The sequence below is a fragment of the Semicossyphus pulcher genome, unplaced genomic scaffold (assembly GCF_022749685.1).
Source record: "Semicossyphus pulcher isolate SPU_LCO1_2020_fin unplaced genomic scaffold, fSemPul1.0.p SCAF_11, whole genome shotgun sequence".
In the NCBI taxonomy this organism is placed as follows: domain Eukaryota; kingdom Metazoa; phylum Chordata; class Actinopteri; order Labriformes; family Labridae; genus Semicossyphus; species Semicossyphus pulcher.
This window is the reverse complement of record NW_027211615.1, coordinates 17677627-17738574: the sequence shown is the minus strand read 5'-3', so window position 1 is coordinate 17738574 and position 60948 is coordinate 17677627. Positions and strand designations below refer to the sequence as shown.

Below are 60948 nucleotides of genomic sequence, written 5' to 3'. Positions count from 1 at the left end.
ACAGGTGCTGCAGGCGGTGCTGAGAGTGCTATAAACTATGGAGTTGGAGAAAACCTGATCTGCATCCCATCTACATCAACGCGGACTGTGTTGAGAGGGTCTTAGACATCAGGTTCCTGGGCCCACACATGGATAATGACCTGTCCTGGAACACTAACCCCACCGTGCTGGTAACGAAGGCCCGGCAGCGCCTCCATTTTCTGAGCATACTCAGGAAGAACAACTTGGCTGGCAGACTACTAGTGTCCTTCTACTGCTGCTCTGTCGAGAGTGTGCTGAGTTACTGCATATCTGCCCCGGCAGTTGCTCCGCAGCACACAGGAAGGCACAATAGAGGGTCATTTCGACAGCTGAGAAAATCATCGGCTGCCCTCTCCCCTCCCTTGAGAAGCCTCAGAGGAGTGCACAGCATCCTGAAGGACTCATCTCAGCCTGGGCACCACCTGTGTTGAAATGCTACCCTCTGGAAGGCGTTTCAGGGCAATCAAAGAAGGAACGAACAGGCTGAAAAACCAGAGCCAGAGCTGCAATCAACATGAACACTGCACACCTGTACATTAACACTGTGCAATATGACTACACTTCCACTGGAAAGGACAGCCATCCAATTTCTACTTACTTACTGTACTTGTGCATTGCTATAAAGGTCTATCTATATATCTATTATTAGCTAATCAAGATCTCAAAATCTCTTTCAAATTGATTATTCTGCAAGGTGCCAAAGGCAAAAAAATTCAGCAAGTTCACGAAGAGTTTGCACACTCAAATCTATCTGAATATATCTCTAAATCCACAGCAGAATACAGATAGCGCCTAATAATCCTTAAACGTCAAGATCTCATCTGTATAATCCACCATGAGCACCCGGTGAAAGTCCTGACAGATTCGGGCGAGTGAACTGTTTTTGAACCCACTTGTCTTCCGATGACTATTCCCCAGCACTCCTTACAGGCAGGGCTCACCCGCTTTCCTGGGTTTCCCCCGTCCCCGTTCCGACTCCCAGTTTGATAGGCAGAGGTCAGACAGACAGCTGCTGCTTCCTGTCTCTGGGAACTGCACCGATGCGCCAGTCCCAGTCCCCGTCGAGGGAGGATGGGGTTTCCCTCAGCTGGAGCGGAGGCAGCAGGTGGGACTGTGGATATACAGACAATATGGCAGCAATGCTCTTCTCTTCCTCTCTGGATTCCCTCCCCTCCCCTCTGGAGTTAATTCTGACCTTGTAATACATGCATGCAAATGAGACTGAAAACCACAATTAATCACCTGCAAATGACCAAAATCTGACAAGCCGTTTCTAACAGGGATATAAATGTTTAGCTGTCACTGGAGAAGACAGTAGAGACAGGTCCACACACCTCCCGACACTCATCCACAGCTTCTTCACTCCTCCTCCGCTCCATGTTTCTTCCTATTTTTATGCCTGTGATCAGAACCCGAGCTCTGCCTGATTTCCCACACTTTTTTGCCAGTCTTGAGCTGCAGGTGCATTGTGGGTAATCACGCTACTGGTTCCCAAGACCTACAGTAGCCAGTCAGACCAACACTGAGTGACGAATGTGACCTTAGAGGCCACACAGATGCAGCTCCATACTGGGACACACATCAACATGTGTTTGGGGTTCGGCTGAATAAGGAAGTAACCTTCACTGTGATGTGAGATAATCTGTCAGAGCTGCTTGTTTCCCTGATTTTTAAGGTAAACTTGAGTTATATTATATTAAACAAATACAGCCTGAGGGATGCTTCCGACCACGACGGCTCCTCCTGCGACATGTTGAGAAATTCAGAATGAGATGATAAAGATAGATGATGAAACACGACGTTGTCTGTGCAAATTTATAGCTCAGAGAATAAAGGGGAGGGAAAGAACAAAGCGATTTTGGCAGCACCCAAGGCAGCACTGTGGGGGTAACAATTACAGCACAGGGTTTATTTTGATGTAGAGCTGATCTGAAAACTAAATGTGATTCAAACTTTAAAACATTCAGTTCCTTATATTTTATTACTGAAGGATCTGTCGCAGTGAGCTCTGGTGAAACATCACAAGTTAGTCTGCTTGTTTTATAGGTTTTGGAAGTAGGACTTTCAAGACTTGTGAAATGGGAATATTATTCCTGTATAAAGAGTTGTGTCATGAGATATTTTCTTTCATAAAATGATATTAAAGATATGCCAATCTAGGATAAAACAAAAAGCAGAAATAACTTTAATTCACTTTTTTTGAAAGATTATTTTTGCCTTTATTAGCTCGGACAGCTGAAGAGAGACAGGACATGTGGGGAGTCGAGCCTGCAATCTGTGTGTCGAGGACTGTAGCCTCTGCACACGGAGCGCCTGCTCTACCATCTGAGCTGAACCAGCGCCCCTGAGTTCTAGTGCACGAGTAGACCGCTCCTCAGGACTGTGTCAGTGTGTTCAGACACTTACCATAAACCTTTGACATATGAAATAAACAGTCGATATTTTTCAAGCTGTTTTAAGAAATGTATTTGCTGGCCTCAGAGAACATTATCATGTTGGTATTGTCAAACATCAGGTGTAGGCTAGTTCTACGCGCTGCCAACCCCACCTCTGGATACACTGGAACAGAAGCTTCCTTATAAGACGTTTTTATACCATGAAATTTGATTGTGCTTTCGTATAACTGACTTTGTGTCTTGTATTGTCTTTTTACCTGGACCTCAAGTCTGTAAAAAAGTTTTGAATTGAATTGAATACACTTCTTAGGGAGGGAACACTGTGGTGGAGTATTGTGAGAAGTTTGACCTGAAAACAACTCCAGCTCACCTCATCATGTTTTAAAGTTACAATTTTGAATATTTCAATCGTTGTACTCCTGAGCGCCTCCCACTGGCGACAATCTGTAATTACGAGAGTGCTCTTCACAATTAACCAAACGTCTCTGGCTTGTTCCCTTTGTCATAGTTCGAGCTCTTGATTCTCCTCGCTTTCCTTTTTAGACTGTTGACTTCATCTGAGCGTCAAATTTGTTTCTTTTTCTTTGGATTTTCACTTATTTTTGAAGTTGTATCTGTAGTCATCGATCTTGTCTTTCTTTGTTCAGCCATAGTAGATTACTGTTTACTCACATCACTTGCAGAGACCGGAAAAGCAGCCGCTTAGCTCCGCCTACCCTCTCTGGCAGACCAACCACTGCTGGGTGATGGAAAACGCTCAATCACCATTGTGTTACCTCATTCGGCGATAGATAGTGACTTAACAGACATTTATTTAAATGAAAATCTTCTAGATCATTACTTAAACTTAAAAGCTGGTAACTACATGAAACAACCGAGAACACCAGTGTGAGTGTACAGGGCCTTTATTAAGTCCAAATAATAAATAAGTACATTTTTTGATTTTACTCCATGGGACATTACAGTTTGAACCACACAGGCTGATCCCCACACTTTATCAGACATCATACTGGAATGATGTCTCCTCCTTCCAAACCTTAGCAACATTTTCTGTCATTTTTCTGACAAAAGATGATTAAAACTCAACTTGGTCATCTGAAGCGTTTACCTTCGACTCACTGTGTTGTCTGTTCAAAAACCAACAAAATCCAGAACAAAGTCTCGTGGGAGTAAACACAGATGTGCTCAGAGTGCAGCTCAATGAGACTTGAAATGAAACAGAAGACATGGCTTCACAAAGCACAGGAGCTATTTTAAGTTATGTAATCCTTGTTGAACATTAATGCTTCCACCTGAAATGGTTTGGTCAGAAACCAGCTGATCATCAGGCTGTTCAGCACATACACAAAAGTAGGTGTGACTATCAGATATTACAAACATGTACAGCTGTTGGTGTAGCTAACACGTTGACAACATGTGTGTTTAGATGTTACATTTAAGAGTACTGAATTGTTCTATCAAAGGAGAGTAGATTATCATGTTACAGCACATTCTACTTCTCTGTGGAGAAGGCTCTCTTCATGAGCGGAGGAGGGGTCTTTCCTGCTTCGTAGAGAGATTCAGGAGGAGGGGTGCTCAGGCAGCACCAGTCTGGGATGCGGCCCGTCTGGTTGTAGTAATCTCGAGACACCGACCTGCTTCCCAGGATGTCCTGCAGCGCCCCGAAGATTGCACCTGTTGAGAAAAGGATGATGTGAATACAGACAGGGCTTTTAACATTTGATGAAAGCCCATAAAACATTTTTCAAAACAAAAAATCCGCCCCCTTTTAGACTTTTAAAGTGTGCTGATGCAGGAGAAATATTCAACGACAGTGACGTTTGTAAAGTTTTGCACACACAGAGAGCCTTGAGTTCAGCAGGCAGTGATAAATATTTAAACAAGATCTCGTATCTGACCTCCGAGCCAGGCGGTGCAGTTGGGTTTGGCAGGTGGAGCGTGTATACGCAGGCTCTTGCTGGCCAGCACGTCGCTGTACTTGGGTTTCTCCACCAGGAGGCGTATCTCGGTCAGCAGACGGTGCATGAAGCCCGGCAGCATGGCCGTGCCTCCGATCACCACCAGGTTCTCAGAGAGGACTTTGCGTGCATCTATAGGGCACTACAGGGACACACAAATTAGATCATTCAGGTATGACATGTTTTTGAAATGGATTGTTAATTCATTCTTTTTAAACATCATGTCTAGAACAGATGAGGACGGAGGAAGCAGAAGTTCAACCACTACAGGTCTCGGCTCTCTGGTATTCAGGTCAGGTGCAGGCTTAAACTTAATGAGATGGATGAAAGTACTTGAATCATGCATTACTGCAGTGTCTAGTCTCGTGTGTAGAGCTCTAATGATATATCAATCCATATATCCTGAGCACAGAGCTGCACAGGTCAGGGTTTAACAAGTTACACTGAAAGTCTGCAGCTCCTGCAGAGATTAATTAGGGCCGTCCTGAGCAGACTTGATACCCACACGGAAACTACTCTGCTATGTGGAGTGGCCATAGATGAGTGTCACCATAGCAACAACAGTGAGTCAAATTGTACACTCAACTCCACGGCTGTACGCCATGAGTATAAAACTGGGCTGCTGCTTTTCCTCCAGCCAGAGATACTGAAGGATAATGAAGCATATACTGTTTGTAGTAAAAGGGAAGATCGATGAAGCAAAATCTAAATGAATTGAGGTCAGACAGAAGATGCTGATGACATCTGGGATCATACTGCAGTATATTGTCACAACATGCATGCTCTGAAACAGGTGAACTTTCTAAATAATAAATAAGTAAACACAACAGACGGCAGGATTTTTGTGTCCGTCAAACTGTAAACAGTATTTACAAGACACACAGAATTAATAATCTCCTCTACCTTGACTAAAGCGTCGAGTATCAGAGAGGCCACACTCTTCTCCTCATTGTCCTGTTCAAACAGGATCTCCATCACTGAGTCCCTGGATAAAAGAGAGAAAATCTTACAAAAGCAACAGCGCAGACAAAAAGCAAGCTACAAATCCCGTGGATGGATTCCAGGGATGCACCAGAATCCCTCGACCTTGGCAAAAGGAGACATAACTACACTGAAAATAAAAGACAAAAACACGTGGAATTGTCTCATGTCAAGCACTAAAACAAGAACAAAATCTCTACTGTCTCTAACATCAGATGTAAAGAAGGTCATTTTAAGAGCTACCTGATTGATCCTTTGACGTGCAGGATTTTCTCCCCATCCAGAGGGTAATCGACATCTGGAGGAGGGGCTGGGCGCTACAAAGAGAGGAAGATAAAAATAAATACCAGACTGAATAAAAAGATGGACGACATGACAGCTCCCTAAAAGCTCCTCCAGTTTCTCAAACATGGTTTCTGTCATTATAGTTAGTTCTTATTATGCTGATTTACGTCCAAGTGTTTATTTTTCTGACAAGTTTATTTTTAATAAGTTATTTGATGCTGTAAAAAGAATGATTGACAGCTCTGTTGACAAATACGGCTCCTGCTGCTGATCTGTTCTGGATTAGCAGAGTAGAGGAGGAACGGTGAGAAGAGACGTAACTAAAACAATCACTACAGTCATTGAAGTTTCCATATCTGTGAACGTCTGCTTCAGACCGACACAAGAAGCTGTTCTGCTGTTAAATACGCCGACGTTTTTTGGGTAAGTTAAGTGTGTGTTTTGGTTAGCGGAAGTGGCTACGGCGGCTCCACCCGCCAACCTCTACTGCACAGCTCTGGCTCCAAATGACATAACCATCGCAAGATGACAGCGCCTATCACACGGGCTATTTTGGCTTCAATTTTGTACAATGAGAGCAGATGGAGACACGTCGTCCATCCTTATATACAGTCACTGATTAATACGGACAGTTTTTTACAGACTTAGAATAAAGGCAGTAACAAGCACAAGGACCTACATATACACAAACAACATTTAACAGCTTACCTCAGCTGTACCATCCAGGTTAAATTTGGCTTCCTGGATCTTGAGGCCTCTCTGCAGATCACTGACAAAGCATGTCCGGACTGCAGGAAGCAAAAAATACCCAATAAGCATAAAAAGACACGTTAATTAATAACAGCCTATTTCAACATTGTCGTAAATGGCTGTAGGTCAAGTTAACAACCAAATTAATAAAAAGGTTATGAGATGGAAATTGTACATTTGCCTTCTGGAGCAGCTACGACTACATTATTGACATGCGCTATTTTGCAGCACAAACCAAGTGATTACACATGTGCGTTATAATGCTAATAAATACTTTGTAAAGGAGTAAACATAAAATCAAACTTATATTAGTGTCATATTTCTCCTTAACAGGAGCCAAGTTACATGTTACATAAATCTCTGTCAAACCCACCCTTGATGTCCTCCACTGTCTCCTCTGGGATCGTTCCTGTAGAAACAGAGAAAACAAACATGAATGAAGTGAAACTAAATTCTTTTTGCTTCACTTGGGCGTGAACTAGCCACGAGCCACTTGATGATGAAACTAAAACAAACTTATTTCATGGTATTTCAACACTACAGCCTGGGAGATGATTCATAAATCCAGCATAGAGTTCAGATTGTTGACACTAATTGTTCTCTCTGGATCATGCAGAGTGTAAATGGTTAATTATAGAGACCTCAGCCCGTTTGTGCTTACTGCAGAAATGCAGTTATTTTACCGGTCCAGTCAAGTGAGTCAGCCTGCTGTCTGTCTTAATTATTGATGCATGTGTGTGTGTGTGTGGCTTCTCTCACTCCGCTGCAGCTGGAGATCTCACAGCTGATTCAGTTTGGTTTCAAGTAGAAGTGTGGGTAGAAAACTCTAAAATAGACCGTATGCGTATGTATAATTCACTCCAATGTCACACAGAAACAAGTTCTTCTTATGAATAGAAAATGATGCACACTGGGTCAAAGCCATTATCTTCTTCTGCTCTCGGCAATGTAGAACAAATCAGCAGTCTATATAGTTAATCCATTTAAACAACAGAGGCACACAGTGTGTTGTGGTTTGCTGTAATTACCAATGACAGCTGGTACACTTTGACCAGTGGTGGTGTCTGTGTCCACAGTGCACTGCTCCACAAGAAGGGCGTCTAATTCTCTACAAGAAGAACACAAACATGCAGTTATGGGAGGAAACGGGCACAATTTATTTTACACCAAATGGAGCAAAGTATTTAATAGTATATTTGTTTTTACAGCCGGCATTAAATCTGTTAGAGCTACTTACTTATGGATGGCTTTCCCTCCCAAAGGCAAAGCCTCCCAGGCTGGCAGGATAGGAGTGCACTCATAAACCTGATTTCACAGTTAAGGCTGTAACATATAAATCCCAGATTGAAGGTTTACACACAACACAATAAACTTTGGTATTTACAAATTCAGAATGTCATTGAGCAATAAAAGAACATATCTATTAAAAAGGAGACTGTCACTCTCTCTGTATTAAACTAAAAGATATTAAGCTGTATTTTACCTCCACAGACATATTTCATCCCCTCACCTATTCACACTCTGAAAGCAAACAAATCTGTTTCCTTAACAGTTGGAATATTCCTTTAAGGGTCATATACTCCATGATGTTCGGAAAAGGATACGGGCAGCACCAGCGTCTCTGTGTGTCCGCAGTCCATCACCAGGGCCGAGTTGATGCCCAGAGTCATGATGGCCATGAGGTGACTTGGAGCAAACAGCACAGAGGGCACCTGGAAAACATCATTTCAATGAGTAACTATGTCGAGCATTCACCCCATCAACACTTTTGTTCTGCAGCTTCTATAAAACACTGAGCCGCCTGGTTTCCTTACCTCAAACTGTTTGAAGAAAACCTTGGTGAGCGTCTCCCTGAAGTGAGACGGGCAGAGGATGGACTCGATGATGACCACTCTTCTGTCGCGAGGGTTCACCAGCAGGTGCCTGATTGAGAAACAAACAAACTTTATCTTGATGACAGCTTAAGTTGGTATGTGTCTATAAAATTCAGAAAGCTAAGGCAAGTCTCACCTGAAGTACAGTAAATGGATAAACTCTTTGAGGATGACATAAAGCTCTTCTGTGTTGATGTTGTACTGAACTACTTTGATGGCCTGAGAGTGAGAAATCCCAAACATCATTAATATATATTTTGCTTTTTCTAAATATCCTTTCAAATGATCACACTCAGCAAAGCCCAGCGGTGCCTCACCTGCTGCTGCCCCGGTTTCCGGATCTCGCTCGGAATTATGAACCTGGGCCCCGTTTCCCCTGCAAAGCCACATCTGCAAGAAAAGGGAACTGTAGGCTGAGTATACAGAAGATATATACAATATAGAGAAATGTAATATTGTTTAATAATATGATGACCATAACATTTTAATATAAGTAATACTGGGGAACAGCATGCCAACAAAACAAATGTAACCATGATGCATACCAACATGGCCATGACATTTTAGTGACGAACGATGTATAATTTGAGGAGTAAAAATTTGGCTATAGTAACTTATTTAACAGCAAACTTTAGTAGGTAGCATATAAATAAAACAACATTACAGCATTTAAATCACATGTAGTGGGACAGAAACTGTCGACAAAGACATCCTTATAAAAAGAGAAGAGAGCAGTCCTCTTGATCTTCATGTGACTTGCCTTAGGCCGGTGCCACTATCTTCTTAATATACAAAACCTTGGATGAAATTTCCAACAAGATCGCATATTAAGTAGCATTGAAAATATACATTGCCACTGAAATACAGTTAGAATATTATTGTAGCATTTGAGGTGAAGATGTGTAAGGTGTAGGCTAGTGATAGGTGAATTGACTTTAGTGTCAGACAGCTTAGATTAGCAGGTGCTTAAATGCAACTATTTAGGTCACTGTACCAGCAGTCAATATGGTGGGAAACATTCAGCTCACAACACAATTTGCCAGGAACATGGTCTGATCTGATGAAAACAAATTTCTTGTTCAGTTCGTGTTTTTAAGTAATATCTAATCGAGATATTTTTTTCCAAGACAAGTCCGAGAACAGTTAGCCTAGGCCTAAATGTAAATGGCCTATGTATCTTAATACGATCAGGTATGATGTTCACGCCAGTATATAACTATAGCCCCTTATGATCCTCAATGCGTTTTTCTATTTGAACTTATTACATATGATCTCAGCTCTAGTTTGGCATTATCCGACGCTAGCTAACAACACAGACAGATTGACATGTCTAGCTAACATTTAATGGATGGCTTACAAGCTCACACCAGTAAAGCATTTACTGCCAGCATGTAAAGTTATGTGAGGTTTAACCTCTCTTCTCAAGTGCCAAGATACTGGAGGTTAGTAAAGAAAATAAAGTGCATACATTAGCATGTTGTGCTAACTAGCAAGGCGGGCTAAGGGCTAATACTCACTTTGTGTATGCTGCTCCTAAGTCGATGACGATTGCAGTCTTCTCTCCTCCACTTCCCAACCCATCAAATAAGGGCATTTTATTGATTGCTTCGCCTTTGGGCCAAAATATTGTTAGTAGTTAGCGTTGACAGTCGCAATTTTGCATCGTATCAAAAGGATAAAAAATCTGTTGTCTTCCTGTTGGGTTGGGTTGGGTCTTCGGAAACGCGATGACGTCACACGCGGTTGCCTGATCAAAAGTGCTCAAAATAATGAGATTGAAACTTTTCATTCAAACAGCGCATTTTAGACGAGTCAGTTACTATAATATTATAAAGACCTTTTTCAAATACTAAAGATAAATGTGAAATTTATCAAATTTATAGACATAGATTTACAATTATAGAGCAGTCGTAAATGTTCACTGTCGACTTTGTTTATCAGCTTACATCAACTAATTTTCTTATCATATATTGCAGAAATAATGTGCTTTGTTGTGTATTGTTAACAGTATATTTTCTTTTAGTATTTGCACATGACATTGAAACTCCCTGTGTTCTAGGGGTCACAGAGAACAGATGTAACAGTGAAAAGGTGTTTCTGTAGTTCTGATCCAAACAGATTAAAATAAAACAAGATTTTTTTATGACTTTAAATTGTTTCCTCAAAGGTTTTCATCACTTTTCCCAAAGAAGTCTATTTCGCTCATGCAAATACTACAAGCAAATTGTTAAACTGTAAATTTGAATTCCATAACCATACCATTAACAGTGTTCAGTGTCCCTGCCTTGATATCATCATTCATTGTCATCGTTGGCAGTGACCATAAGAGCCCCCTAAATGAACTCTGTTCTTGTGCTGACCTGCTGGATGTGTAACTTAATTGGAAGTTGTTAATTTTCATAAAATCATGTAACTGTAGAGACGTCTTACAGTAAGCGCTCATGCATGCACCTGCTCTGTTTTAGGACTATTTTGGAAGAGTTGCTATGTCCTATTTCCTTAAAATATGATCTCTGTTCATTCCTTGTTTTCTAACAAAGACCTCTTTATTCATCTCTTTTACTGTCTACAATATCTTAAACACACCCCATGTATAGTTATTTTATTTTTTGCAGATCTGGTTCTCCACGGATGTGGAAATATGAGATACACTAAACTTTTAAAGTTAACTTCCATCAGGAGCTTCCATCAAAAAATAACTACATGTAGCCTGGATGCTATAATGACTATAACTTATAATGAAAAGTGAAAGCTCAAATGCCATGTAACTAATTTAATAGAATTAATTACCAACAATTCATGGCAGATAAGTACTGCTTTTAATGTAGTTTAATCAAATGTTTGCATTTAAATACATTTGGCAACCTGTTACTTTTTAAAAGTTTCATATTATACTGTATAAGTTAAAAAAAACAGGAAACTGACAGTCCATTTAAATTATGTTTAATTGTTTGTTGAGGAAATAAACAAAACAAAAAAAATGTCATCATCTTCCTCATCCTCTCTGTAACAGCACGCGACCTTTATCTTGAGGTCAAGGAGCTGTCCATTCAGCACCACGAGGAGCCTTGTTTGACCCTTAAAGAAAGACAGTGACATTAAAATATAAACAAGTTAGCATTGAATAATAAGCGAGGAATAGATTCACTCGAAGGCGGTTATTTTAAGGCAGATGAAGCCTCTCGATTAGAATAATAATTAATCCTGCAGATGTGAAGCATTCGGTGGCAGCACTGGTGAAGCAGGCGGACATACGTAGAGAAGACGGAGACTTTGAGTCAGTGACGCTGAGCTGCACAACAACAAGCCTCTCCTTCAGCTTCAACACACGAGACTCTCCGGAACCTGAACCGAGCCGCAGCTCTGCGTCCTCCAGCACAGCGATCCGTCATGAACTGTGGAAGGTAAACGATGTTTTGTTTTTAACCATATATGACTTCAATGGTTCATCTTGTGCGAATTTCAGTGCAACAGAATGCGATTTAAGGGGATACAGGGGTGATTGTATGAAATGTGATACAGCACCGCAGTGTGTTTACAGTGTTGGACTGCACGAGCTTACAGGCTGTTCACTGTATCGATCACAGGGGAGGTGCGCAGGCTGAAAAGTGGGTTGCATTGTGACACGGTTGGACTGAGCATCGTCAGGGCTGGGTGCTGATCCCTCTCAGACGTTTTTCTGACTCGACATGAAAGGGTGCCACCCTGTCAACAAGCCTGCTGATTTCCTTCTTCTTCTGCTTGAATAGGGATTGATTTCTAGCTGGTTATTACTGCCATATCATAGGGAGCAACATGTGCCGTACACAGTTGTTTCCTTTGTTTTTAAATCCATGTAAGCATTGTAAAATGTGCATGTTTAAGGATTGAAAATGGTCCTTTTTTGCAGCAGAGAGTCAGGCTCGTGTATTATGAAAATGTAACATTCATGGATCCTTCTGTAGAGGCTCTAGAAGGATAGAAAACCTGGTGCTATTTATAGGTGAAGTGCGGAGGGGTGCTAAGGATTGCTGTGTCAGATTCCCACTCTCTCTCTCTCTCTCTCTCTCTATTTGTCACTCTCCTTCTGTGTGTGTGGGTGTGTGTGTGCCCAGCATTTCCCTCTATTTATACAAAATGAACAGAGGAGTCTGAGATGAAAAGGAATTTCATCCGAATTATTCAAAACGTTGCAACTGCAGCATCAAAGCGAAGGCAGGCTGAGCTGCAGAGTTAATCCTGTTCTCTTTGGTTATCACAGGCTGTATGAAGTTCTAACTTTGCGCTCTGGCCTTTTAATCTGCAGTTGTACACCTTTGCTAATGTGCTCTGTCACCTGTTGTCCCTCCCAGATGTCTGTTTGTCCCTCTCACATGTATGCTGGATGCAAATGTTGCAGACAGGGTCTGTTCACACCTCAGTTAAGCCTGTTAGCGCTTGTCTTTTGCATCCACTCTCAGCAGGCACTGAGACGAGACAGAGATGTTGAAGTCTTGGTCGCTCCGCCGCCTCCTCCTGGCCGGGACCTGTCTCTGTGTCTATGGAAACCCTGTCCTCCTCCCAGACTTCACCCCCGCACAGGAAATATCAACAACTGTTCAGTCAACGCAGACCACAGATGTAAAGTTTGAACCCACAGGTACAGAACATGTGAGTGGACTGATGTTGGATGTAGGTGCAGGAGGAGGGGCTGGCCCACATGCAGCACCTGAGGGAGCAGCTCCAGTGACGCAGACTGAAAACGGGGACGGCCTCGATGGAAGATCTGGGCCGAGGGAGGCTGGCGGAGAGGCACGGAGCCAAAGGAAGGTCGGGAACACATCTGAGATGGAAGACGATCAGAGACAGTCGGATCCAGAGGGTAAAAAGGACGATATACCTGTTACAGATGAGCCTATACCAAGTCCTACAGGTGGGAGGAAGCAGTTGGATGTAGACACCTCCTCCACAGCCAGCGAGAGCAGAGACCAAGATGGAGAGGAGCGAACAAACCTTCCTTCCCTGCAGGATAAAGATGCAGAAACAAGCTTGCCACCGTCTACAGAACCTCCAAATTCTGGTGCAACGATCCAGAAACTGACCTCCCACAATCCCGTCTTTGTGTCCCCTCGGACCTCCACACCTGTGTCCATATGGAGCCAGGATGGGGCTACTACATCCTCCCTCCCGGACCCCCTTTTGCCTGAAATTGGACCAAATCTGATGCCCAGAGAGGATGGACCAGAAAGCCTGTGGACTGAGGCAGCGAGGCCCAGCGGAGGTAAGTCAGAAAACAAGAGATATTAGCTGAAAATGGGAGTACATGTCATTTTTATTGGGGTCAAACTTTCTTTATAGCCTTCTTAAGCCTTGGTTAAACATATCCAAACTTAAGACACAATGTCGCCCTATAAGAATTCCCTCCATTTCGAGCCCTGTTCTCAGTCTTGCAGGAGTTTTCAGGGTTTCAGGAGGCTTCATTAAACAGCGAGGCGGAAATGAAAGCGACACGTCTTGTGGCAGAGATTGCCTTTGATGATTGGCAAAGAAAGGAGCCCGCTTTTCCACGCTCCACTTTGAACCCCAGCTGGGACCCGTGGCGGTCTAATTACTTTCTATTCCTGACTCCAGCCTGGAAAAAAAGAAAAAGAAAGAGAGAATAGACACACACACAACTGTCAGGAAAAGGCTGGAGGCTGGGTGCGTTACACAAGCCTGTGGAGGATTCAGCCCCTGTCTCTCTATCTATATACCCCACTTCCCCCTTGAAACCTCTTCTCTTTCTTCCTACACTATTGTAAAGACTCAGGCAGGTTATTATTCTGAGAGGCAGAAGAGGGAAATGGATTAAAGGAGTCTGTCTGAGCCAATATGTGCTCCTGACGTCCATTTGGGGATGGTGTGTTTGATGAAGCTTCCTCCCGACAGAATGGAAGCTGACAAAAAAGCCCAACTCCCAAAACAGCGTTATGTAAAAGGATTGCGGTCTTTATAAGCATTTTTCAGCCTACTTTTAGAAGCTTTGCACTAAAGGAAACTAAAGGAGATATGCGCAGTCACAGTTTTCCTGTGACAGTTTTTCCTCCGTGGGAGCCACTTATCTAGAAATAAAACCTTTAAGATAACCCTCCTTTCATTGTGTCTGTGCGGCACTAAAGAGAGTGCAAGCGCTGCTAATGAGAAAAACTGCAAGTCCAAAGAGGTACATGTGTCAAAACGCTGCATTTCTCACAAATAATTCAGTGCTATATTCTGAATACAGTTGCTTGTGGCAAAAGAAACCATGCATTTTTCATTCTGGTGGAGTTATGTGGGAGGAAATTGCAAAAACCCTCAACTTGTCCTCGTTCATTTGTCCCAGTTTAGTCACAATGTGTTGAGCAGGCAGGAAGGTAGGATGGTTACGGGCAGACTTGAGCTATTATTGTGCATTACTGACATTCAGGCAGGTATAGGCAGATGGCACAAAATGTCAAAAAAGTAACTAGCAGGTAGGTAGGTTAGGGTATATGGAGTGAGAGTGATAGAAGACAGGTGTGCAGGTGATGGAGGAAGATCAGGGCACTGATAGGCTGCTTAAAACAGGACAGAGGTATGTGGATGGAAAAAGGAGGGAAAGTCAGAGGGCATGTGGTTGAGAGGAGGTGAATTGACCGTATTCAGCTGGCGGCCATTTTCTCCTGAGCTCATGGTGTGAAGCTAAAAAGCTGTTTAATGTTCCAGTGGTTCCAGGTTGTAAGTCTTATAAATATAGGAAGTCTAACAAGTTATCATTTCACCGCTTCCAAACTGGTCAGCAACTAAAAAGACAAAAAGCTAAAATCCAGAGGGACATCTGACCATCCAGTTAAAACAACATAGGCTATTTGATAACCCATTAGCTACCTTCAGACAACAGCTGCTAATAGATTTGAGCAACTTCTATAACTGTTAGCTAAGTGGCTCAATACTAACATCGTTTGAAAGTGTTACAAGATAAGATAGGAAAGGAATAAACAGACTTGATTTAAACAACACATTTTAACCCATTAGCTTCTGTCAGACAACAGCTGATGTTTGCATTTAACAACGTCCTAGCTAACGTTACCATTAGCAAAGCTTGGATTTCCTTTTGTGTCATACAACACAGTCAAAAGGCAATATAAGCATTCAGCCACTTCCTAGCTAACGTTAATATGAGCTAGGAAGTGGCTAAATGCTAACATTATGGTTTGAAAGTGTTTTAAGATATGACAGGAAAGGCATAAACAGACTTGATTTTGAAAAAACAACATATTTGTTCACCCATTAGCTACTATCAGACAACAGCTAAAGTTAGCATTCAACCCCTTTCTGATTGTATTAACATGAGTGGCTAAATGCTAACACTATGTAAGGATATGGTAGGAAAGAAGACCACATTTGATCACCAACTAGCTATATCAGACAACAGCTAACGTTAGCATTTACCACTTTCCAGTGTGGATTTTCTATCATGTCGCACAACACAATGAAAAGGTAATGTTAGCATTTATTTAACTTTAAATATGGCCGAATGTTCCTCTGGATTTATACCATCCAATGTCTATTTAGTTGCTTGTCAATCAGGAAATGGTGATAAAATATGTATTTGTTGAAAATTCCCTGTGTTAACATAAAGACAGAGCAGTCTCACATTAGCATCTGAGCTTCCAAACCTGAGCATGATGTCAGGGGAAAATGGCTGCCATATGAATATGGTGAATGTTAGGGCACACTGGGAAGGGGGAATATGATTAAAGAGGAGGAACAGGGAGACGGACTGTGACAAGTGTACTCACGGAGTCAAAGCTAGCAAGGTCTCAAAAGCAAATTGTTTAAAAGTAGGTGAAACAACCCTGCCCTTTAGTATTAAAATACCATGCTACATATCCTAACCCTCGTTCTGTCTCTCTGTTTGTGTTTTGTATCTTTGTGGACCCCCTCACAGCTGACACGGTGGTCCCGCTGTCTCAGGATGAAGCAACAGAGGGCACCATGTCATCTGAATCCCTCCCTCTCATCTTCGAGCCTTTTGAAGACGTAACATCAGAGGGGGTCCCGGTAGGAGCAGCAGCAGCAGCGATGGCGGTCTTGTCGGTACCCGGCAGTGCTCAGCCTCCCGCTGCCATGGCGACCGGAGGAATGGACGTGGACCAGCAGCTGGTCACCGTGGAGACAGACAGCGACGGTCCCTCGCAGGCCCCTCCCCTGCTGATGCCAGACTGGACGTCACCCTGGCAGACGTCTGGCGCTGAGCTGCTGGAGCCAATCAGCTCCTCCGGTCCGTCTGTTTCACAGCGACAGGCAGGAAGTGAGGCGGAGGATCACATAGAGGGAGGTGAGGGGGGTGATGTGGCAGGAAAAGGATTAATGAGTGAATATCAGTGTCAATAAAAGCCTCTATAGAACAGTCACGTCATGTACCGTCATACTATTTTAGCAGGATTTAGCTTTTTTACTTCAAATCGCATTAACACTTATACATATACATTTTATATTTTGTAGGGCTCTTAATTTGAAAGCGTGATGGAGCTACTGATTTCAGAAAATGTTTTACCAACATATTTGAGTCACTTTATGGTAATTTAAAACCCAGTTTGACAGTTAAATTATAGTATCACATAACATTTTGCCATTAATGATAGTACCATATTTCTTTTAGGAAAACTCTGGTTTGAATAACTGTCACTTGACATGAACATATTTACATATTTGTACAGACTTGAAACTAGCTTAAATTTTGATTAATTTAAGCATGCATGTCTTGTGGGCTCTGGCTTCCTCCCACAGTCGAAAGACATCCTCGTTAGGTTCATTGGTGACTCTAAAATTGTCCGTAGGTGTGAGTGTGAGCGTGAAAGGTTGTCTGTCTCTATGTGTCAGCCCTGTGATTAATCGGCGATCAGTCCAGGCTGTACCCCGCCTCTGGCCCAGTGACAGCTGGGATCGTCTCCGGTGATCCTGAACAGGATAAGCGGTATAGATAATGGATGGATGGATGCCTTAGAATACAAGCCAGCTGTTGAACATAAGCATCTTGGATGTGAGATTCAAACACATTGTATAATGTTTGAATTCACAACTTAACTCTCAAATTCAACGCTGCTTGTTGTCTGACTTTTATATTTGACATTTATTAAACCTTTTATATTTGACATTTATTAAACCTTTTATATTTGACATTTATTAAACCATGTCTGCACTCTTTTGCACCAGGAAGACTTCGTTCATATCATCACCACAACCCTGTTAGGGTATTTTTATTCAGCCCTGACTAAATCTTCAATATGATACTGTAGATTATCTGTTGTAACCATTCTTTGTACAAGTATATGTACAAGTTTATTTTAACAAGTTAAAACAAACCAGTAATGTAATGCAAATAAAACAAACATGCCCATCCATCTTAAACATTCATCCATTATCTACACTGCTTATCCTGTTAAGGCTTGCGGGGGGCTGGAGCCTATCCCAGCTGTCAACAGAGCTGTCATTTGAGAGGCAGGGTACACCCGTCTAATGTCTAATATTTTGAAGAGGCATCCCTGTAAATGTGTCTGTTAATGTCTGAATCAGTCAAACACAACAAAACCCATGCTCCCCCACACTGTAATCCTGCATGTTTACTCAGAGACTCGGCCTCCCACACATTATCAGACAGTAACGAGCTGTCAGTCGTACAAACAGTGTTTGTAAACCTCCTCTCCTCCTGCTTTCTCCTCCTGCTTTGTCATGTTAAACGTGTAGGTGCTGTGAGGACACCGGACCTCGAGGAGAACCTGCCCACCACCGGCTCCTCCCTCCCATCCTTCCAGCATGCTATGACAACCGTAACCATGGCAACCCACCATCCGGCGCACAAATCCAGATCGGGGTTAGAGGAGATGGAGTCTGACGGTAGGACGAGTTTTTATCGACAGCTGAAAGTCGATTCTTTCTAATCTTAATCTGTCCTTGGCTGCTGAGTAGAACACTTTTATTTTTTTACCCCTCAGAGGAGCAGGATGAAGACGAGGATGATGAGAACTCGGAGGAGTCGGTGGAGGACGACAGCGATGAGGATCTCACAGAGACACCTAAAACATCTTCAACTCCGCCTCCGTACAGCCTCATCCCTCCACCTCCTGTGTGGGTTCAGCGCAACCAGGGCCTGAGTATGACAACACGCTTTCTTAATCATTATTAAATTAGCCGTAAAAGCTAACTTAAATCATTTAATGCCCATAACTTATGTGTAAATGTGTAAACTTTATGTAAAGTTTGTGGTTAAATGTATGTCTGTCTTTTCCTCCAGTGCGGAGCTGGGTAGAGCTGATCAGAGAGAAGGTAAGACTGCCCTCTGCTGTCCTTGAAAAGCCTTTGTTGTTTCCCTCACTCTTTTTGTGGTGTGAAGGATGAAGCATGCATTATTCTCTATCATTCGTATTAATCAACAGCTGATGTACCATGACAAATAAAACATTTACTACTGAATGAGTAACATTTGCTAAAAAACTTGTGTATTTTTCTGTTAATCGCACACACCTGTACTGAGGCAGATTATAAACCATTTGTAAAGCACTTTGGGTCCACTCCTGCTGACTTTAAATGTGCTGTATAAATAATGTGACTTGCCTTAACTTGACTTGACCTCTCCGCAGGCAGGTTATGTGTCCGGCATGTTGGCCCCTGTGGGTATTGGCATCACTGGGGCCCTGCTGATTGTCGGCGCCCTCTACAGCATCCGGATGATTCACCGCAAGAGGAGGAACAGCTTCAAACACCAGAGGAGGAAGGTCAGGCAGCAAGAGGTCAATACCAATCTCTTCTTTATCAATTTTTATTTTGCGTGTGTCCTTGTTGTTGACTTGTATTGAGCATTAAGGATATTTTTTCCTGCACAGCAACCTCGGGAGCCTGGGACAAGCCTTCAGGACCAGGCCATGCTGCTGGCCGACAGCTCCGAGGACGAGTTCTGATGAGACCCTCCTGGGGTCCTTTTGATGGCGACCAATGGCTGATGCTCCTGTTTAGGAGGCCCAGCTAACACCCAAAATGCTATGACAAAACATCTCCAATCACCCGGGGCTGTTTGGCCATGACTCATCTGATCCACAGTGTGACTGAGTGTAGGACACAGTTTGCACAAAGGTCAGCTTTGTATCCCCCCCTTTTTTAAAGTACCAATGTGAGCACTTTTCTGAATGTTGTCAGGTGATGTTGACTCTATAGGCTTGGCAGAGCTGGTGTGAAGCACTTTGACATGAAAAATAATGTTGCTGCTCTTAAAACAAAATGTAAAAGCAGGGTATTGGCAGGAAAGTGTTACTTGTAATTTAAGGTTTCAGCTGTGTGGAGTCTAGGGAGAAAGTTTGGACCAGCTGGTTTTCTGTCATGTAATAAAAAAAAGGGCTGTAGAGGAATTACATAACATAAACAATGTAAATACATGTACTGTATATGTAGCTGACTTGGGGTCAGTTGTGTTTGTGTAAATAAGGTTTTATTTCTTGCTACACATCTTGTATATTTGAAAGGAATTGCTTCACTTTTTAGGAAATATGCTCTTTTACTTCCTTGCCAAGAGTAAGATAAATGTTAGCTAGAGCAAGCAGTTAGCTTAGCCAAGAGCAAGATAATAAGATCTGTTAGCTAGAGGGAGCAGAAAGCTTAGCTGAGAATAAGATTATAAGATCTGTTAGCTAGAGCGAGCAGTTAGCTTAGTCAAGGGTAAGTTAATAAGATCCGTTAGCTAGAGCGAGCACTTAGTGTTTTACATGAGAATATCTGTAAAATGGAGCTAGCAATCAGGCTAACCGTCAGTTAATTGCCAAGCTAAGCAGTTAGCTTAGTTTTGAGACTTGGAGGACACAGCTAGCTCTGTCTTAAACTACCAAACCTGCTTTTCAGCAGCTCTAAATGAAAATAAATATTCTGTTAAGTCAATAAGTGGCAGTTATTTTTATCGGTGCACGACATTTGGTGTAAAAAAATTATATTTGATTTTTAACGGGTTATTTGTCAAACTATTACTTGGCCGGGAGCAGTGGCTCCGCTGGCCACCTTACAACTGCTAACAGCTAAAAAATGATTCAATAAGTGAGTTTTAAAGACACTGGTTCACATTTTGATACATTTGGATGAATAGGTGAGCTGTTCCCCAGTCTCCTGTGTTTATGCTAAGCTAATTATCTCTTAGCCGTAACGTTAGCTCGAGTTTAAAGACATAGATATGAGAGTGGTTTTGATATTTGAATCTAACTCTTGGGAAGAAAGCGTACAACAGTGTTTCCCAAAAGGCTGAACTATTCCTTAAAGCAAGATTTCAACACATTTTAGAAACCTTCACATTAAATTTGTTTGAATTAATGCTTTGTTTAAACGTGAATTTTGTGGAAATGTGTATCTTTCATTCGAAAACATCTGCTCATAACAGTTAGTGTGATATGCACATACCATAATACTATTTCTACATGTAGCATAGAACTGATTTTGACGTATAATATAATGTTGATATGGATTAATTTTATTGCCATTTGGAAAATCTTTCTTTTAAAGTGTAAGACAACATCTGAGTATATTCATACACGGACCCGTTTCAGAGACTTTCTTTCTCATGAATTAAGTGTTTCTGTTGGCTGTAAAAGCACAAACATTGAAGACAGTTTGGCTGGAGTTGATACTTTCACAAGAAACATTTTTTCAACCAGCTATTTTTGCACAATAGTGGTTTCTCTGTGTTAATCTGGTCCAGACAGGGACAGATAAAGAGGGTGTTTTGGCAGACATGTTTGGCCAAAGATGGTCACACTGCTGAGTTGCAATGAGTTTTAGTCAGATTAAGTCCCTTTCTTTTTGAGAAAAAAAAATCTAATTTAATGAAACGTCTATGCTGTTATTCACGCAGAAAAGATGCAAGAAATATTTAAATACTAATTTGAGCCATGTTTCTATCACCAATAACGAAGGGTCCTGTCTTTTGTCGAAGAATAATATATTTTCTGTGACTCAACGAGCCATCTGATATGCTTAAAGTACAACTGCCTGTTTATATGCAATAATACTGTTTTAGTTTAAGTGTGATGTACAATAGTGGACACTTTGTCTCTTTATGTAGATATTAAACAGGATGTGAGAAATAAAACAAACTCTTTTAGATGTCTGGTTGTGCCTTTTTCTTATAATACAGATGTGAATGTGTGAATGAAACCACTCAAGACAGCAGACAAGGCAACCCCCGTTTACAGCATTAAAAAAATCAAATAATTTATTTCTGTGTTCTTTTTCCACATTAAATAAAAGCTATCGGACATTTCCAGATCAAAATCAAGAGAGGGGACAGGGAAGAGGAACAGGGGGAACAGAAATCTGACATGCAAAAACACCTTTTGCTCTCCCCTTTTGCACACTTTGTGGATGGCAATGAGGCGGTACCGCCCGCCCCGAAAAGACCGCAGGAAGCCCCTGGTGTTGGTTTGTTGGTTTGCTTTTTGTTGCACAGCCAATAAAAATGTCTATCTGACCAACAAACTGGTTTCTGGGGGAATTTATGATTGTAACACTCAAAACGCAGAATGGCAGATGTCACCCTGTGCGTGGAGAAGGAAGTTGTGATTGTTAGAATAAGCTCCCTGGAAAGCAAACAGACGTCCAGGATGAGGGCAACAAAACTGCTTCTGACATCTGTGAACACTGAACTGGCATGTCGAGTCCGAACTGATTCCAAAAGCAATGTCGGAGAGAAAAACTATGCGTCACCACAAGCGATGGGGACAAACTGCGATAGATGACGGAGCCCTTCAGTCTGTGATCTGAACAGAGCTCTTTGGCTCTTTGTGACAGGCTGTAATGCCCATAGACCTCATGGAACTGCCAGAGTTTCTCAGGAGTAAAACAAAGACAGAGATAATAAACCCTTTTCCTTCAACGTCTAAAACACCTTCTGGTTTGTAGGAGCAAGAAAGGTTAATTTTATCAGGTGTAACATCTCCTTTCAATGCATCAGTAGTTCATGTTTTAAAGGAGAAAAGGCGGGGACAGTGAGGGGGGCACAGAAGAAGGGGAAACAAGTGTCCAACACAGGGACAGAAGATTCAAACCTCCTAAATGAACCAAAAAGGGGAGATAACCGATGAGCAGTGAAGAAAAATAAAAAGGTATTTTAGGGTCCAGAGCGTTTTTGAACTGCTCATAACTCTCTCTTCTGGATGGGCTAAAGTAGCACAGAAACGTAAAATAAAAATCTAATCTGATAAATCAACCCAAACCGGCCCCTTCCCAACAGATGATTCACAAAAAAAAAAAAAAACATGCTCTCAATAAATCCAATGAATAGAACAACACTCGTATACAAATCTGAAAAAAAAAAGAAAGAAAAATAGGTCATCTGATCCATTGCTCCAAATGCACTGACACAAACGTACATACACAGGCTGTTATGTGGGTGGCAACTCTGTAAACATTCACTCTCCCTTTCTCTCAATCCTGGACTCCTGGGATCAAACACTCAGCTGTGTGCTGAGAGGGGAAATAAACCCAAATTCCGCAATCCAAAATATTCTTCTACCGTGAAGAGAAGTTTGTGTTCTTGAGTCAAACATTTGTAGCTCTGAATTCGTGCCACACGGCAGTGTCTTGTAGTGCTTTAAACTCTGAATATCATAAGCAGGATAAAAGCGCACAGATGTCCAATTGCATAATTTCAAGGAGGAAAACTACAACTAAAATTGCATTTACATGTGAAGTAGGTTGTTTTTCCAATTTGACTTTGAAATAAAAGGATTTATTCCCCCCTTAACTATCACCCAGACTGTCTCCTGCCCTTTCTATTGCATTAAGCACTAACTCACATCCTGGAAAGCTAAAAAAAGGGTGTGATTTGTTCCTTCCTGTTGTCCTTATAAGGCTGGAGAAAAACACAGCACCTCAAAGGCTCTGATTTTTCCTGTGCGGGGCCTCTGAAAGTAGAGAACTGCAAGTCTAAGAGACAAGATCCACACCGTTGTCAAAATAACAAGGACACGCATTCATTCCAACACATACACGCTGCAGCAATTTCCAAAGAAGTGCATCTGACCTTTGTTCATCTTACTTTAAAAAAAAAAAAAAAAAAAGAAAAAGCGACTGAAGCAAACTTTCTCTGCCATAATTAGTGTGGATTTGGAACGTCCGGGTGCATCTATAACACGTTCCAGGCTGGAGATCTTTAAAATGTTAGCGAGGTTGGTTGTGCATCGAGTTAGGGCACCAGGGAAGTGCATCGTGGCCTCAGCCGCGTCAGAGCAGCACGAGGTTATACAGGTGTATAGTAGACAATCGAAATAAACTGAAAGCGAACACAAGAATAAAATATAATCTGCTAAGAATACTTGTCTATTTTCCTTTTTTATCAAGAGATAAACACACACACCAACACACACACACACAGCATACTCAAAACAGGGATCCAGCATATGAAAAAATTCGACCAGACCAGAACCGGGCCGAGGCTGCCGCGTGACGACTTTAAGGGGCGCGGGTCACTGCAGTTGTGGCTGAGAGTGCAGATGGATTGAGTGGCACTTTTTTAAAGAGGAGAAACAGAGGAATAATCTAAAAGGAGTGACACGTTTGACCACAAGACCGTTGGCAAGGAGTCTCTCATTTGCTCCGATTTGGGGAATTTTGCAGCAGCTGGCAGTGCAATTGGAAAGAAATAGTTCTGAAGAAACAAACTCCTCACTCATACTGTCACGGTTCGATGATGATGAGAGGTTTAGTGAGGGACACTGAAGCAGGAAGGTGGGCAAAGTTTGAGGCGCTAATGGAGTGATTTCGATCATCTGCTCTGCACCAACATGCGTACACCAGACACAGGAAGGGGGTGAGCCTCAGACTGGGTTAATCAACACACACACTCTTCACACTTTTCCCCGCACTCACGTTAAAATAAATGCATGCATATCTTTACAGGCTTCAGTCCTGAAGGCTGAGGCAGGTGATGGAAAACTGGACAGGATGGGAAACAAAAACAAACATTCACACACGCACACTCTCTCTCATAGTGAAACCAACCACACCACACACGCTCGCACAAAATCAGGCGTTTTCCGGAAAAAAAACAAAAAAAACATGAGGCGGTACAAACACACAGTCATACTATAGCTTTTCCATCAACCGTCAAACTGACAAGGTTAAAAAAGAAACACAAAAATAAACTCCACAAATATTTTTCTTCCCAGTCTGTTTTTGCCACCCTGCTTCCTTGTTTCGCGCCGTGTTTGTTGAAGTCTGTTTGCGTCCTGTGTTCTGCACGAGGGGTTTGCCGTGGTGTCCTCACTTGAGCTGCCTCACACCTCACGTCCCAGTCGATTCGGCATCGAAGCTTGAAGGTCAAAAAAGGTCACCCCAAGGTCATCCCAGAGACCACCCTCGCTCGCCCCCCCCTCTCCTCCTCGTCACAGGAAGTATCAGGGGCTGCTTCATGAAAACATCAGGTGGGATGTTAGCCCAGTTCTGCCTTAAACAACACTCGTTCAGAGGTCGAGGACAAACAGAGGGTGTGTTTGCATGTCTTATGTTTGAACACAGGTGTGTGTGAGTGTGTATTCTCGGTGTGTGTGCGTGTGTGTGTGTGTATAAGAGTGAAATGACCAGGGCAGAGCTGAGGCTGTCAAGCTGATAGTGTACGAGGTGAACAGCACCGGCTGTCCCGTTTCCTCCCCCCGTCCCCTCTTCGTTCCTCTAGCGGAGCCACAGTTTGAGCCGCAGCGCGTCCACTCCGTTCAGGTAGTATCTGAACAGCCGCTTGTCTCTGACAAAACCCAAGTTCTCGTACAGCTTCAGGGCTGATTTGTTGGTGATTTCAGTCTCCAATACAACCTGCGGACACACAGAAGGCCATGTCAGTAGACTGTTATTAATGCATTTCATACAATCTGGTACCAGGGACATGTATGGTTGATGAGAACTGTTAGTGGACCCTAACATTGTCTTGGCATGTTTTCAGCCTATTAAATGGAAAAAAGCCATTTTTAAAAAACAAAACATCCCCACATGTCTAAACCTGTCTTAGTAAGTGGGTGGACCTGGTTAGCCTGGAAGCTAGTCATCACCAAAATGTCCAAGAGTCAGCTGGCTTTGTACATAATTACATAAGAAAATTAGCTTTAAGGCACATGATGTCTCAGGTGCTGTGTGTACTTGGGGTGGGGGTGGGGGGCGTATACTTGGGCGAGAATAGCAGGAATAGCTTCATTGAGCAAGCTAGCTGCTCATTACACCCAACTCCACCACAATGTCCCATATTTCACTCCTACGTGTCTTACACCTTGGTCTGAGCTGAGCTAGCAGTTTCCCACTGCTGCCAGGCTTTATGCTACAGTAAGCTAACTATAACAGGGAGCACACACTTATGGTTTGTTGTAGTGGGAATAGCGCTGCACACAGCACCATAACAAGAATAATGGCCCTGTCCCAAGCTGTGACTGTGTGACCTGAAGCAGACGCACAGTTATTATTTACACCTGTGCTTGTCCTACTGTGACAGATAATGCATTACTAACCCAGGATATTTATCTTACATTTATTACACAAGGAGAAAACAAATAAGCAAACCTCTTAAATTGTTGGAATACAAAATCATGCGAAGCACCTGTAAGAACTATGACTGACCGTTTTTCAACACAGCATCACAGTGGGTGCTGCTTTTTTTGTTCAACTGATCAACATAAAGAGACGAATTAAATACTCGAGGACATCTTTATGTAGATATTTAAAGACGACCACAAATTCTAATGACAGACACATTACTGTCCAATTATAAGTAAGGGATAATGTATAGTGAGCAGGTTGTTATCGTGGAATGGAGCCCTAACAGGGTGCGCAGGACCCCGACGCAAAGCAGAGAGGTTTTGTCTCACCCTGAAGGGGTTAGTGCGGTCTTCAGTTTTGTTGATCTCTCCGTTGTAGCTTTCAGTTTTTGCATCTTTGAACCTTTATTGCTTTTTCTCAGCTGTTTTCTGTCATTTCTATTTTTTCCCCTCTGGATTTGGCGATTAGAGCTGAATCCCTAGCAACGGTCTGTTCTTCATAGCAACGGTCTGTTCTCAAGAAATAGCAGACCTCTGAATGCCATAAATAACCAATCGGATTCAAGTATTTAACACGGCCATGTAATAAAACAAGATATCGTCCTAGCTAGGTTAAATATTTCTCATATGCATTGTACACTTTGCTGACTATTTTTCCAAAGTTACACCAGTCATTAGAATGATTTCCTCATTTATATGCAGATTTTACAGAACATTCATTGTACGACAATTTCAAAATCAAGCCACCATTAATATACAGTAAACATACTTGGCACAAGTGATCTAGCCCAGTGACCTTCAGCTACATATTGTCAAAGATATGATATAACATAGTCACACACTAGTAAAAAATTGATAGTTTAGCTAATCTTCTTCTGTCAACTGCTAATGCATTTACAAGCAAAACATTTAGGGAATCAAACTATTTAGACAAACTGGATTTTAGACAGTAATGTGATGTGATACATTTAGTCATTGTTTAGAAAACCTGTAAAATCTTTGGTACTAGGGATGCACGATATTGGATTTTTTTGACGATATCCAATATGCCAATATTTTACAACTCATTTAGCTGATTACCGATACTGATATTTTTTTCCCGCACACCTAATTGCAGAGATCATCAACTCTCTTCTGTATTGGAATTAGCATACAGTATAATGGTGATACTCTTATCACATTTGTTACAACGGTCGGGGTGACGGGTCTTGAGATGGTTAATCAAGTTTGTAGTGTTGAAAGACTTTGCCTTGGCTCCTCCTCGCATCACCGAAGCTGAGCAGTCATTGCAAATAGCAATTTTGCTATCTATTTCAGATACTTTGAAAAACTTCCACACCACGGACATTTTGGCTTCTAACTCTCTCATGCTGCAGGTAGACACATGTGATGTCATCACGCTGCGCCGCGCAGGTCTTATTCGCGCCGGGGACATTGCGCCGAGGTCGGGCATTTAATCAAGTATGCAGCAGCCCATTATTTTATCGGTTAAATTATAGCGGCGGATATTGGCGTGTTGGCCGATATCATCCTTTTTAAGCCAATATCGGCCAATACCGATAACGTGCCGATAATATCGTGCATCCCTATTTGGTACCTGTGTTTTCAGCTTCCAGGACTTAAGTTATAATGTTTCTTTTTATACAACAGATCCCTTCAGATATAAAAGCAACAAAGCTTACAACACAGCTACTGTATTTGCAGTTGCGTCATTGATGGAAAATACATTTCTCTAAAAGCATGTGCTTGGTCCAATCACAAACTAAACAAGAATTACTGTGGAGATACGGTGGCAGTACTTTGGTCTCCGTCAACAAAAAGATGGGAGAAAATTTAAAATGGAATCGAAATTTTCACCTCTAATATCTGGAGAGTTGAAATAATTTCAAAAAAGCAATACATGAGAGAAGTAAGAGAGAACGCTGCTTTTCAGAGCAAGCAGAGCATATGAAAAGACTGTTGTAGAGGGAGATACTGAAAGGCTCGGAGGAGCTGACAATCAAACCAAGGTTACCAGTAGATGGAGATATGTGAAGGACGAGGCAAGAAATGTGGGCCTTGAAATACAAGCACAATTATTCCTCTTTCTGTTGGTTCCTGCCCGCATAGACACTGACTGTCAACTAGGAAGAGATATTCAGGAGCACTGACATTTGTCCAACTACACACTTAATCAAAGAACCAAAGGACAAATTTAAATATGTGGTTTATTCTTATTAATTTTATGTGTCATAACTTTATGTTTAGACTGTATTTCCCAAGGGTTTCTGGTTTCTCTGTCTTTTTCCGTACAATCTAGTTCAGTAAATGCAACACTGTCCTCTAATCTACTGCATATGTGAACATTGTGAGTGAATATACACAGTTTGAATGAGTGCCAGTGTCAGGCATAAAGCCCATGCATGTTGGCATGCACCCATAAGTGTGTTTCAGGCTTTTCTCTGGATGCATATAAAAGTGGTTTAAAAAAAGCCAGGCATGTGACCTGATTGAGACATCCTGCAGCTGCAATGGGTTTTATGTATCTTACCTCGTCACAGTCACCCTCCACCATGGCATAGATGGCCTTCTTCACCAGATTAGTACCTGAAACAGTAGACTCAAAGTCAGCGATGGGATACAAATAAACAAAATACACACTTTAAAATGTTTTGCAGCCTTGCCGTTTAATAGTTTAAGAAAAGCAGAAGGTATGCGTCACTTTAGTTTTAAGAATGGTTTCTCGCATGAACTCAGAGTGCATAACTTATCTAAATTTAGCGTTTGCATAAAGAGTTGTCAAAAAAGCACAAAAGATGCTGCTGGCCAGACATCATTAAACTACTCAGTATGGATCTCACCGATGCTTTTCCTTCTGTGTTTCGAGTCCACGGCCAGCATGGCGATGTAGCCACGACGGAACATCTTCTTGTGCATGTCAAGCTTACAAACGATGGCTCCGACACACTCCTGCTCCACCATGGCCTGTGACACACAAACACACATAACCGTTAAAAGGCCTACTGGAACAGACCATGAACAGACCTCCTCTACAGTCGCTGTCATCCTGCCTGTTCTGCTGCCTCTCTGAGGTGACCTCTGACCTTTATTTCATGACACTTCCTCTTATGTCACATGTGGCGTTCCTGACAAACTGGAACTGGGAAGTTTACGACCTTGAGAGGGAGAGGATAAACAAAGAAGGGACAGGAATCCCTGAAAGGACACTGTAGGTACACGAGGAAACAACTACTTAAAGCCCATAACTCTTTACTGAAACAAGACTTTGCTAGCTGCTAAATTTCTGTACACGAATGACTGGCCCAAAGACCCTCACATCTGGATGAACTAAAAGGGATACTGTAATGTCAGTCCATCTTTTCGTGATTGGACAGCTGTTAATTGAGACCGATAACCACAAAACAAACAAGGTTGAAGGTTTTGTGACAGAAAGAAGGGTGTTTTAGCTTCCAAGAGAAGCACTAAAAGCTCCAAACCAATGTGCTATCAGTGGTACATTTACATATGTATGCGTTTATCTTCAGCGCATATCAGCGCTATGTTTGGCTGCTTTGAGACACACTGACAGGTGAAAGCATGCAGTCACACCCAGTCCCAGTAAAGGTATGCAACCTCAGGTAACCAGTCCATGGGCTAGGAGGGGGGTTGGTCGCACAATTTACTATAAATTAATAATCACGGTTAAAGAGGGAATGCAGACATTTTCTTTCATGGTTTCAGTGTGAGACTCACCAGAAAGCAGAGCTGTGGCCAATTGTGGATGAAGTACCTATACGTGTAAATTGAATAAGGCTCAGATAAGTCCTTGGTGATCAGTCTCATGATCCACGGCATCTGCAGCTCGGACTCATAGCGGACATATCGGATGCCGTGGCTCTCCTCCTCCGCCCGGCCGGGAGAGCCGCTCAGGTCGAGCCGGGCCAGCTCCGCGGCCGGTGGCTGCTGCGGGTCAGCCGTGCTCGCCTCTCCGCCGGGCCCGGCAGCTTCCCTCGGCTCGTCGCTGGGCGGTCTCGGGGGCTCCGTGTGGTCAAACTCCTCTTTCCCTTCGTCCTCGGGGTGGCTGTGGGCCGCGTCAGTTCTTGTGAAACCCGGCATCCCGTTCATGCTGTTGTTAACCAGGGGAGAGTGACTGCCGTTTTTGGAGAAGGGGCTGTGGCCTTCGTGTTGGCAATGCTCACTATTGTTTCTACCGGCTGAAGCCTCTTCGCTGCTGCCGCTGCTGCAGCTGTCACAGTTGTCCACGGACGGTCTCGGATTGTCAGGCCGGTTTCCTGTGTGTTCATGGCTGTCAGTGTCCTCTGAGGGGCTCGCCAAGCCGTTTAGCTGCTGCTGCTCTCGGGCTTGCATTTTGAGGTGCAGCGCCGCCGGGCTAGCTCGAGCTAGCATGTTCTTCTGCTTCTTCTGGACCGACGTTTTTACTTCGCTAACCGGCGGGGACTTCTTCCCTGTATCGACGGGTACACGGTCCTCCCTGTGACAGGCCGACTCTCCGTCTCCCCCCACCGGCTCCGCGCTCCCAGCCCCGGGGAAAGGAGGAATTTCAGCCGGGGATGCAGACAGTGCGCTACTAGGCCCAGGCGGCACTGTGGCCATCCCACCGCATTAAGGTGGAGATTCACGCTTGGAAAACGTTGAACACAATCTCATCCACAAAGCGAAGGGTTATACAACCAATATACAAGCCAGTTCACCGAATATTACATGAATCCAACGTTTTTGAGGCGCTAACGTATCCGCTCGCGACGTTAGTCGCTGCTTTCTCCTCGATTTCCCTGCTGCCGGAAAGTGCTGTCGCAGCAAACGCCATTGCAACAGCAGACGGAGACGTTTTACGACAGTGGTGTAACGCATGACTGAGGCAGTTTTTTTCAGTCATCAGGGGCAAGTAGCTAGTTTGCTTACAGTGTGGCTAAAACTATTTCCCCTTACTGTCTGTTTAGATTAATTCCTTTAATTGTATTAACATTATTGACTAAGCAAGAATTTGAATTCAATTACTTATTCAGCAAAGTGATTCAGGTATTGACAAAACAAGATGTATTTTAGATTAATTTCTGTTGATTTGCCGTTTAAAGCAGAGTATTTTAAGCCCTTTGGAACTACAAATAATCTGAGTTTTAATGTGTATTATGGTGTGATATATGTGGGACCGCTCTTAATGAAATTGCCTCGCTGTGAACCATCTTAAACCCAAGGACTGGTCAAACCTGATCGATGAAGTTTCACTGAGAAGTTCACTTCAACCAGCCATGTCTCCTCTTACCATAGGAGGGCACATTTTTATAGCTTTATTTGGATACTTTTTTCTATTGCAACAATACCACTGTTTCTCCACCAGATGTCGCAAGTAGATCAGTTTCATTCGCCTCTCTTATCAGTTTGCTCAGCGTCTTCATCCTGAGAGGTAGTTGAAAGTAAGTTTTTAGGTATGTGCGTTGAGACGACTATCCATGGTTTGAGACTTACCATTTATGTTGTACTTTTAACTTGCTACACTGTGTATAAAGTCATTTCATGAATAACAAAACAATACAGGCAACAAAAGTAATGATTTGGATGCCATACTCATTTATTATCAATTATATTGCTCCTTAAAATCCAAATGCATTTATTTCAGACAAAAAAGCAGTATGGTGCTGGTATTTCTCTACATGTGTGCTGTATGAGGTAAGAGAAACAGAAAATCCCTGACCTCTCATCAATGACCCTAATATACATGAAAAACATAAATTTAAATTTCCGAATCATTCATATATCTCTTTGTGAAATATCTGGAGTTTTCCTCTGAATATAAGGATCAAAGGTGGTAGCTCTTTCATATATAGAGAGGACAAAAAATACTTGTCAGACTTCACATGCAAACAATGCAACCTGACTTGACTGGAAATAACCTCAAAGACTGAGACAGAAGACTCGTGTTAACCCCTGTTTATCTCCTGCAGGAGGATGCAGCTCTTCATAGGTGGCAGTGTTGCTCTTTTGTGTCTTCCATGTACTCAGAGGTGGTTCAGTGTTTGGAGATGACTTCATGTGAACTTTAAAGTCCAAGTCCTTTTGTGTCCTGGATGGATGGATGGATGGAAGCAAAGATGGATGGATGGATAGATGGATGAAAGATGGATGATAGATGGATGAAAGATGGATGGATAGATTGATGGATGGATGATAGATGGATGAAAGATGGATGGATGGATGGCAGGAAAGGATGGATGGATAGATGGAAGGAAAGATGGATGGATAGATGGAAGGAAAGATGGATGGATAGATGGATAAATGGACGGACGGACAGACAGACGTGTAGAAAGAGGCAGAGTCACACTTTGTACATATATGTCACAGAGACGGTGAGATAGACGGGCAGAGCGACAGAGAGATAGACGGGCAGAGCGACGGCCCTTTGAAAGCTAAGCCTCGGGGCTGAGAACTCTCTGAAGAGCTGGAATCAGACATGCACAATCAGTTCCCCTCTTCAAATCTCCTTTGCAGGCCTATCTACTTGAACAGGCTTCTCTTAATTACTTTCTCTATCACTTAGCGAGCCGTGCCTGCCTGGGACGACAAGCAGCGCGGTCTTGCCAGAGACACTTGGCTGGTTTGAACCCATATTCATATATCTTCTTTCTCACAATCCTGTCCCGTACCTTTTTCTTTCCCCCCCCTCCTCCTCCTCCTCCTTTTCCTCCTCCTGCTTTCATTCTACTCTGCTCTTGTCTCTCTGTGGCTCTCCCCATCCTGCCTCTATACCCTTTTCCAAATATCTCCAGGGCGTCAGTTGCGTCATGTGACTGGTGTGCTTGTGATTACAGCAGCTGGCAACCACATTCATCTATGAGGAAGAACCAAAATACCTTGAAGACGACAGCATGTAAAGAAGAATATAGGTTGGGAAGTGCTCAGGAAAGTCGCTCAGGAACACCTAGGCTGAAAATGACACCCAAACAACCTCCTCTTTTGAGTCTTTCTCGACCTGTCTCAGCAGTTGGAAGCCAAGTTCTGCATCTCCTCCTTTCCCTCCTGCCTGTCACTTTGTCTCGCTGCCCTCACTTCCCAGTGTCCTCCTCCTCCTTACTCTCCATCCTTTTTTTCCCCCATGTCTGGCGTCTGGTCCACTAGAGCTGTATTTAATTAGTTTCTGTTGGGTTAATTAGGGGGCTAAAGTTAGGGGGTCGGACCAGAACAAAAGCGGGTCAGGCTGGACGGATGCAGGTGCTCTTGCACGGTTGCCAGATTCCAGCGTTCAGATTAAGTTGGCTGCAAACTGCTTCAGAGAGAGAGAGGCAGGTTTCCCACCTGGCGTCTTCACTTATTATTTGATATTTTTTTATCTTTGCATTTCTGCAAGTAACCCACCTTATAATCGCAGGATGTCAGCTCACTTTCATGTCTTCTCCCTCTCATATCACACTGGCACCCATCACACAGAGCTGATCTAATGTATGGTGTGCGTCTGCCAGTCTGTTTCCATACAAGGTGCTGCGTCGTATGTTCCCATTCATATCGCTCCAGGCACTCGCTCCCGCTTTTTTTCATCCATATGTGGCAGCTATACAATTTCTTTTCCCTTTTTTGATCAAGTGTAGAATAAAAAAAACATGTGAGGAAGACTTCAAATAACCAAGTGAAGTGTACATAAAATGAGCACTTCAGGCCTGTGAAGTGAACATCAGTTGTTTAAATGTAGTGATCATGTAAATGTGAGAATCGGGAGGTTTCAGTTGCAGCTTTTTGAAGGTTACCTGCTTACTTTTTGCACGATATACAACCCATGAAAGGTTTTTGATAGATGTAAGACACATTTGCAAGTAGATACAGACACATATTTGTAAATTTCATTACAAAAATGGGCGAGAAGAGCCGAAAGAGACACAATTTGACCTTTTCTTCCATCCTGTGGAGATGAAGAGGCAGCAGATGAACTGATACAAGAGGAGAGGAGGAGAGGAGAGAGAGAGAGAGGGCATCTCTGGCATGGCTGGAGACCCTCAGTGTGCGAGGGTCCTGGGGCCCTTTAGACAGGCGCCAGCCCAGCAGGGAGGCAGAGACAATCGCGCAGCACCAGATTCAATGCAGGGAGATGGAGGGATGGAGGAGACACAGAGGGGAGGATTGAAGGAGGGTGGGTGGACGGTTGGACAAAGAGAGCGGATGAGAAAGGTGGAGGACACGACAAGGAGAGGAGTAGACAGGTAAGAGCAGGAGGGAATGAAAGCGTTTAAATGAAGAGGATAGAGTGGATCAAGAGGAGGTGAGAGGAGAAGGAGTAAAGAAGAAGAAAGAGCGAGCGAGAGAGAGAGATAGCACATATTCCCTCTGTTACAGTCTTTATCAGCGGCCCAGATCGTGGCGTATGAACAGTGATCCAAGTCAACCATCTGCTGAGGCTAGATAAGCCTGGGAGAGCCGGGTATTGAGCTGTCACTCAGGGAGGAGCGGCGCAAAAAAGAAAGAGAGGAGGGGAGAGAGAAATAAAGACAGAACGGGAGAGGGTGATGGAGAGGGAGGGAGGTGCGTGTGTGTGTGTGTGTGTGCAAGGTAGGAGAAGATTTGCGCAGACTGGAGAGCATCACGTCTTGTTAGAGGGAGACTTAACGTCAAATAGATGTCCGGCCCTGTCCTGCCTCGTCTGGAAGTAATCCTTCAGCTAATAAGAAGAACAATGAAATGTATTGCTTTTTTATTTTTGTCAACCCACACACACACACACACGCACACACAAGCACACGCATGCATCCACTCCCATCATCACTCAGGCTAAAGATGACAAGAGGCTGTTTGCTGCTGTCACAAACTCAAACATGTCACCACATCTGGTTAGAAGTACAAAATTTGGCTGCTTGAATTTAACTTCAAATAACTCTAAAATTAACCGCACACACGCACACACATTTATAGTGTCGAAAAAGTGTGTGTTGGGGGGGTCGTCTCACTTGATTAGACACCTCTGCTGCTGAGCATCCCCAGAGTGGAAGATGGGTTACTAGTTGATTAAGCCTATGTGTAGGTGATTAAGTTAAATCCCACTTAAACATACCCCACTAAACCACTTAATGCACAACTATGAATGACATTATCCTCCTGCGTGTGTGAGAAAGTGTGAGAATGTTCAATATTTGGTAAATTGTGTCATTATTTAAGCGATTTTGTGTTTTTAAGTTGTGTATTCAATCCCAGCGCTGCAGTTTAATGTGTGTTTGTGTTTATACTGGGATACTGTGGTAGTACGGGGGCGTGAATGCAGGCCGGGAGGGGGGTCAGGCCCGGGAGTGGGGGTTAGGAGGGGATTAGCCGAGGCCAGTTGGATCATTTTACAGCCGGAGGACCCCCCCTCACCCTCTGCAGTCTCCTGGACAATGAGGATTAAACTCCTCTTGTTCCTCAACTCCGAAAAACGGCAGGACGACAAAGACACTATTCCTCCTGGGTCCCCTGGCTGAGGCTGGGAGCTGAGCTGAGGAGAGGAGAGGAGGGAGCGAAGGAGGGAAGGAGTGAAGAGGAGGAGGAGGGAGGCAGCGGGGGAGGCAGGGGGTCCATCATAAAATTAATCCCTTCACAGTTTCCTCTGGGTGCAAAGTGAGATATGAGGCAGACATGTCTAATGAAACGCTACAGTCATCTAAGGGCACAGCGATAAAAGCATATATTAAACTAATGGAGCTCGTCATTAGTGGCTCTATTAAGCGGATTGAGAGGGCCGTGCTCTCCTTTGGTGATCAGCACGGAAGATTAATCAGCACCGATAAAAGTCCACCTTCCCACTTTCTCCGATTTCAGAGCACACACAGGAGTCGCATGGCAATATTTAAGCTCACTTACCCATAATCCTCTGGGTTACACCTATGACTACACTCACTTATTTAGTCCATTTGTATTGCGTCTTCAGTTTTTTGCCAAGAGTTGGATGAGAAGATCAATACCACTCCCGTGTCTGTACAGTAAATATGAAGCTACATTCAGCAGCCGGTTAGCCTAGCCTAGCTTAAAGACTAGCTTACTGGTTATCTCTTTTATGTAATGCGCAGAGAAACCAAAGTGTGAAAATACAATGTAGTCTGACACGTGAACGTCCATAAAACAGCTACATCTTTTTTTAATGTCTAATGCCCTTTAAACAGAGCTAGCCTATCAAGTCTTTATGCTAAACTAGCATACTTACTGGCTGTCTAAAGAGAACCGTATTTCCCATCAGGGCCTCTATTGTCCACTAATAAATACCTTGTGTGTAGTATAAAGTCTAAAAACAACATGCTTTGTCTGGTTTATCACTACATGTTGTTTTACACCCCGTTTTTCTGCTAATAAAACACAATGTGTAAGTTAGTGAGCTAATCTTTATGCTAAGTTCAGCTAACCGGCTGCAGCTTTTTCGACATGGTAATAATCATCTAGTAGAACTCTGTGCAAGGAAGGTCCCCAAATGTTAAACTAGGTATTCTATTTAAGTGAGCTCTCTGTCTAATGGTAACAAAGTCAGCCTGACTTTGTTACCATTAGACAGAGACAGGCTAACTGTTACCCTTTGTTTTCAGTCTTTATGCTAAGCTAAGATAGATAGCTGCTTGCTGTCGAAAGGTAACTAGCAGTGCCTCTGAAGTTCAGTTATTAATACGTTGAATCTTGTTTAAGTGTAACAATGACATGTTGTCTTGTGATCTGTTTTTATACATAAAACAAAAACATAATGTGTTAGTTAGTTAGTGAGCTAAACTTCATGCTAAATTAAGCTAACCAGATGTTTTCTTGAAAGTAGACTTTGTTTCCATCAGACTTACCTTCTTTTCTGTTTCAAGTCTTTATGTGGAGGTAAGCTATCCATCATCAGTTATTTCCTGAACTGTCAATCTATTCCTTAAAACATATATTGTATCATAGTGGCTACTTAGGTAGGCTACTTTGTGAACACAAAATACCCCAGGCTTAGTAAACGGAAAGATAAATCCTGTGTAAAAGCCCGGTGTTGAGCAGGGTGTGATCATAGCCTGAGGCCTGGTGATTAAGGATCTCCATGTGGCAAAGTGTCCAACCAAAGACAAACCAGTGGGCTCAGTATGTGGCAGGGTCAGGCTTAAAGAACGACACAGGTTATTTGTCCTCAATATTCTACTGTAACAACTACTGGTGCTTATAAAGTATTTGATGTCATGAAGCTGAGGATCAAATTTACTGGTCAACATCCAAATGAGAGGGACGATGAAAGAGGAAGACAAAGGAAACAGAGGTCTGCAGTTTTAATCTGAGGGGAAAACGAGGGAGTCAATATGGGAACGTAAAGAGAAGAGAGAAAGAGAGAACCGAGGAGGAGGGCGAGGCGCACAACAGAACCAGGGGGAGTTAGAGGAGAGAGGAGAGCAGAGGAGGGGCCTTTCATACAAAAAAGGCTCTCTTTAAACTTATAGAAAAGAAAAAAAAGAGCAAAAGAAAAGCTTCTTCTCGCCTCCTGGACGCAGTGTCAAACCCAATCAGTGTCTGTCCTGGCAGCGCTGCTCGTCTCCCAGGCACCGGCTCACAATGGAGGCGAGCCTGGGCCGCCACACCTCTCACTTCCAATCTGCGTCCTCCAGGACAGGCCTGAGAGCCGGGGGCCGCGGGGAGGCACAACAATGCACCTCAAATGTTCAAATTCTCATAAAAAAATCCCAGTGTGGCGAGAATTGGATTAACTAGTAAAAGTCTAAAACCTTCCTCCAGTAGCTTTAGATCAGCTCATGTTGATTTGGACAGCTAATATCAGTTCATATTGTGCAGAAGGTGACGCAAGTGTGGCTTAGGATGAACAGCAGTGTAGGTAGTTATTGTTCTTACAGATTCTAAACACAGGTGGAAAGAATGGGACTTAGTGTCAGGGTGCGTGTACGTAAAGCCAAACACAAACATGGATAAACTGCTCGACGATTACAACGACCAACAATCCCTGAGCTGCCGAGTCCCGCGCTTATAAACGTGAGCAACACGGCTTGATCCTTAAAAACCTCGCCACTCAAAAATAAAAATGTCTGTCTTGAATAGACACCCCCCTAAATCGCATTGTTGAGCAAATCCCGCATTAAAAGGAGAGAGTAACTCTGCATTTATACTCCTGAAGACTTTAGTTAAGCCAGTGCCTCCGCCACTTTGCAGCGCGGGCTTCATCCAGCCTAAGTAAATCCGTCTCTCAATGGCGATTGGCTGAAGCCGAAGGGGCCATCTTTTTCACACGCTTCCTCGGCTAGTGTTTACCCGTCACCAAACAATGGCTGGTTACTGGCAATTAAACAGCATTTTGCGAGGAATCCGTGGCAGTGGTCTAATGGCATTACTGTTGGATGATTCAATCCTTGAATAGTCAACAGGATTTTGCCTCTCACCAGGAAAATACTGCTTCATCGAATTACCCGTATTACATAGATTTACCCAAAGCTTATGATTCAGGGTTCACAGATTACTGCTGCTCTAAAGATGGTGGGGAAAGGAGTGATAGGCCGGGAGGGCGATGACTCCAACGCATCAAACAGGAGAAACATTTGCAGATTTAAAGATTATTAATTTACCTTCTTTTCTTTCATCTTTCTTTAAACACAGACTTAAATAATGGGATGATGCAACTCTGGAAAAAACTGTTTCCACACATGCATATAGGAGCCAAACTGCACATTGTGCCCTTTGACCTTCCGTGGGTCGAGTCGGGCTGGGCAGCTCGGGGAACCAGGAAGACCGGCCAAGTCCATTATCTCACAATGAAGGGCTAATTACCGGGCCGGCAAGCCTCAAATCACACGGCAGCAGACTGCCTGTCTCTGTCCTCCGCTCACCCAACATCTTAATTGCTCTTTTATTCTCTCTCTGTTTTTCCCGTGCCTCTCTCCCCGACTCGCTCAGCTCCTCTCGCCTCAGCCATTTCGCACATAAAAGCAAGATGCTAATTGCCTGCTATGGAAATATTGGGCCTGTGATTAGCCAGGCAGAGGGCTTGGCTGGCCTGTGTGATTTTCTCCGCCTGTACGAACGAGCGTGGAGCCAGCACGGAGAGCGTGGAAATAGCAAACTGCAGCGGCCGCTGGTGAAAGGGAAAATTCATTTTTCTGTCATTCACATGCGCGGCAGGGTTCAAAGTGTGAGCATTGTCATTGTGCTCCAGTGGCAATTTGTCAGACTGCTATGTTGGCAAAATGTTGATGGAAAATCAGCTTGAAGAAAATTACAGGAAAATTAGTTCAGCTGCTTTCAGGCAGAGTTGGAGTGTTGTTATCACGGGGTAATTATTTTCCTCCTTACAGTTTAAATATCTGGACAAGTAACTGTCAACCCTGAGATATTAAAGAGAGAAAACAGAGTGATCAAACGTGTTGGTGTGAATGATTGGTTGTTTTTTGTATCTTTAATGAGTAATTTACCAAAACTCTCTGACCCTGTTTTATTATCCCAATCTGTAGCCGATTTACTAATAATAGCCGCTCATAATCAGCTAACAAGACAACAAGGGCTGCTGTTAATAGACTCCATCTTGAGATGCACATATACATGGAAATGAGACCCAGTGGGGGAATTTGCTTCAGAGTCTGCTCCATAAAACATGCCCTCTTTCTTATATTTCTTATACAATATACACCGACTTGTTTGTCCAGCACATCCCACAGATGCTCCATTGGATTGAGATCTGTAGAATTTAGAGGCCGAGTCAACACCTTGAACTCGTTGTCGTGTTCCTCAAACCCTTCCTGAACCATGTTTGCTGTGTGGCAGGGCGCATTATCCTGCTGAAAGAGGCCACTGCCATTAGGGAATACCGTTTCCATGAAGGGGTGTACTTGGTCTGCAACAATGTTTAGGTAGGTGGTACGTGTCAAAGTAACATCCACATGAATGGCAGGACCCAAGGCTTTCTTCCCATAGTGCATCCTGGTGCCATGTCTTCCCCGGGTGCGCGACACACACTCACCCAGCCATCCACATGATGTCAAAGAAAACGTGATTCATCAGACCAGGCCACCGTCTTCCATTGCTCTGTAGCCCAGTTCTGATGCTCACATGCCCATTGTAGGCGCTTTCAGTGGTGAACAGGGGTCAGCATGGGCACCCTGACTGGTCTACGCAGCCCCATATGCAACAAACTGTGATGCTCTGTGTGTTTTGACACCTTTCTATCAGAACCAGCATCAACTTCTTCAGCACTTTCAGCTACAGCAGCTCTTCTGTTGGATCGGACCACACGGGCCAGCCTTCACGTCTATAAACCTTTGCTGCCCATGACCCTGTAGGTGGTCCACCAGTTTTCCTTCCTTGGACCACTTTTGGTAGGTCCTGACCCACTGAGATAATCAATGTTATTCACTTGACCTGTCAGTGGTCATAATGGTATGGCTGATCGGTGTATACTCTAATAGTTAGTTAATATTTTTATATATGTATTAATAGTTAATATTTGTCATACTATGTCTGTCTTGCATGATGATGCACTGATGGAAACGGCAAAGACTCGTTCTTTTAAAGTGATACAGCGCACCACATTTAGGTTTAAATCCCTCTTCATGTTGGGAAGATAGTGCGGAATGATGTGTAGGAAGTACAGATATTTGTGTTTAAATGTCGGGGATACAAATAAAAAATAAGTATTCAAGTAAAGTAAAGTTACTAGAACTTTACTAACTTTATTTAGGCACAGTAACTAAGTATAGAAAAAATTGGGCCTACAAACTAACACAAGTAGAGAGAGCTGCTTCTTAAAGCTGCACTGATTCCGTTTCTCTGAGACGGAGCAGGTGCAACATTTCCCCTCTGCCTCTCCTCCTATAGAGCCTACTTGGTAATCTTTAGCTCTTTCCTTACACGTCACTTGTTAGCAGGTTATTTCAGTAACTTTTTTTCAGTCAGAGTCACCTGCCATTTGACCTCGGCCTTGTCCCAAGTACCAACCCAAAGCTTTCTGAGAAGCTTGGCGGATATTGAAATGCTCTTTCAGACGTTTTCTCCTCGCAGTGCTTTGTCCACGACGTTGGAAAAGATGGAGACGGGAAAGAGGCCGCTTTTCCCAACGATGGGAGCAGTGGAGTTTTTTTTGGGGGGACAGAGCAGTGATGGGGGGAGGTTTGGGGGGGCCAAGAGGGGTGCAGGTCGGCTGTTCAAAGGCTGGCTTTTTGCATTGTTGGTCAGTTGGGGATTAAGGTCCTCTGTGCGGCAGAATAGCCCCTCTAATTAAAAAGGATAAGAAGGCAGAAAAATAGCGAGAGGCACGGGAGGAAGCAAAGAGAGAGGGAGAGGGGAGAGCAAATTTGCAGAGAAAAGAAAAGAAAAGAAAAACTGTTTTCAGTGTCACTCCTGCAGCCGGGCCCGTCGATTCAGACTGGATTAACTTTACACTCCTCCTCCCTCTTTCCCTCTGTCACTCTGTCCCCAAATCTCTTTCTGTCATTCTTTCTCTCTCGCAATTTCCGAGCTTTGTTCTCTGCACTATATTTCTTTGAAAGTACAGTTAAAGGAAGCGTTCAAAGCATTTGGATGGACCTCAAAATAAGCTCGTTTTTTGAAGGAAATCGCTCAACAAAACTTTGATTTGTTGCAGATATTAACCAAGAAAAACACTGTGCTGCAGGTTTGCAAGGAGATATTTTGCATGCATGGTGATATTTTGTAACCCAGCTACTTGCACCAGCATGTGTGGGTCTGTGTGTGTGTGTGTGTTTGTGTGCTGCTCAGTATTTGCCATCATCACAATGTGAATAGAGTTGCTGTGTGCTGTGCCCCAGATGCTGGCTGACAGTAGGTGGGCTGTTTGCCGTGGGGATGCCAGGTTGTGTTTTTGTTTGGCCCTCCTCTGTCCCGCCTGCCTCCCTCCCCTCACCCGATGGGGGGTCCTAGGCTCCCCGGGGCCGGTCCCTGCTGACCAATACCCAGGTATGAGGCCTCTCAGTTTGGCTAACACTAGCCGCAGGCCGCGGGAGGTTAACGAGGTACCAGCAGGGACAAGACATTCAGCCCTCCCCTGGGCAAAGCACAAGTGGTGGATGTATCTCAATGAAGGGCATGAATATGATGTGATACAGGCAGGAGGTGGAGGGTGCAAAGGGGATTAGATGGTCATAATAATACTGCAGGTGTGATATAAAACACTCATAGTTGGCTAGCTGAGACAACGTTTGCAAAAAGTCACTGTATTAGCAAAGTATTAGCATTGTGCTAGCTGTTTCTCAGGTGCAGTTAACCAAAAGCCATCCTGACAGTTCTGGGACCTTTGACGGGAACAAAGAGAGGAAAAGAGAAGACTTTAAATGATAATTTTGTTACATTGTTATGATGCAGGAGTTCACAAAAGATGTTAGCCTGAAACTTTTATAAAAATAAAGAGTGTTAACTTACTGTTTCATTAGAGAATTAGCTTGTTTAAAGAGCATTTAGTATTGAATGAAGATGATGTACAACTTAAAGAACAAAGGAAGAAAAAGAACCTGTTGAGAGAAAGTAGGAAGATGTTTGAGCTTTTAGTGCTGGCATGTTCCTAGCTTAATAGCATGTTAGTTAGCTCACCCTAAAAACACCATATTTCACCTGGATGGACGTTGCGTTGCAGGACGTGTCGGTGTCCAGCTCCGTGACTGCCACAGCAAAGTTGTTTCTCTTCACCGAGTCCCCTGTAAAACCAAAAAACACTGACACTATTATAAAAAATGATGATGTGACATCTGTTGGTCATATTGCAGCTTCAGTAATGTTTTGGTCCAAAGTGCACTGTGCCTGTAAGATGCCCAAAAACTACAACCGACTAATGAAACTATCACAGCTGTCTGTGTCTGTGCTGCTTTACCCAGAAACACCTGCTGTGTGCAGCTCATGCAGACTCCTCTGATAACACTGTAGTTGAACATCCAGGACGCTCCCTTCAGTTTGTAATCATCAATACATGTATCGCTTCCTCCGCCACACCTATCAATAAATCTATCGGTGTGAGTGTGCAGATGGTAAGAAGCATTCAGAATGTCCAAAACAGCCCACTGTGTGTGTGTGTGTGTGTGTGTGTGTGTGTGTGTGACAGATGGGGTTGGCTGAGAGGGCCAAGACATTGATTTGACCTTGAGATGGACAGATGAACTGAAATGGTGCAAAAACTGAGGATTTAACAACAGAGCAACATTATTACAGATAAACACACAGATATCTGGAGTCGTGCATCTATTCTCACCTGTCTTTGTGTTTCATCTGTGTCTGCAAGAGCTCTGACTTTATGCAAGTACAAATTAAATCACCAGAACGCCCCTTTAACTTAATGAACTTAAAGGAATAATAAGTAGGATTTTTCTAGAAAAATAAAATATAGACTTTTACAAATATAATATACTATAAATCACTTATGTGCCTCTATACACATGCTGGTGAGTGTGTGTGCAGACCCTTGTGAGACCCTTCCCTCTGCATCTATTCTGTTGTTTTGCTTTGCACGGGACGTTTTCAGGAGGGGCGCTGTTGTGGTTCCCTGAGCCAATCACAGCGTACAGGTGAGTGTGGGAGTGGTTCAAATTAGCAACTGGGCCTCATTCAGACCGGCGAACATGGCGAAAGAGCGATGCAGAGCTGGCCTTCTTTCTGTTGGACAGGTAGGTGCCTCAAACCGGGTAGGACAAGCTAACCGGCGGTTAGCATGCTAGCACAAAGGTAACCTTGATGCTGTGGGTGTTAGCTCGGCGGGGTGGGCGTGTTCTCGCAAGAGAGAGTGAGAGTAAGCTTCTGGTGACGAAGAGCCCAGGAGGAGGGGCCCAGCTTGAATGTGTTGTTGACATTATACTTATATATAATATACTTATTATATTATTATACCTTTAAAATGGTATCGGGCAAAAAGAGTGATAAAAATGAGAAGAGCTATAACAGTTAAGTCACATGAATCCTCAGCAGCAAACACTAAATCCAAGAGCCGTTTCCCACTGATTGATTCATAGATGATATGAATGCAGGAACCAGATACTCTTTATTCATCACGTTTTAAAAAAGAAGATTTAAATGTAGAATTGGTGATATCTTTGAAACTTGAACACCCTTCTTTAGATACACTGGTAAACTTACAGATTCTGTATTAAAGGGAATGATTGACTACAGCCCCGATAACTGGCAGAGGGATACTTTAGGGGTCTTAGGGCTGTAAAACTTTTAATATGTATTTTTATGCATCTTAAAACAAGGGTAATAAGAAACCGAATTTTCCTTAATATTTAATAGATAAAGACTCTCTGACACAAATATAGTTATGATTTTTCCTGTCATATATGTTCTGTAATCATCACCAACCAGTCGTACAGAGAGCAAACAAAAGCAGCAGGAGGAGGAGGCAGCCTGTATCATCAGCCCACTGTGACAGAGTGTGATATCTCAGTCCCACGATTCTTAGCTTCATTTTAGTCTCCCTGTAGCAGCAGGAGAAAGCGTGACTCCCTGGATTGGCCCCGCAGACAAGGAGGAGGGCAGATTGCCACAGACATTAACAAGAGACTTCACCTTTTTACAACCAGCAGCCCGTTTAGCTCAAACGCTCCCCGGGGCCAGGAGATATTTTCTGATGAATTATATATCAGAGCTGAAGATGAAAGCGCTCAGCGGGAGCCGAGAACAACAAGGGAGCAGAGCTGTTAGGCTGTTTGTTTTAGAGGAGCTCTCAGGGAAATAACACTTACAACTCCTTAAGGCCAATACTGACCAAAATTAGGCCTAATTATACAAAATATCATCCGTTTTTTTCTCTGATTTTAATGTCTTATTATCAGAACTGACTTTATGTTATTGCACAAGACTATACACAATATTGTGCAGGTTTTTTACATTAGGTTTTTATTAATAAGCTGTTATTGATTTTACTCTTCTTGTCTAAACCCAGCAGTCTCGCAGTCTGTTCATCTGGCATCTAGACTCCTAATTAGTTCTCTAACCTGCTGCTTGTTTGGGAGCATCAGCCACACCTCACAGTCTGAACTGGTGGAGGCAGAGTTTGTCCAAATGGAATAAAAACAGTTCATAAAAATGAAATTTACACTGGATATGGACGGTTGGATTCAGGAAGTATATAGAAGATTTGGCTGTATTGATAATGCAGGACAGATTTTCTCTTTAATCTCCAACATGCAGCGAGTGAGGCTGGGCAGAATAAAAGTCGCACACTAAAAAAAAAAAAAATAGACACAATTAAGTTGCCATTTTTTTTGTTTTTGTTTCTTCATCGTTGTTTTTTTATACCAAAGTGTTAGTGGGGGGTTACATCTTCACGGGCCACCATTCCCCCCTCCCCTTAAATCTCCTTTACAGGGTTACACAGACTCAGACCGTGACAGATCCCCAAGAAGTTATTTCCACTTCTTGCCACAAAAAAAAACCCACTTCAGAATTGCTTGCTCAGCTTTTTTCTTTTTTTTTTCCTCTTCAAATTAAATCTGCAAAGCTGCAGCTTAAATCTTCCGGTTATTCCTATTATGAGCGAGGTTTGTGTTATGTTTTAAAAATGATCTGATAGAGCCTGAACTGCTCCCTGCAGGTGCTCCGCTCTGATTGGCTGCTCTTAATCACTGCATCACACCTTTATTGGCATCTCGAAACCGGAACACGATACTTTTTAATTACTGTAAGTATAGGGTAATATTTTCTTTGTTCTTACATCACATTATATTATGTCATTATCAGGATATGGTAGCATATAGTGAAGGGGACCAGCGGTGCTTCGGAGCAGGCCACGTTCCTCCAGCTGCTGCATCCTCTCACACCTCTGCCCTGCATCATGATTTTTTCTCTCATTTCCATTGGCTGCATATATTCCTCTCAGTCTCTCTCTCTCTCCATAAATACTGAGCATCTCTCAGATTTATCCGCATCCAACGAGCTTAACCGAGAGGAACTAATCAAAATCCCAGACCGCGCGCGCGCGAGAGAGAGGAGCGTTTAGAAAGAGACGTTTTAAAAAAGAGTCGAACAAACAAAGTAAGTGCTTTTCTTCCCTACATTTTAAGCATGTGGATATTATTTAATTTATTTAGGGGACATTTTTTTTTTTGGACGGTAAGAGCAAGCCGGCCACAGCGCGCTGGAGAGGCACTGAGCCTACAGGGAGGTAATTGGGGAGGCGTGTTTTAAAAGGAAACTTTTCTGCCTCGCGCCTCTGTGGGCTGCAGCGAGGAGGCATTCAAGCGATTAATAGCAGCCCACAACTTCAGATAATACACTCTAACCGCTGCGGTTTGACTACACACTCAGTCTGTGTTCATGCAGAGGAGGGAGGGGAAACCCACCCAAAGTCAAGTTTAAGGTTCATCTTGTTTTTGTTTTTTAAATATAATAAACTACAGGCTTTATTAAATGTATAATAATTTATAGAACAAATGTTTGCTGTAACTTAAGCTTTTGGAGTGATGTTTTAAAACGAAAAACTTTATTTGTTTCCGGTTTTATTTTGAAAAAAAAAAAAAGATTTGCATAATAACCATAAAAACGTGTTCTTTTGATTTATGATAACGATTGGAAACATTCAAATAATAAATAACAATTATTCACGTAAAGCCATGCAATCGCACAGGAGCTCTCTGTGCCGAATAACATTAATAAAAATAATAACAATATTTACGTGATAATAATTCTTCGTATGACCGTGTCAGTTTGGGAAAGTGAGTGTCAGAGTTGGTTTGAGCGGTGTTTGGGGGGGTTCGGGGGGGTGCTGGTTGTCTGGCAGTCAGCTGGTCTGATTAATACAATGCACCTCTTTGTTTTATTTTCGTGACGCAGAAAATTGCGGAGGCCTGAATGCGGAGTCGTGGCTGGCGTCCTGTAATCAGGCCAGCGCGTGCCGTCCGGATTATCTCGTTAATTTCTTACAGAAAGAAAAAAAAATCTCTTGTAGCCAATAATAATTACTGACTGCATGGGCAGGAGTTTATTATTATTATTATTATTATTGAACGGATGAGGAGCAGAGTGACAGATTGAGTATTGAGGAGTGGCCGTTATTGGCTGTATAAGAGGCAGAGAGAGAGGAGCACCCAGGGGTCCTGGGAACTTTATTCTACAGGTAGGTGTTACTGGGGACGTTAGGAGAGGCCTCAGACAGCAGCATATGGTGTGCACACTAATTAGCTATTATTAATAAAAAACTGAAAATATTAAGACTGATTAAACATTGGAGTTTTATTGTGTGAAGTATGAAGTCTCCTTTACGCTTCTAGGCCTGACAGCTGCATGGTTCTCTTGAGAAATATATGTTAAAAATATATTTATAATAAACTGAATATTTATTTCAATGCAGTAGATTGCGATTTTAATATTCAAGTTAATATATTAAGGCCATAAATTAATTTAATATCCGATGAGAGACCTATTTTGTATTTAAAACATACAAATCTGTGTCATAAAGAATAAATTAATAAGGGTTATATTTTATATATTTATGGCCTTATATTTATATAATATTGCTATAAGGATAAGGGTTTTCCTGTGTGTCATTTTAAATGTTATTTAGGCAATATTAGTCTTTGTAAAAGTTTGAATAATCTGTCTAAAAAACGCTAAAGATGGTAACAGATTCATTCGTCTTTTCACCACATCATACGTTTCAAAGTGGAAGAGTAAACGTGCCCTGTCAGACTTTATTTCCACAGCGCCTGCAGATAAAGCAGAGGGCCATCTCCTTGTTTGTTTGGATCGAGATGAAGTGTTCCTCTCTAATCAACACTCCTCGATAGTCTCACCTTCCAAATCTAATTACCGGGAGCGATTCATTAGGAGAGGAGGGGGACTCACCCTGAGGAGGGTCGGTAATATGTCCACGCTCACTTCGGGGGAATGCCTCCGTGTTTCTAATTATTTGCTAAAGTTGTCCTTCGTATTTTAATTTCGTTACATTTAAATGTACAAGGGTTTTAGTGGAAACAAACAATAGCCTGGAGTTATAGAAATGAAGATGCTGAGCTGGATGTGAATGCGCGCTCAGTTTGCAGTATTGGCCTCTTTGTTTGCGCCCTAAAGTCTTTTGTTATCAGCATTACTTATCGGTCAACAGTGGGCTTTGTTTCTGCAAATGGCCCCCCAATCAGCTGTCTATTTAGCTTCGCCTAACCTGTGGGTATATGCTAATTGAGAGCCCGGTTGGGGCCCACGAGTGTGCGCATTTTAACGACAATGTTTTGTTTTGGTGCTACCAGGAGAGGAGTGTGTTTGGGGAGGGGGGTGGTAGTGGTAAGGGGCGGGGTTATAGTAGCAGTTAGTGTGTGTGTGGAGGTGGGGGGGGGGGTGATGGCGTAAACGCCTGTCAGCCAGACAGAGCATCCTCAGTCCAGCAGAGACAGCTGGGGGTCTCCTCTCGGCTTTAAGAGCCCCGCGAGTCCGAGGACGCCCACTTCTCCAAAGCCGCCGCGGTGCGTAAAGGCTGCGCGTAAAGAGCAGCGCACACAGACGAACTAAACGAGCTTCCTGTTTTTTATGTTCCGCTTCAGGTTGATCCGCACGAGGTGAGAAACCAAACGGACACGCGAGAGGATTAAAACCCTTTTTTTCTGGCACATTTTTTTTGTATTCTTCTTCGTTGGTGCCCTCTCATCCGGCCACCAGCATGATGTCCTATCTGAAGCAGCCGCCGTACACGGTGAACGGGCTGAGCTTATCCGCGTCAGGAGTGGACCTGCTGCATCCTTCAGTGGGATACCAAGGTAATACACCCCAGTGCAACCATTAAGATGGCAAAGAAATTGGATTGTTTTTAAGTGTAAAATAACCTGAATGTGTCTGGAATTAACTGCTTGTTTACATTTAATAACGAATCATGACTAACTTCATATTTCTCATAACATCAGACCATAAAGCAAAGCCTCATTAGCACCTTTAAAATCTCTATTTTAGCGATTAAATACTTAATTTATAAAATAGGGTCATATTGACATTTTTTGACAACTGTCGAGAAACAAGTTTCAGAACTTTGTATAATTTAAATCCGTGTTATTTCGTTACTCAATTCCGTAACCATTTTGTTCTTTATTCTTTTCAGGGACCCCTCGCAAACAGAGGAGAGAGAGGACGACCTTCACCCGGGCTCAGCTCGACGTGCTGGAGAACCTGTTCGGAAAGACCCGGTACCCTGACATCTTCATGAGAGAGGAGGTGGCCTTAAAGATCAACCTGCCTGAATCCCGCGTGCAGGTGAGTTGAAATAAATCTCAAACACACACACACACAGAGAGAGAAACAGAGTCAGTGAAGTTCAAAAACTGGTCAATTGTCCCGGAGGGGCGAGACAAGTGTCCTCTTCATTGTTAGAGATTTTCCCGTTTCAAAAGAAAATAATAATAAACGCTAAGAGCTACATACTTTTCTGAGGTGTTGATACAGGGATTATTTTGATTTCGCCTCTGATAACTTGAATAGTTTTCTTAGATTGACTCTTACACTGCAGGGTTTCTGGGGTTTCTTTAACCCTAACAGTCAAAGAAACATTCCCAAACCCCATGTTATCATTATAGAAATATTCACTTCATTAAAACGCATTCTCCCTGCAGGTTTGGTTTAAAAACCGACGAGCCAAACACCGCCAGCAGGCCCAGCAGACCCAGAGCGGAGCGCAGAAACAGGCCGTCACAAAGCCGGTGAAGAAGAAGTGCTCTCCGGTCCGGGAGGCCAGCTCAGAGAGCGGAGCCAGCGGACAGTTCACGCCGCCCTCCAGCACCTCTCTCCCGGCTGTGAGCAGCAGCGCTGCGCCGGTGTCCATCTGGAGCCCGGCCTCCATCTCCCCTCTCTCGGACCCCCTCTCCACCACCTCCTCCTCCTCCTCCTGCATGCAGCGCTCCTACCCCATGACCTACACCCAGGCGTCGGGCTACAACCAGGGCTACACGGGCTCCTCGTCCTACTTCACCGGGATGGACTGCGGCTCATACCTTTCGCCGATGCACCACCAGCTCTCCGCCGCGGGCTCCGCCATGAGCCCCATGGGCGGCAGCGGGGTCTCCAGCCACCTGAGCCCGGCCTCCTCGCTCTCCTCGTCGGCGTACGGGGCGGCGGGTCTGGGCTTCACCGGAGCTGCGGACTGCCTGGACTATAAGGAGCAGACATCGTCGTGGAAGCTCAATTTCAACGCGGACTGTTTGGATTACAAAGACCAGGCAGCGTGGAAGTTTCAAGTGTTGTGAGAGGAGAAAATCAAAAGGGACATTTTCCACACAAAAAACAGACTTTTACAGCAAAATAAAACCCAAAGTTGGGCGCGACAACTTCAGGCCCCAACTTCTACCTCCTCGTGCAGAACAGAGAAGCAGGACTGCATCACTTGTTGGGTTAATTTATTGAACATTCAGACTGATTTCTCCCCAACTTTGATCAAGGACACGGAACAAATGTGCTGACGAAAAGGAAAAAAAGGATCAAAAGAGTCTAAGTTGGGTTGAGTTTGAGGAGTAGGTCAGGTTTTCTTCTCTAAGCTCCTTAAAGACTCCCCTCTCTCTCTCTCTTGTCCTTTTTTTTTACTTTGTTGGCACGCTGAAGGGCCCCTTTGATCAAAGCATGAGTGTGTGTGTGTGTGTGTTGTAGAGAATGTGTGTGTGTGTGTGTGTGAGCAGCTCTGATATGAACCTGGATGCACTATTAATTTATGAGAAATATGTTTAGTAATAAGAGACAATCAGTGCGTTTTGCGTGTGCTCATAAATGTCCTCTATGTGAATTATTTCCCTCCATGTGTTAGATTTACTTTTTTTTAAATTGTGATTCTTTGTATGCAAGTTTGCCACAAACCCAGCTGTGAATTTGATAGATTTATTTCCATGTCTCGAGTGTTAAATGATAAATTATTAAACGGACATTAGATGGATGAAATAGGGATTGCAGGGTGAATAAAGTCAGCAGCATAAGGTTCACTGGAGCTGTAACGTGCTGTGAAAAGGCCACAAACACTAAATGACAATAAAGACCACTTGACTTGAACCAACTGTGTAAATCATCCATAACTTCCGGGTTTGTTCCGTGTTTATCACCTGTGTCTGCACACACGTCACATGTTTGTTTAGATCCTTATTACATTTCAAATTAAAAGTCCCAGTTGTGCCGAATTCCATCCACTGCAGCGCCACCAAACCTCATGATAATCTCCCCACATTTTAGAGTTTGTACTTCTTCATCTCTAGAGTCAATGATTTCTGTTCAGGCTGTGAGGAATGCGAGTTATGTTAGAGCTATGTTAATCCTGGCTCGTTAAAGAGGATAATCCAACATTTTTTATTGACGGCTGCTCTCTGGTTGAGGGCGCACCGCTGGATGGTTCACATGGAGAGAAGAGAAATGAGCTCTGGTGCGCAAGGATCCAGAAGCAGACGCGAGTTTAAAGACACGAAAGAAACAGCAGAAAAGGACGTGAAAATAAAGGGTTTAAACAATAAGTCAGTTTATGATGCACAAAGAGGAGTGGACATCAATTCAATCAGATATTAGCTTAAAGAAACAATTGCACAATTAAGGCCTTTATTTTATATCAAATTTAAATTCGGGGTTAAAATTATTTCCTACTTTTTATAATAAAATCATCAAAGTAAATATCAGCTGACATCTGTTGCAGAAACGTCCGGTTTTAAGAGGAGAGAGTATGAGGGCCTGCGCAGGTCCAGGGTCTCGTGCCTGGATTAAAGCCGTAGAAGAAGAGGGCTCGCGCTATCAGTCTAATTACGCTGTGACAGGAGACGTCAGGAGACTTCTTGTTCGAACTCTCGTGTGACTTTTTGCTGCCATTAGACTGCTTTGTTGTCCATTTGACCCCCAATTAGCACCGAATGACGCACGCGATAATAAACAAGCGAGCAGTCTGTGTGAACTTTATTAAACATTAGTCTACATGTTTTATTTATTTGCTATAACAGGCTATGTCTTAATCGGTTACATTGGCACGAGCCACTTAACATGTTATATGGCGCTATAAAAATGGCGACCTAAAAGTCTGATCTAAATAGATTAAGACAAAAAACAAAATAAAATATAAAACACTAGGAAAAGTGACGTAAACAATAATTCATGACAAACAATAAGCCTAACTGATGGTTGCAAAGTGATTCATATTGAATGTATTTTCCATTTAAAAACAATTCAAATCCACGTTTCCATAAAAATCAGAGCGCTTACATTTTATTTTGAAAGTCTGCGGTGAACTATCATTGGCGAATAAAACGTGCTCGTAAATAAACGGATCTTTATATATTTCCATATTACAATAGTCATCTAAATATAGGCTATATATAATTGATCCATCATTCATGTTTAAAGTTTCAACAGGTGCAGTAGCCTAATAACTGTTCACAGAGAGTCCTGCAGCAGGAGGACCCGGGCCCGAGTATCCGGTTTTAATTAAGCAGCAGCGGCTCTAAAGTAGACATATGGGTCCGGCAGACGCGCTTCATTAATCCTCCCTTCGCATTTCAGGATGTCAAACAATAAAAAAAAAATGAGCCTCGGAAGCCTCTTCTTGACCGAGGACACCCCGCATTTCATCCACCGGCGCCCTGAGGCAGGGCTTCCCCCGAGAGGGATCACTCCATCGCGGCCGGGGATTCACAGGTTCCCCCGCCGGGAGGAGACTCGCTCCGGCCGGACGAGGCTGGAGAGGAGACCCGATACCAATGAGGCCATAAAGCGCTGAAGCCCTAAGCCCCGCTGATAAAAATGTATAGCGAGCAGATAAATACTGGGAGCGTTAAACTAGCCTGCTTAATATAAAAAAGTGTCAGAATAAACTTTATTAGCAACATTTATATAACAGGCTCATCAGTGCACGTGTATAAGCATGGGCTACGTTGTCCCGTTTTATTGTCTGCAGGGGGAAACAGGCATGTTTAAGTGGTCTCACACTTTTTGTCAGATATTGACAGCTTTGTAGCTTTTGTCATGATTTATAATAACACATTATTTTTAGTAGAGTACAATGTGGCCTACTGCACTAGCAGCGTACAGTACACACAGAGTGTGTTTGTGTTCTTCTGATGGACAGCTACATTTTTTTACTTAGACCAATCAATCAGGACTATTGGTATCAAACCAGTATGTCAGTTATTGTCTGAAGAGGCCTGACATAAAACATGAAGAGATGATGTGGTGCCAGTCTATCAGAGCTCATTTAAACAGGCTATGATCAGCTGTCCAGCGCCCCTGACAGGCGTCTGACTTTGCTCCCTAAGAAAGGGGATTTAGTGAAAGTACTGGGGCAGCAGGGCATCACTGGGGCAATCATTTGAAAGCACTAACGGCCATTTGGTTAAGTAGGTATGGAGCTGATTTCTGCATAAAACAAACACACAGATCAACTGAACATACTTTCTTTTATGAGGAGGAGAACACGGGAGATAAACGGCCAATTTGTTGGTGAGAATTTAACTGCAGACTATTGTTATGCATAAGTACGTGTCCTACATTCCCCCAGAGAGCATGTCTATCACATATCAGCACAGCGACACATACATAATTCATCTGCAACAACAACAATCCAGGACTCAGAAACAATAGTGTTTCTGTACTGGTGTAGACTGGCGGTTGAGGAATATGGTAAATGGTTAAAAGTACACAGCTTTAACTCTTTATGACCCGCTCGATCTGTGTTAAGCCAGCAGAGGGGTTTTATCTCCTGGATTACACTATTTGATGAGATTAAACTTAATTCTATCACATGCACACGCTAAATGTTGACATGTGATGTTTTAATGGGACTTAAAGAGACGCAAAATGTTCTTTTAATTGATCCAAACACTCAGCTATACGTGTTAAAGTATGTCAGCTGTTTATTTCTAGGCTTTTGTTTACAGGGTAGAAATGCAAAGTTAAATATAACTCTGGACACACGGAAACCTGGTTCATCTTGTCTTTCTGTTAAAGTTTTCTTAAATTGTGAGCAAGCTGACCAAAAGGCATTTTTTGTTGTGTATAATATCTGAACCTGGCGTGATATAGGTCGCTTACACTGCTACAGCCACTAAACTCGATATAAGTGGCAATGAGTTAAAATGCCAAAGTGAGGTAGAACTGTCATGGAAAAATTGCCTCTGAGCTGTTTGAACTGTACATTTATCAACCAATCAAATTTTATTTGTATAGCACCAAATCATGACCAAAGTTATCCTAAGACACTTTGCAAAAAGAGCCGGTCCCAAGTATTCTGTACTTTACCAAAAGTACAAAAGAACAGTATAAAAAACTACTTTGGAGGGGATAAGAAAAATAAGACAAATCCCTGCATTCAAAAATCTGCTACAGTACCAAAGAGTGAGATGCAATCATAGCATCATGATAAAGGTTGATGTATAAATGTTTATTATATGCATTATTACTATTGGATTTACTGGCAGCAGAAGTAGCAACATAAGAGGTTTTTAGCATTTCACGATCGTAGCTTGTCAACATGCAGCTACATACTTGGGTGGTGTCTGTTATCGTCTGAAGGGTCAAAAGCGAAATCTGAGGGTTCATGAGTTCATTCTTTAGAGATGAAAGAAGAAAAAAAAGTTAAGTGTTTCTTTTGAAGAATTTTCTTGGACCTTAAATAGTTAATTGAATGAGACAGAAGAATTTTTGATTGAAAACGTCTCTTTGGGGGAACTGTTAAAAACTCAATTCTTCCTGAAAAACGACACACAAAGTCAAACACCAGACGCTTGTTATTAAGAAGTGATCACAAGCCAAAAAACAAAACACTGGGATCCACTAGATTCTGATCGTTTTTTTGTCAAGTAGTTGTAAGAAAAGTTACCAGTACATTCAGCTGTCGGGTAAATGTATCAGATTATAAAGAACAATAAACCTCCATGTCGTAGTGGAGTTTAACATTAGGGACTAGCATAGAATCATAATACTAAGTAAAGGTGGGATAAAAACATCTAAACAAAAAACAAACAAATATACGGCGCTCTACCTGCAACTTTGACTGAGCACGTCACTACTTCATGACTCCTCGTGATGGTGCTTATGATATAACGGACATTAATTGGCCAGAGACTAAATTAATCAGATATCGTGATGTATCATTTATATGATTGTCGTGCAATATACAAATTATCGCAGAATCGCTGTATTCTGATATCATTATCGTGGGCCACGTATCACTTATTGTATCGTGAGTTACCCTCCCACCCCTAATACTAAGGTGCAAGCAACTACATATTGTAAGTCAATCTGTAATGAAATTATGGGTCCAGTGAATGCATGTAGTGTTATCTTCATTTTGATGATCAGTATCATACTGTACATGTATGTTTTATAAGTTTGTCTTGTATAACAAGAAAGAGAACATTTCAAGTACCGGTGTATCAAATATAAAACACTCTTGGACATCAAGACTTACAGCTGCCCATTAAGTTTGTCTTTGTTGTAGAGAAAACAACTCTCACCCGGCAGTGTAGCGTGTTTGTTTGGCTACTTTTACCGAAGACTCGACCTCCTGAGTGCTTCTCCAATAATAGTCACCTTCTGTCGATGCTATTTTGGTGCTGCAGCCAGGACGTACTGCGGGCAGGGTTTTCATTTTCTTGTGAGGAGAGGGACACTCTGCCAAACTCAACATTATTTTCATTCAAAATAAAACAATCGATACTGTATGTTGATGGCTTTTCTCTAAGAGCGGCTGAAGATCATTTATTTACATTGTGCACCTATGAAGGCCGAAATGTCAGTACTCCTGTCTTTTCTTGAGTCTGTTTGAAATCAGATAAAAGTTATATTCTCGTAGTTATTGTTTTTTCTTTAGGGAAAAACACTCAAATTTAGAAAACCCTGTTACAGATTCATGATGAGAACAGTCCTGCTCTAAATTCATACATTTGTGTCTGATTTGTGTCTTAATCTGTGCAAAAATCCCACCCAATAATATCTAAAATTATGTAGAATTAACTGACATTAAAGACTTGAGTTTGTTTTTAACGCATGCTTATAACACTTATAAAGAAAATGTTTTTAAAAATTGCTTACGATTGCTATAAAATGGGTTTCCCCACCAGTAATACTGAGATATTGTCGCCACAGTAACAACACACACGTCACACACGCAGACATTAAACAGATTACAGGTTTAAAGAAAATCCAGCATATGTAAAAAAAAAATGAATGACCATTAGAGAATTAGTGTTTTACACAAAGTTAATGCCTAGTTAATGTTTCTTTATTTCTTTTTTTTAAAGCATCCATTTAGCTTCGGGACCTCACGACCCTGGATTAAGTGTACGGTGGACGTCCAGCCAACAAAGCACTCCTGCCTTTCTGAGAACAGACCATTAGCAGGGACATCATAAATCTCCTTATGAGAGCGGCAGGGAGATGCTGTAATAACAGATTACATGCGTTTAATGGCCAAATTTACATCCATAAGCTGCAGCTAAAAGCGTTTGATGCAAACAGATGGAGGGGCGAGCAGTTACATAAATAATCTAATCAAAAACACACCTGCAGAGTGGATGTTGCAGGTTTGATCATGCTTAGATAAACTGGTGAGGGTGGATCTGTCATGTTTGGTTTAAAAGTTACACAACGTACCTTTTAACACAAGCACAAAGATAGTTACAGTACAGTGTATTATAATGCTTGTGCGACAGTGTGGATTTAGCTTTTTGCTAATATCAGTAATAGTTTTAGAGATAGTGAGTGTGTTTGTTGGTCATGTTAACAGCTCAACATGAGGACCGGCTTTCAGGACCGGCGCAGTTGTGGTTCCCTGAGCCAATCACAGCGTACAGGTGAGTGTGGGAGTGGTTCAAATTAGCAACTGGGCCCCATTCAGACCGGCGAACATGGGGAAAGAGAGATGCAGAGCTGCCCTTCTTTCTGTTGGACAGGTAGGTGCCTCAAACCGGGTAGGACAAGCTAACCGGCGGTTAGCATGCTAGCGCAAAGGTTACCGTGATGCTGTGGGTGTTAGCTCGGCGGGGCAGGGTGTGTTCTCGCAAGAGAGAGTGAGAGTAAGCTTCTGGTGACGAAGAGCCCAGGAGGAGGGGCCCAGTTTGAATGTGTTGTTCCTAAACCTTTAATTCAAGTTGACTAAATATATATTTTAATGGTTAATAGAACTTGGAAGTATGGCCTCATATAAACAACTTTTGAGTGGCAGATGGGAATATTACTTATTAAAGTGGGAAACAAATCAGATCCTCATTTCCAAGGATAAATAATACTGATTAACAATCAGTAATCAATGTCTCTGTTGTCAGTCGATATGTATCCTTGAAATCCTAGGTGCCATTGGTGTGTGTGTGTGTGTTTGTATTTTCATTTTTCATTGTTTTATTTTAAATGTTCTTATTCGCTTCTTTTTTTTGTCATGTGATTATTTTTTCTTCATTATTATTTGTCAAAGTAAAATTTCACAACTCTACAATGTTGAATATTTTCTTTATGTTTACATGTAAAAAATGAAAAAGCCATAACATATAAATGATAATATAAAGTATATATATTTTTTCACAGTATTCTGTTCCTTAATTTACAGAGTGAACTACATAGCACTGAGAATTTTGGCTGTAATGACGGTTTATTATGGCAGAGTGATATCATTTACAATATTGAAGCTTTGTATCACAGTTTATATAAAGGTGTACCAAGAGACACACAGCAGCAGTTGCCCCAGTGCACTTGCTTTACCCACATCCCAAAGGTGGGAACTATTCAGTAAATATCAAGTTTACAGGTCATGCTAAGAGAAGTCCACAGGAAAAACATGTTCCCATGGTAACTGCAATGTAATTAAGCTGACCAAGGTTGCTGTTGTCAATGAGCAAAACTACCAGTGTTTGATACTAAAAAGGTAAAAGTTCACTGGATTATCACTCAGCAAATTTTGTTTTTTGGATCTTTAACCGTATTTCAGCTGCATATTTGTGTACTTTAGAGTATGGAGTTTCCTGAGATAGCAAACTAGAATAACAAACTTTCACACTCACACACAAAATTCTTGCAGTTTTTGTTCGTATATGTGTAATAACAGTGGTGATAATAAATCAAATAAGGTCACATCTGTGCTCTCAGCTCAATAATTGGACAACTTGTTAGACACGCAGCGACCGCAACTGCCAAACACCTCCTGTACTAGTGTAACAATAACAGGGGGTCAAAGGTCAAGGGGCCTCCTATTGCTTGTCAGAAGACCGTACAGTGCTGAAAGTCTTACGCAACATTATACAACTCCATCCACGTTCATCTTTAGTGCGATTAGACACAGACAGGGCGTGATTTATAAAGATGAATAAGAAACACAACAGGTGAGCGACGGGACAGGCATCCTAATTACAGCTTCCTCGTTTCATGACATAATTGACCTTCCTCCTCTTCCTCCTCGCTCGGTCTCTATCAGGGCAGATGGAGAGGTAGTACAGTGGAGAAGGACGGATGCAGAATTTGTTGACAGATGCCCCTCTCTCCCTGCCCCGCCTCCTCTCGGCCCACCTGTTAATGGCAGCGCTGAGCTCCTGGACGCGAGCGTGTCTGCTGCGGACGCACGCTGGGAGGAGGCGGCCGGGGAGGGGCGGACTGGGAACGCTGGCACGTGCTGTCCTGTGGAGATCTTTCTCCTGTTACGAGTCATGAAGCAAGGCCTGGTTCTGTTAGCATTAGGTGTGTGTGTGTGTGTGTGAATGAGTGCAGGTGTGTGTCTCTACATTGTTTCCTCTAAAGCGAAGATTGTGTACTGGGCATTGATGTGTTTATGGGCCTGTGGATCAATCATATGTGTGTGAGCGTGTTAGTGTGTGTGTATGTTTAGGGGAGCAGGAGGAGTGTGCCCTCGCTGCTCCCCCACAGCCGCCACACGCCTGGCCACCTGCTCCGGGATTAGAGAGCATGCGGATTACACGCGTCACAATGGAGATACACAAACACAAATATGCCCTCGGCCAACAAAGGACACACACACACACACACACCGGACAGCCTCAGCGCTAATCGCTTTTAGCATCTTCAATATTTTCATAGTTTCAGGAATAATCACTCTGGACGCGGCGCAAGACAGGGCAGATGATGTTTGTGTTTATGTTGACTGATGCATTTAGGTGCCAGGGGAGAGATTTGAAGCTGTGATTTTTTCTGTGAGTTTGTTTTAATGGGTTTTTTTAAGGACTAGATGTATCATGTGCTTTTGCATGTGTGTCTGTGTAGGGGGGCTCCAGTATGGACGCAACACACTGTCCTACTTTTCAACCATCAAAACACTGTGACGTCAAAACAGAGAATCTAACAGGCGATCGTCACCAAGAGAGGTCATCCAAACTGAACTTCAGCATTAGCAGCGAGAACAACATAAACACAAACAACTAATGGCAGGTTGTGTGTGTTATTTAAAGAGCACATGCTCTAAGCTACAACAAAAAGGGTCCACTCAAAGATGACTCAATAGGCCTCTTTCCACACAAAGTCCCGTGAAGAACAGTGACTCAGTGAAGCGCTATTAGCCATTTGTTTTTAGTCAAGAACTTTGACTTAGTTTTCACCAATAATTTAAAGGGACATGCGTCCATTTTTAACATTATGGTCAACTTGCATGTCATTAAAAGCAGTAGACAGCCTGTAAAATCACTTTTAAATTGTCTTTCTCTTTCTACACTGCGGTTCAGCGGTTGGACAATGCAACGCCGCCCCATTCAGTGTTGTTAAATAGCATTCCGGCATTGTGGAAGCAAAAGATGCGCAAGGTGTAAACAAACAGCGCAAGCTTCACACACACACACGCCGCTGTTCCGCCCTGCCGGCTCTGCCGTTTACACAGACAGCGTTTCGCCTCTGTTACTACCTCTGATGCCGGCTCAGAGGCGGAACGACTGCGCCTCACTATTCCGCCTCCGTGCGAGTTGTAATAATCCCGCCTTAAACTGGCAGTGTAAAAAGGTTTAAAAGAGAGGATATCTCAACCTCTGCAGCGGCTGCTTTAATCATTATTTGTAAATCTATTTCTTCCAAACTCCCCAAATGCAAGAAATAAAATCAAAGTTGAGCCCTTTGAAAATATAATCAAAAAAGGCAGATGAAATAAACAGAGCTAACAAAGACATTTAACAATAATAAATGTATTCTACGTTTAGTTTCAGCAGCAAAAGTCTGAGCAGAAGTCATTAAAAGTTGATCTGCTACCTTTGACACAATTCAAATTAACTTTACGAACATAAACCTTGAAAGCAAAAAGATAAGTTTAATTTAATCCTAAAGTAAGTTGCAGTTTTATGGCTTGTTCTAAGAGTTGTTTCAGCTATATAAATTGAGTGTTTTCTGGGTGTAATTTGTCACAAATACGACAGGAACATGAATGAAAAACGTCACAAGTGATGATACAAAGGAAATATCACAAACATCATCCTGAGGCTTTCGAGTAACCGTCAGCTGTGTGCATGTAAATCTAACAGTCATCTCTGTAACACTTGCCTTTGTGTGCATGATGTAATTTAGAGCCTCAGTGTCATCTACTCACATTATAATGACGTGTTTGAAGTGAACCTATCACACAAATTATAGTAAAGTGATGTAAAAGTATGCCAACATCCTGATGTACAGCCAGAACATGAACGACCAGCACGGTGCGTTCAGGGACCAGAGCACTTGTTGGGAATGAAGAGGCCTTTAGGTGGCTTGTCATGATGAGATTTTGGAGGGAGATCTTCTTCCCCCTCTTCCTCGGCTCCCTTGCCCCTCGGGGTCGACAGGTTTGTTTTGCTAATGACCCCATCCCGTTATGACCTCATTCAGTTTGCGCTCAGTAATTGGTGGCACACTGACACACTGCTGTGTCGGGGGAGGGGCTCACACGCCTCGAGGGGGGCGATCCCATTGTAAACATTCCTCCCTGACAAATAAGGCATTGTTATTGATGATTAACGGCAATGAGGGGGTACGGTACTGTGTGTGTGTGTGTGTGTGTGTGTGTGTGTATGTGTGTGTGTGTGTGTGTGTATGTGTGTGTTGGGGCAGGAGGGAAAAAGATAATGAGGATGATGCAGGTGATGAATGATGATGACACTGAGGCAAACTGAGATTTGTCTTATAAAGAAGACACTCTTCACAACTTCAGCTACTGATGTGCTCTTTTGCAAGCAAGGCAGTAAGTCCTGAGACACTAGTAGGGATCTATGTTTTTCACTACAGATTCCTGGTTGAACTGTGTCTAATGTTGAGAACTGTGTAATCTGGATTGGTGTAGAAGAGGATGAATATAGTAGATTTGAAGAGATTATTATGAATGAATCCAGAGGTCTTGAGACACTTTGAC

At 42.8% G+C, this 60948-nt stretch overlaps 4 protein-coding genes across 5 annotated transcripts; 2 read left to right on the top strand and 2 right to left on the bottom strand.

Annotated features, from left to right (window-relative positions):
* Nucleotides 1-3304: 3304 nt before the first annotated feature.
* Nucleotides 3305-9977, bottom strand: actr10 (actin related protein 10). The gene is made up of 13 exons (XM_069657103.1): nt 9783-9977; nt 8583-8655; nt 8402-8484; nt 8206-8314; nt 7996-8103; nt 7629-7696; nt 7420-7499; nt 6765-6800; nt 6350-6429; nt 5600-5673; nt 5279-5360; nt 4316-4517; nt 3305-4091 (listed from the first exon to the last, which is right to left on the bottom strand). The coding sequence occupies exons 1-13, from the start codon at nt 9857-9859 to the stop codon at nt 3910-3912; spliced, it is 1254 nt and encodes a 417-aa protein (XP_069513204.1). The 5' UTR covers nt 9860-9977; the 3' UTR covers nt 3305-3909.
* Nucleotides 9978-11550: 1573 nt separating this feature from the next.
* On the top strand, nt 11551-21360 carry LOC138613600 (armadillo-like helical domain-containing protein 4). Of its 2 annotated transcripts, none has more exons than XM_069687305.1 (8): nt 11551-11669; nt 12708-13504; nt 16172-16561; nt 17971-18120; nt 18219-18377; nt 18518-18549; nt 18864-19013; nt 19107-21360. In XM_069687305.1, the coding sequence occupies exons 2-8, from the start codon at nt 12727-12729 to the stop codon at nt 19179-19181; spliced, it is 1734 nt and encodes a 577-aa protein (XP_069543406.1). In that variant the 5' UTR covers nt 11551-11669; nt 12708-12726; the 3' UTR covers nt 19182-21360. The 2 variants fall into 2 exon arrangements, with proteins under 2 accessions (XP_069543406.1, XP_069543405.1); XM_069687304.1 differs by having other exon boundaries at nt 12705-13504.
* An 82-nt stretch (nt 21361-21442) lies between these two features.
* On the bottom strand, nt 21443-30541 carry naa30 (N-alpha-acetyltransferase 30, NatC catalytic subunit). Its single transcript, XM_069687306.1, has 4 exons — nt 29505-30541; nt 28613-28736; nt 28303-28358; nt 21443-25062 (listed from the first exon to the last, which is right to left on the bottom strand). Exons 1-4 carry the CDS (start codon nt 30363-30365, stop codon nt 24925-24927), a joined length of 1179 nt encoding a protein of 392 aa, XP_069543407.1. The 5' UTR covers nt 30366-30541; the 3' UTR covers nt 21443-24924.
* Nucleotides 30542-45608: 15067 nt separating this feature from the next.
* On the top strand, nt 45609-50294 carry LOC138614092 (homeobox protein OTX2-like). The gene is made up of 4 exons (XM_069687348.1): nt 45609-45692; nt 48194-48406; nt 48742-48893; nt 49250-50294. Exons 2-4 carry the CDS (start codon nt 48310-48312, stop codon nt 49877-49879), a joined length of 879 nt encoding a protein of 292 aa, XP_069543449.1. The 5' UTR covers nt 45609-45692; nt 48194-48309; the 3' UTR covers nt 49880-50294.
* The last annotated feature ends 10654 nt before the right edge of the window (nt 50295-60948 follow it).

What these genes read in the sequence shown, in the direction of transcription:
- naa30 (XM_069687306.1), bottom strand. Translation starts at nt 30,365, where the DNA reads ATGGCCACAGTGCCGCCTGGGCCTAGTAGCGCACTGTCTGCATCCCCG. An exon ending in GGCCACAGCTCTGCTTTCTG is followed by an intron (nt 28,737 to 29,504) that starts GTGAGTCTCACA and finishes TGTGTGTCACAG; the next exon opens with GCCATGGTGGAGCAGGAGTG. An exon ending in ACACAGAAGGAAAAGCATCG is followed by an intron (nt 28,359 to 28,612) that starts GTGAGATCCATA and finishes CTACTGTTTCAG; the next exon opens with GTACTAATCTGGTGAAGAAG.
- actr10 (XM_069657103.1), bottom strand. Translation starts at nt 9,859, where the DNA reads ATGCCCTTATTTGATGGGTTGGGAAGTGGAGGAGAGAAGACTGCAATC. An exon ending in GACAGTGGAGGACATCAAGG is followed by an intron (nt 6,430 to 6,764) that starts GTGGGTTTGACA and finishes TGCTTCCTGCAG; the next exon opens with TCCGGACATGCTTTGTCAGT. An exon ending in TACTCGACGCTTTAGTCAAG is followed by an intron (nt 4,518 to 5,278) that starts GTAGAGGAGATT and finishes GTGTCCCTGTAG; the next exon opens with TGCCCTATAGATGCACGCAA.
- LOC138614092 (XM_069687348.1), top strand. Translation starts at nt 48,310, where the DNA reads ATGATGTCCTATCTGAAGCAGCCGCCGTACACGGTGAACGGGCTGAGC. An exon ending in TCCTTCAGTGGGATACCAAG is followed by an intron (nt 48,407 to 48,741) that starts GTAATACACCCC and finishes TATTCTTTTCAG; the next exon opens with GGACCCCTCGCAAACAGAGG. An exon ending in TGCCTGAATCCCGCGTGCAG is followed by an intron (nt 48,894 to 49,249) that starts GTGAGTTGAAAT and finishes TTCTCCCTGCAG; the next exon opens with GTTTGGTTTAAAAACCGACG.
- LOC138613600 (XM_069687305.1), top strand. Translation starts at nt 12,727, where the DNA reads ATGTTGAAGTCTTGGTCGCTCCGCCGCCTCCTCCTGGCCGGGACCTGT. An exon ending in GGAGGATCACATAGAGGGAG is followed by an intron (nt 16,562 to 17,970) that starts GTGAGGGGGGTG and finishes TTAAACGTGTAG; the next exon opens with GTGCTGTGAGGACACCGGAC. An exon ending in TCAGCGCAACCAGGGCCTGA is followed by an intron (nt 18,378 to 18,517) that starts GTATGACAACAC and finishes CTTTTCCTCCAG; the next exon opens with TGCGGAGCTGGGTAGAGCTG.